At 32.1% G+C, this 72,089-nt stretch overlaps 2 protein-coding genes across 4 annotated transcripts; both read right to left on the reverse strand.

Moving 5' to 3' along the window:
* Positions 1 to 8,922: 8,922 nt before the first annotated feature.
* LOC109152065 (scarecrow-like protein 6) lies at positions 8,923 to 11,815 on the reverse strand. 3 transcript variants are annotated; one of them, XM_019299642.1, is made up of 2 exons: positions 11,472 to 11,815; positions 8,923 to 11,259 (listed from the first exon to the last, which is right to left on the reverse strand). In XM_019299642.1, exons 1-2 carry the CDS (start codon positions 11,481 to 11,483, stop codon positions 9,193 to 9,195), a joined length of 2,079 nt encoding a protein of 692 aa, XP_019155187.1. In that variant the 5' UTR covers positions 11,484 to 11,815; the 3' UTR covers positions 8,923 to 9,192. The 3 variants fall into 3 exon arrangements, with proteins under 3 accessions (XP_019155187.1, XP_019155189.1, XP_019155188.1); XM_019299644.1 differs by having other exon boundaries at positions 8,923 to 11,262; positions 11,363 to 11,815; XM_019299643.1 differs by having other exon boundaries at positions 11,344 to 11,815.
* A 12,317-nt stretch (positions 11,816 to 24,132) lies between these two features.
* On the reverse strand, positions 24,133 to 26,551 carry LOC109152054. Its single transcript, XM_019299636.1, has 2 exons — positions 26,089 to 26,551; positions 24,133 to 25,962 (listed from the first exon to the last, which is right to left on the reverse strand). The coding sequence occupies exon 2, from the start codon at positions 24,814 to 24,816 to the stop codon at positions 24,316 to 24,318; it is 501 nt and encodes a 166-aa protein (XP_019155181.1). The 5' UTR covers positions 24,817 to 25,962; positions 26,089 to 26,551; the 3' UTR covers positions 24,133 to 24,315.
* Between the last annotated feature and the right edge of the window lie 45,538 nt (positions 26,552 to 72,089).

Genomic DNA, 72,089 nt, shown 5'->3' on the forward strand with positions numbered 1-72,089 from the left:
TGTGCGTCGTAGAATAATACCATTAGACAACTTCTCACAACTGGTGTTGTCTCGATTGACTACGTAAAGTCAAAAGACAATATAGCGGATCCGCTAACCAAAGGGTTATGTAGAATAGTTGTGGAGAAGTTGAGACGAGGAATGGGTCTAAAGCCCTTGGTATAAAGTTCTATAGTGGACACCCAACCTAGCTGGCACCTAGGTTCAATGGGACAACTAAATTATGGAACGGAGCGTGTCACTGTGGGGGTCTCGGATTCCCTACCACTCCTCGTTAGAAATAGTAGCTCTCGCACAAGGTTAGCATGTTAAATGCTTTAGTGGTTCAAATGTCGGTTGACATGTGTGAGTATACGGGATACTCGGAAAAGAATCACCTATGTGAGAGAGAAGTGAGGGTCGCTTCAAAGGAGAATTGACGGGCACAATTCTTCACAAACTCTTGCAGAACCAGGAATGGTGACCCGCGACCAAAATGGGCACAATCATGAGAACATAGCATGGTTGGGAGGTTCCTGTGTGAGATATGTCATCGTCTACACAAACGGCAGTCGGTTCAAAGAAATCGCGTTCTACCGTACAGTCAGTAGAGTAAATGTATCTTCACGAGGGAAGGTTCAAAGGGTGTGACCCTACCTATCCTATGCAGGGATCGACCATTGAACACAGTTGTTTCCGATTTTAAAACTACCCCAAAAATCAATTTTCATTCATGTGGGGGATTATTGGAAAAAAATAGCTTAAAATGGCATATTAAGTGGTTATTTTGTGGTACAATTATCAGTGGGGTCCACTTTCGATTTGGGTCGGGTCAAAGTGGATTCGGGTTCTTCGTAGTAAGGCGAAGAGATTGATATATTGTACGCTCAAAACGGATAATGGGTGAATGAGATATTGATTCTCAAAGTAGACCCATTTGAGTTGGTAAATGAAGGGAAAAAGTGAGCTTTGTCCCACATTGGTTTGGAAAGTGGATTTGCCCCCCTTATATACAAGAGCTCTTTTGAAGCTTGTAGAATTGTATAGCATAGAGGCTCTCTCGTGTGGAGGGGGGGGGGGGGGGGTGCAAATCAAATTCCAACTAGAAACGAGATCAAAAAGGCTTGATTCAAGCCCGAGCTCGTGTGCGCCGGCACCTGCGGGCACGAATGTCGTCCGAAAATCCGATCTCCCTTGCGGGAGGTGCACTCTCGTGTTGCACCACAGCACTCGTCCGAAAATCCACGAAAAGAGAGTGTTGCACCACAGCACTCGTCCGAAAATCCACGAAACTCCGAAAATTGGCTGGCCTTGCGGGAGGTGCACTCTCGTGTTGCACCACAGCACGAGAGATGCACTCTCGGGTTGTACACTCGTGTCCTGAACAGGTGCACCCCAACGGTCTGAAACCCGTCAGCCTGTTGTACAGATTAAACTCATCTGTTATGGAATTAATATTGTTTTAATTCCAATTTTAAAACTGAGTTTAATCCTAGTTAGTGGGTGACTGTTACAGGTGTTACACAATTGGTTTTAATACCAATTATTGGTCATGTTGAATGCTATCCCTTCCAACAGCCCTATATAAAGAGAGGTAGGGCAAAAACATTTTACACAGTACAAAACCAAAGGAATTCCAGTAAGCTTTAGCTTCTCAAAACTCTGCTTCTACTCTCTTCTTTACCAACCAGTGTTCTTGCTCTTTGCTTTGTTTGCCGGGTTCTTTGTTTAAGTGCTTAAACAAAGAATCATAGCACGTTTTATCCTGGGAAACCTAGGCTACAACGCTCCTAGCACTTGTAGGAGGTAGCAGATAAGGTTTTAAGAAAAAGAACAATCTTTTCAACTCGTGCTAACCCTTACCCAGATTCTTTCACCTTTTCCTTCCCTATTTTTTTTTTCTGTTTTTTTCCTATAATAATAATCTTTCCGTAGGATTATTATTTTGGGATTTTTCCACCTTACTACCCAACATTGATTTGATTCATTATCAAATTAATTCAACCAAAAAAAAAAAAAAAAAAAAAAAAAATCAAAACCTCAAAACCGCATTATAGATCAGTATGATGTTTCAATTATTTGGACTTAACGTACAGTTCTTTAGCTAATGAACATATATAGCTTAATAATGTGATTGTTAGTCAAACAAAAGATAAGGCCAAGAAGAAAACATAGGAGCAAACAAAGTGGTTGGGCATAGAATACAAGACAAAACAAAACCTAAGAGTAATTTCGCAAAGAGAAAGCACAAAAATTAAAGCGGCAGGCAAGTAGGCAAGACAGCAACCCAATCAAGTAAATTGTGTTCCAAAATGAAATTCTTGGGCTCTGCTTGGACCACTTCCCCACCTATCCACCACAGTCAATGGATCACATCCCATCCCAGTCTCTTCTGTATTCCATCTTGTCACAATCGTTATGCTGGAACCGTGTCCACCTTGCAAGGTGAATACGGTTCATAATTACTAACTATATGTTCATAATTATAAAACTATATATTCATAATTTTTTAACTTCATAATTATAATTATTGAACTCTATAATTACAATTACAGAACTCTATGTTCATAATTACTGAACTATATGCTCATAATTATAAAGCTATATACTCATAATTTTTAAACTTCATATTCACAATTATTGAATCTCTATATTCATAATTATAGAACTATATGTTCATAATTATGTTCACAACTCTATATTCATAATTATAGAACTATATATTCATAATTTTTGAACTATATATTCATAATTATGAACAGTTTTGGAATCATGTCCACCTTGTAAGGTACATTATAATGTACATTATTTTTGTACTGAATGTATATTATATAATAAAATGTACACTCAAAACAAAAATAATGTGCATTTCCTGAATACAATGTACATTATTTTTGTATTGAACATACATTATTTTTGTACTGAATGTACATTATTTTACAGTAGACAAAATATAGTCCCAATAACTTGTGTGAACCATGATCCACACAATAATGATTGATAATTTGTCCATCTTGTCATTATTGGGCCTGGGGCCCAACCTTTCACTTTTACTTTTATTTTTTAAAAAAAAAAAAAAAAAAAAATATATATATATATATATATATATATATATATATATATATATATATATATATATATATATACAATTAGGTTCTGGTGCGGTTAGGTTGCTCAGGTGCGATTGTGCGGTTTAATCTGAGCTATTCATCTCACTTAAATCAACGTCTAGGATTACCAAAATTTTAAAAAAAAAAATGCGGTGGCAATTTTGTAATTTTTGTATTTAGGTCAACATTAATGTGAGCGGTTCTGTGATTAATGTGCGTGAGTTTTGTATATAATATACGTGAGTCTTGTGCATAAGGTGCGTGAGTTTGTGTTTAATGTGCGTGGGGTTGTGCTTAATGTGAGTAGTTAGTAAAACTTAAAGTGTGGGCTTTTGTGTTTAAGGTGCGTGAGATTTGTTCTTAATGTGAGTGGAGTTTGTGCTTAAATTGCGTAGGGTTTGTGCTTAATGTGTGTGAGGGCAGTGCTTAATGTGCGTGAGATTGTGTTTAATATGCGTGAGATTGTGCTTAATGTGTGTTGAATGAAGAAGCATGCAGCACGTCTAAATGACCAAAAGCGTCTACCAAAAGCGCGTCTTCTTGTCCAACAATGTGCGTGGATTTTGTACTTAATGTGCGTGAGTTTGTACTTAATGTGCGTGAGTTTTGTATTTAATGTGCGTGAGTTTGTGCTTAAAATCTAACACTTAGTGCGTGGCTTTCTTCCAAACACGCGTTTTTTTTTAATTTTCATTGATTTGAGCGGTTGATTTAGATTTGATCAACGGCTCAAATCTAACCGCACAACCGCACGGGAAGATATATCCGCACATGAACCCTTCCATATATATATATATATATATATATATATATATATATATATATATATATATATATATATATATATATATATATATGACAACAACGGAAACTATAACGAAGCATGTTTAATTGACAGAATGAGTCTGTAGTCAGATACTATTACTAAAAATTGATCTACTATGTTCTTTGATAAGTTTTTTTTATTCACTAATTCACATGAATAGTATTTACGAGAATTAGATATTTCTTTTCATGGGAAATAGTTCCTTGAATTTTTAAGAATAACTTATTTTTGTTAATGTCTAAATTTTTCTTAATTATTAATTTATATTTGTGTTGTTGTTGTTGTTGTTATTATGTGTGTGTATGGTATTTATGTTTTTTGAATGATTATTTTATCTATATTCCTATAACCACTGGAAGACAATTCATGAACTCTAATCCTTTCACTGCAATCGCAAGAAAAATCAGATTTATGTATACCAACAAATTTTCGTAGATAAAATACCGAAATTTATAAATATTTGAGTTGTAGGTATTTTGTTTCTTATAGTGTTTAGCAATATGTAAAAAAAATGAAATAGAATCTTTATTCTATTATCCAGAATCTATTCCATAAACTAAACATATCGAATGAATCTAGACAAGGCAAAGACCCGACTATTTAGGGTTACAGTTTGATTCGAATAGAATGGTTCAAACTGAAGTATTACAATTACAAACAAAAACAAACATAACTTTCAGATACAATTTTGGGTTGAGTGAACAAGGAAGATTTAAGGTCATGGTTCATGGGAGTGGTTGTTGGTCAGCAATTATACTGTGGACCATGGTCCAAAACGATAGACAGTATAGTGTATCTAAATTGATATTATTTTACGTATTATTTTTATTATGTTATCAAATGAAACTGCAATTGAATTGAAATGAAACTATAGTTGTGTTGAAATGAAACTGCAGTGTATACAAAATGAAACTGAATAACAATTTCACATATTTGAGTGTATATTGACTCTGTTTGGCAGAGCTTATAAGTTATAAGCTCTGTTCGGTAATGTTCCCAAAATAAGCTCCTGGCTTAAAATAAGAGCTTATTTTGGAACGCTACCTTAGGTAGTGTTTCAAAATAAGCTCCTAGCTTCCTAACTTTTTTTTTTCCATCTTTATCCTTATTATTTTAAAGAAATGACATAATTTACCCTTCCCAATTAAAATTCTTTTCTCTTCTCCTTTATCCGCAACTTTCATCGCAATTATTATTATTATTATTATTATTATTATTATTATTATTATTATTATTATTATTATTATTATTATTATTATTATTATTATTATTATTATTATTATTATTATTATGAGATTTGCAACAATATTGTTACTTCATAATGAGATGCTAGATCATGATTATGCTAATAGTTTTATTTCAAAATGTTAATTTTTTTTAAAGATAAAATGTTAAATTTTAATATGTAAACAAACTAATTTAACTTTTATGAAGATGTCCTTAGCTTTTTAGTCTTTTTACATTTATCATCTTATCAAAAAGCTAATTTTACCAAACACTTTCAATCATAACAGCTAGTTTAACAACTCTTCAGTTTTCAGTTCCGAGCCTATAGATTTTCAACTTTCAGCTCCTTTTCAGCTTTCAGCTCCTAGCTTATAGCTTTTCAGCTAGGTTTGCCAAACAGAGCCATTGTCAAGCGAAACTGTAGTTATATCAAAATGATACTGTAGTTGTGTTGAAATGAAACTGCACTACATATGTGATGCCTGAACCATAATACATTATGGACTGCGGTCCACAGTATAATTTGCCGCCGTTGGTTGAGGTTGGTTTGTTTGAATATGGATTAAAAATAACATTTAAAAAAATAAAATAAAAGTGTGTAAGTTATGGAGTCAAAAGTAAATAATATTCCATGAATACTTACTATTGACTACTCTTAACTGTATGTAAGGATATTTTGTATGTTTGTTTTCGAGGAAAGGGACATGTCATTTGTTGTTGCTTTATTTCTTATTTTAAGAATAGAGACCAAAGAGGCAATAGGTTAACTGCTATGATTAATCCTTGTCCTGGTTCTTTGGCTTCATCTTCTCTTTGAATTGCTCCCAACCTTTATTTTTTCATACATGTGATAGAGATGAGAGCGATGAAACTCAACAAATTACTGTCCAAAAAAAAAATAAAAATACAAAGTATAATTTATTTTATAGACAACAATATAATCCCAACCCCTCACCCTCACATGACATTATATCTATGTAACTATGTGTTCAAAGGTGGGTCAATCTTCATTCTCATCTAACAAATATACTATTTGTCTTTAAGACACAGCTCAATTGGTCGATCAAATTGTTGTGAGCACTAGTATATAAACATTTGGGAAACTATGAACTAAGTTGAGATGCAACTTGTGATTAATTTTCCCCACTAAGTTTTTAGGGTAGAAGCAGTAGGAACTCTCCGAGATTGGGATGCAATCATCCTTTCTAACTAATATGTTATTTATGACTGCTTAACTAAAAAACAGTTAATATAAATCTCGCTTCTTCTTCTTCTTCTTTTTATGCATATGATATCCAATATCCGACGATCCCCCGCACTATCAAACTGATCATCAGAATTCAACACACCTCTAATTTTATAGTTGTATAGTATTCGACTTACCAACCACTTCAAACTGTTAGGTTAATATCAAACATTTTAAAATATGAATAATGTTACTTCTGGTACAATTTATATCATCTTACATAAGTGTTACAATTCTTCATATTAAGTAGACATGAATTAATTAATTTTGTTACAAGTTAATGAAATGAGTCAAACATCAAATTGTACAAGATTAGATGGAAGTATCCTTAAAATAATAAGATGTGGGCAACCAATAATTTTGTGAGTTGTTATTATGAATTCCAAAGCCACCTATATATGCAACTTACCACAAAAATGCAAAAGGCTAAAATAGATTATTGACTTTGGAGAAGTTTTAAAACGGCAGACAAAAAGGAAATTACTATAATATTGGCAAACCAAACATGACCCCCATGTGGTCTGATTAAGTGGATACAATAAATTTAATGAAAGCAATGATAGCTAATACAATCAAACTCCATACGATAATGACTTTCCTGCATAATCTAATCTAATATCAAACTACCCACCTCATTTTTACAATTATTGAAAACACCTAACCTTTTAAAATATACTACCAATAATGTGACATCGCGTGTCAAATTTTATTATAACAAAAACTCATCAATTTGTTTAAACAAAATTATTAATAATCATTAAACAATTAAATCTTCTCCCAAAAGGTTGAATCCCAACCTCAAGGGTCCCCACACCTCGACTCGACGGAACATTTGGGAGGATGTAAATCATGGTGACTCAATGACTCAGCAGACAGGGCCAAATGCCGGTGCGCACAAAAGATCTGCCCACTTTTGGCATAATCCCCAAACTATCACCGTCGAGGTTCGAACATAAGTCTCTTCTCCTAAATACTGCCTACTGAACCATTAAATCGTTCAGGCGAAAGAACGTCAAACACGTTGAACACTACCCGCTCTAGAGTCAAGACATACTAACGAAGTAATTACGGAGCATTTGGTTGGGGGAAAGGAATTGTAATTCAGTGGTAAAAGAACAATATGAGAATAAAGTAAGAAATCAAAGAGTTAATAACCAAAATGATCCCTCGACTATGCTATAATTACCAATTTAGTCCTCAACTATCATTCTTACCCAATTAAGTCCTCAATTATGTAATTTTTTAGTCCTATGTTAACTTGTTTGTTTGTTGACTATCAAAAGTGGAGATAAAGTTGTAATTTTATAAGCTTTTTCCTTCCTCCTGATTTAGCAGCGCCAAACCATGTAGCAATAAGCTCCGATCGGCTTCCAAAACTGGCAGTGTTGAAGTAGTAGTTGTGCATCGGAGAGCCAAAAGATTTGATTTCCAGCGATTTTTTTACGGTCGAAAGTCGATCGGAGCGTATTGCTGCATGGTTTGGCGCTGCTAAATGGGGAGGACGGAGAAAGCTTGTAAAATTATAATTTTATTCCACTTTTTGATAGTCAACAAACAGTCAAATTAACATAGCACTAAATTGGATAAAAATTACATAGTTGAAGACTTAATTGGATAAGAATGGTAATCGAGGACCAAATTGGTAATTACAACATAGTCGAGGGACCATTTTGGTTATTAACTCCAAATCAAATTACTAGTTGGGAAGAATACAATTATTGAGAATGGAGAAAAGGAATGATATAATGACTAAAATACCATTGTGTAATAATAATAATTAAGGACAAAAGAGTTATTTTTCTTATATTTTTCCTTTCCATGCTAAATTGTAGTTCATAAGGGTGACCGGGTGGAGTCATGAATTACAATTCCCTTCAACCAAACAATGTAATTTTCTTGTATGTTGAATAATATTGGAAAAAGAATTCCAATTACAACCGACCAAACACCCCATTAGGTATGAGTGTATGACCAAAGTAATTCAATGCACTTGACAAGTTGGAGGTCAACCTATGAGGTCGACTCATCCCATCCTTAAAGACCTAGTCTACTAGGACTATATAAGGTTGTTGTTACCCTTAAAAGACAGGTCGGTTCAACCTGTCCTAAAAGATCTAGTCCCTAAAAGACCCCGAGAGTCAATACACAAAATGAGAAAATTGTGGATCATAAAAATCATTTTGAAGGAGATGAGTCAAAAAGGCTCATCATATAATTGCTACTAGAAGGGAAGACCATTCTAAACTCAGCTGAGAAACTTGGACCCCCCACTTGGCTATTATAAACAATGACAGGTAAACTTGGACCCCTACAATCAACCATTCCTTCCAAATGCCACTTTCAATACCAAAACTTTGAAGCCAGATTGGCAAGGTAAATATATGGACATAACTAAAAACAACATAAACATATGAACACAACAAACAAACAAACATACTATGAAGACAATAACTGCAATATAATTGAATAAGCACGATTTGGTATGAAGAATCACGGTTTCTATCGCGATAAATATGTAAAAAACTACTAAAAATGCAAAGTTATAGCAGCAACTTGTTACAACTAATACTAGGCAATAATAGTACATAACAAAGATGTCCAAATAGCTCATGCCACAAGGAAAACATTCAGTTTTCGACAAGAATATCTGTCTACGGTCAAAATACTACTTAGATAGTAGCAAACTAGAAACATCACAGCAGCACTCAGAGATGCAACGAGTTTTAAGATTTTATTAATTGCTATGAAACAACATATTTAGTTAAACCGCTGTTTCCAGCTTTGACGAAACGAAGCTACATCGATCAACACCTCCAAGCCATGGCGGTCAACAACTCTCGGCGTTGCCAGCACAGCACGAGCGATGCCTGCCTCTTCTCCACGTGAAACCCTCGAACTTGATTTCGCTTCATGATGCACTCGGCTTGAGTTTCGGTGAAATTACTGAATGCCACGGGTAGAAAGCCAGCTGAAGTAAACAGGGTTCTCCATGGGGGCATTTGATCGGGGAAACAGAGGCGCCCTTGCACGATGCTCTCGATGCTAGGCTGGAAGAGGAACCTCTCCATCTTGTTTGCCATGTCGGGAGTCACCTTTGCAGCACCCATACTCTCGAAGAGGACCTCGTAGTATTTTAGGGCATTGAGAATGTGGTGAGCGAAAGGAAGTTCAGTTCGTTCGCATCCTCGTTCCAGTGAAACTACGATTTTTGGCGAGAGCTGCTTTATGTAATGAAGCAGTGAAGGAAGAGCGGAGAGATGGTTTGAAAGGGACCAAATGGGGAAATTCACAGCGACTACCTCGCTCCCGGATGGTCGGAAAGAGGACAACTGATAAGAACTGGGATCAAATGTATCCAAGTTTACGACCTCGAGCTCGAATTTGACACCAACATCGTTGGCAAACTGCGTCAAACTCTCGTGCATAAGGCTGATTTCAAGGGGATGGTGAGTTGAAGGAGAAGCAAAGGCTGTTATCTTGAGTCCTCCGTTGTTCCTTTTAGGAAGCTCTTGCATGAAAGAGGACCATTGGGCACCAAATCCAATATCGAAATCGAAGATGTGAACATATTCTGCATCGCCAAGGGCTTCGAGGAGTGCCTGGTTGGATGTAAAGTTCATGAATTGGAGGATCGGGGACGCTTCAGAAAAGACCTTATAAGCGCCCATCTTGAACACAAAATCAACCGGCGAGGGAACCCTCGAAGGCAGAGAGACGGAAGACCCGGGCATAAGGAGAGGCAACATTAAAGCCTCCTTGAAATAAGAAGCAGCCCTCTGCAACGATTTTCCAACAGGAGAGAGCTGGTGATTGAGCCGCGCCAATATCATTTGCGCGTGTGAGAATTGCCCGGTCAGAATCAACTCTGCCGCCTTATAAATCTGGTCATACACAACCTGTTGTTGCTGGTGCTGGTGGTTTGGCATCATCAAATTGGTATTACCCATCTCTTCTTGCTTGGGCACCAGCAATGGCTTCTGCCCCGAGCCCATCATTCCCTGTTGGGCAAAATCTTGTTGTTTCCCAAGCAACAACCCATGACTCATACCAACTAAAGGAATTTCGGGTAGCTGAGAATTCGACGAGATTTCCAAATTCTGGCGCTTTGCAGGAGGGGGCAGTTGTTCTTGAAGAATGCTATAGGATTGTGAGACAAACACATTTCTGTTTGTGGGATTCTGGGTTTGGTTTACTACAGGTTCTTGAAAACTCAAGCCAGGAATTACAGGCACCAGATTGTTAGGTGTAAAATTAAGATTGGAGTCTTGAGAATTAGAACCAAATTTCCCAATGTTGGAATTGAAAGAAAAGGGAGAACCAGAAATGGGAATAACAGAAGAACTCACATAATTATCTGAAGCAATTAGGGCACCAAATCCAGTAGTAGTTTGATCAGCATCACCCAAACCCGCATTGCCCTGGATCTCATGATGCTTGAAGCTGAATGAGGGATCCTCAAACTCCGCGCCGGAAACCCACCGGAGAATAGACTGGTCGGAACCCCCACCCCCAGATTCAGACAAGAAACACTCCCAATCTTCCAATCCAAGACCAAATTTTTCAAAAGGAACAAGAGGCTGCAATTCCCCCACCACCCACTCCTCCTTCGGCCCGTCGCCCACGGCGGCCGGAGCGGCGGCGTCCTTCACCGCCGTGCCGCCAAAAGAGGAAGAGGAAGCGGATGTGGAAGTGGAAGGGCTTGGGCTCCTCCTCTTGTCCAGCACAGAAATGGGTTCATTGCTCCCAAAGCTTCCATCTCTCTTCAACTTGGCATCTTGAGGCACAGAAGAAGATGCAGAAATCGAAGACCCAAACCGACCAACCTCGCTAACAACACCTTTCCCTTGCAAGTTATATTGCATTCCTATCATCTTCACAACAAAAATTCAAAAAAAAATCAGCAACAGAAATACCCATAAAGAAAACCAAGATCCATCGAAAAGAAAAAGGCTTGCCTTGGAAATGAAACCCAGAAAAAAAAAAAAAAAAAATCCCCCCTAAGATTTGAACAAAAAGGAGCTCTTCTTCAATGGCTTATCCCTGAGGAGAAAACACCACCAGTCCCTCTCCCTAGCAAACTCACCCATATCACCATTTCAGCTCCATATCTGCACCTCAAAAACTCTGTACAACAACAACAACACTACCCTTTCTTCTTCTTCTTCTTCTCTGTGGCTCTCTTTTTATGTGGCTACTGTGTAATCTCTAGTCCCTAGGCTTTAGGGGCCGGTGCTACTGTGAAGTATGAATCCCCCCTTGGGCCTTCCCTCCCTCCCTCTCTCTTGCGCTTCTGCAGCAGTAGTACTGTGTACCCTCCTCTCTCTCTCTCTCTCTGTTCTGCCACGGATGCGTGCATCATAAAAAAAGGTAACATAAGTGGCCCTCTTCCCTCTCTCCTCTCTTCTTCTCCCTTGTCTATTTCTCCCCCCGCCCCCTCGCTCTCTCGCTTTCACTATTTCAACATCTTCTAAACAACATCATTTTTTGGATTATCTCCACCCTTAATTCACCCTTCTTATTTATTACTTTGCCAATAATACTAAAGTTTAATTATCCATCCCATCATCATCACACCATAAATAAAAATTATATTAGTTGTGTACAAAAACTATATATTTGAGTATTGACAATACATTATTTTATATAATTTACATTCAATACACAAATAATATATTTTTAATATACTCCATACGTCTCATTTTATGTGGCTGATTCGGTTAATGAGGTTTGACTGAAGTTATTTTTAATTCAATTTCTATAATATTAAGTTTAGTATTAGTATACAAAATTTATATATTTAGAAACTACACTAGAAGGACTATTAAACACAAAAAGTCAAATTTAAAAATGAGTAAAAAATACTAAAGAAAACAACTAAAGAAGAAAGAGTTAATTTGACTAATGAATAGTAAGTATGACAGATAAAATGGGACATATGAGTATTAAAAATGTACACTGTATTCAGGAAAGGTCAATACACAAATAATATATTTTTAATATATTAAAAATGTACTTTTTATGGTCTATATAATAATTTGTCATTATACATCTAGTATTTACTGCTCAATCTCTCATACATAGATCAATTGATTTACTCTAATATACATTTTTAAGTAGTGATTGAATTATTATTCTTTTGTCACAAAACAAATTACATGAATAGTTACATCTAATATTTTGAGTCATAACATTTTCTGTAATCAGAAAAGCTTTTTCGATTTTGTTGGGATGAGAAGTCAACACTATATAATTAGCAATTTAAACTTTCCTTTTAATTTATAATTACAAATAAAAATTAAATAGTAAAAAAATAATATTTTTACACTAATTCAAGATCCCATCACTAATACATATGAAAAGAAGAGAAAATTTCAATTTTGGTCCATTGACTATAGAAGGTGTGTTAATTGCAACACTTGACTTTCAAAAATGTTAATTTAGTACTTTAACTATGCAATTTTTATCAATTTTGGTCACGCCGGCCAAATTGACGGTCAAATCTCACCGGAAAAATTTAATAGATTAAATAATGAGGGTATTTTAGTCATTTTACTCACCCCTTTCTTCTCCGATGAGTTTCTCTCCATTTCCGGCGACGACCTCCTTCAACCGCTCCTATCCGACCAGCTCTAAGGAAGCCCCTTTCTGACTACCAAACAATCGAACCTAAAAAACAATAACAAAAAACATCATACAACCCATTAAACACAAGTAAAAACAAAGAATTGACTTGGAGATTCAATAAACGTAAATCCAAAGCAAAGAAAATGAAACATTTTCTGGGAAGATCCGAAACGCACACCAAAATTGGTTCTGAACCTGACAGGTCCAGAGCTGAAATCAACAGTTCAGTCAAGAATTGAAAGCCTTATGAGTAGATACAGAGGTGAGTTTATCCATTGGGATGTCATTAACGAACTGCTGCATTTCGATCTGTACGAGCAAATGCTCGGACTCGACGCCACCTTAGAATTCTTCAAGACAGCACACGAAGCAGTGAAGAGACACGACATTTTATATTTTTCCGGTGAAGTTCATCGGAGAAGAAGTTGCCGGAAATTTGTTGGAGCTACCAGAGAAGAAAGGGGTGGTGAGTAAAAGGACTAAAATACCCTTATTATTTGACCTATTAAATTTTTCCGGTGAGATTTGGTCGTCAATTTGGCCGGCGTGACCAAAATTGATAGAAATTGCATAGTCAAAGTACTAAATTAACATTTTTGAAAGTCAAGTGTTGCAATTAACACACCTTCTATAGTCAGTGGACCAAAATTGAAATTTTCTCTGAAAAGAAGCATGTTAACTATTCCCAAAAAAAAAAAAAAAAAAAAAACTCTGAAAATATTAACAAAGTCGAATTTTTATCTATGCCTCGTTGAGTGAAAGTCAAATTCGAGATGCCCCATTGGAATGAATACATACAAGTCTTATCAGGATAAAAATATCAAAAATAATATGAAAAAAATAAGACCTTGTGGTCTAATGGCGCGCACCGAGTTAAACTCACATATGGAAGGTTGTGAGTTTGAGTCTCAGTTGAAGTGTTATTAGCTCTTTAAAAGTAGTTATGAACCGATACTATATTGTAATAGAGTTAGTAGCATTAAAAAAAATAAAATCTATAAAGTAGTAGTAAAATTTATACACTTGTCTATATATTATATATTACATTGACTTAACAAAAAATGTTGATGATTAATTTAAACAAATGCAAGACAATTTAACACAACCTAGTACCTAGCTATATTGTGAATCGTTTTTCTTTTATCTAATTAAGCATGTTAGGAAACAAATATGTTATACCTCCTTTTGTCACATTTTACTTATCTTACTTCGTCAAACAAACTCTTTATTCTTTGTTAATTTTATTTAATATATTTAATTATTTTAAAATTTAATTTTTTTGTGTATTTTATAGTATTTTTAATATAGTTCATAAATATATAAATTTTATATACTAATAATCAGGACCAGATTTTGGCTGTGCAAATTGAGCTATAGCATAGCAATCGTTATACCCTACACCACGGCGTGCGTAGCACTGTGCGCTGCACGCCTCCCAAAACGACGTCGTTTTGGGAGGCGCGGTAGGAAGTTGCTGTGATTATGTATATTTGTTCATACAATTATGTATATTTGTTAATACAATTATGTACATTTTTTATACAATTATGTACATTCTTTTTATACAATTATGTACATCCGAATCAGGAAATTTTTGTGTATTATGTTAAGAGTTGATGTGTATTATGTTAAAAGTTTATGTTTATTATGTTAGATTATGTGTATTATCATTTAAAAAAGAGTATGTATATTTTGTTATATAATTATGTACATTCATGTATACAATTATGTGTATTCTAGTAACATTATGTACATTTTTTTATATGGGTTTTTTTTAAAGAAAAATTAACTGCCAAATACTGGGGCGGGAAATTTCAAAAAAAATATAAAATGAAACACAGTCGTTTTGCATCTGGGCGCACAATGCAACACGCGCTGTGGTGCAGGATATAAATTGCCATAGCATAGGTCTCAAATTTTAGAGGCCCAATATTTAATTTTTACCTAACTAGTTTAGAAATAAAAACTAAAAGTTTTCAATTAAACTTAAAAAAGTTTTATGAAGAAATGGTAGGAACTTGTGTTTATCGTATTTCAACTTGGAGATTAGAGGTTTGAAACTTACGTGTTGCTTTAGCTTTGGACATCTCTATATTTTTTTAATCCTTTTGTATTGCGAGTTTGCGCACACTATTATAATTATAATAGTAATTATTATTATTATTATTATTATTATTGTTGTTGTTGTTGTTGTTGTTGTTGTTATTGTTGTTATTGTTGTTGAGCCTTATTTATTTATCAGAACAGAGTAACAAAAATCTAAAAACCCACCCTGCTAATAATAAACATAATGTCATGAAAAATAAAATTTAGAATAATTTCAATAAAATCTTATTAATCAAATCCAACACCGGAAAGTAGAGTATAAACTTATATTAATAAAAATAAATGCGTATAAAATAATGAGAGTATTTATGTTGCACCATCTTCTACGGCTAAAGACAAAGAGATTTGTGGCAGTGTCTCCTTTTGCTAGTAGTTTAGAATGGTTAAATCAACACCTCTCCTTTTATTTTGTAGGTATGAAAGGGTATGGGCAGGGCCTGACTCCCATGACCCACCACTGCCTCTCTCAGTTTCGTTTTTTAATCCCTCACATGAATTTCTTTTTTCATGTAGAAATTTTAATGGTTAAATTAAGAAAAGTCTACCATGCTCGTCAATGATGTTTTTTTTTTTTTTTTTTTTTTTTTTTTAATATTACTGACTCTATTACATTGTAGTATCAGTTTAAATATACTTTCTTAGCCTAATAAAGTACAAAGAATCAACAACGCCTCCAGTGAGGCTCGATCTCTTCACCTCCTACATGAGAAAGGTCACTACATGTCATCTGAACAAGGTACTTGGCAATGATATCTTTATTACACTTAATATATATATATTTTTTTTTGGAGAAAATATTACACTCGATATTAAGTTTAAAATTTCTTACATTTACTTTTGATTGTGCTTGGCACAAAAGGTTATGGTATCGATCAACATCGGAAAATTTTTCTGAAATTAATACTAGGTTGATTCCACAATTTTTGTAATTTTTTTAAAAGTTTTTGATAAATAATAATTTATTATATTTTGGTCATGGTTTTAATTTTATTTAAATTTAGTCAATCATCATGTAATGCGTTTTCACCACTAACTTTATGGATAAATTTATAAATTTTGAACGTTACCACGTGTGTGTGACAGAGAAAAGTTTACAACCTCATCATTTATTATTGTCACATTCAAATTTTGATCTTTAATCTGTTGAATGTAGAAATGGTAAACAGGGATGGGGAAATGGGGAGAGGCCGAGAGGGTGGCCTGGGGGTGGGGTGGGAGAGGGGGAATATACTCCCTATCCCCATCCCCATCCCCATCCCTACCCCCATTAGACATAGGAAATCCACATCCTTGATTAACCTTTAGTCAAATTTCGAACATTACCACATGTATGTGACAAAGAACATGCATCAAGCTCATCATTTATTATTGTAACATTAAAATTTTGATCTTTAATCTATTGAATGTAGAGATGGTAAACAGGGGTGTGGGAGTGGGAAGAGGAGGGTGGGGAATATACTCCCTATCCCCATCCCTATCTTCGCCGCCATCAGAGATGAGAAATTCTCATCCCTGATTAACCTTTAGCCAAATTAGTAATTTTTTTTTTCCCAAAAAGAAGGTAATATTCAAACTATTTAATTCATAGTCCCTCCGTCTCATTTTATATGTGTGTTTTGATTAGTGAGGCTTGACTAAAGTTATTTTTAATTCAATGTTTCACAATGTTACGTTTAATATATATCATGGTTGTAAAAATCACGCCTATGCACTGGTTAATCGGCGCCCGACCGCGTCGAGAAACGCCGAAATCAGCCTTCTAGGCGGTCTAAGCGGCCGAACTTTTTTTTTTTTTTTTTTTTATAGCGAATAACCCCTAAAAAATATTTTTAAAAAAATAAATAAAAAATCAGACGCCTAGTGTCTTTTTCAACACTTGTACATATTAGTATATAAAATTTATACATTTAGAAACTACACTAAAAAACTATTAAACACAAAAATCAATTTTAAAAATAATTTTTTAAAAAAAAAACTAAAAAATGAGCAAAGAAGATAGAATTAATTTGACCAATAAATAGTAAATAGAACAAGTAAATGTAATAAAGGGATCGGAGTAATCTTTTAAGTAAGAAAAATCGAATATTTTTTTTTTATATCTTAAAATACTTATATCTTCATCAATTCTCAATAAAAACCAAAATATCAAATAAAATATTCAAATAATTTTCATGCAAATTAGAACATAAATACACAGTTATAAAATGTTAACATATCCAATATGACCATGCACTTTCATCCTTTAAGAGAGGTCGGAAGTTCAAAATCCTCTTTCAACTCTCGTATGGAAAAACCAATATGGTAAGCATTTTGCTTTAATTGACCCGACCTGGTGCATACGATGATTAGTCTAAGTATGATAGTAGCTTAAAAGTGTCTTCAATAGTTAAGACCTACTCAGGACACCTCAAGGTCTAACAAAAAATTTTTTAAAAAAAAAACAATACAAACCATCTACAACCTTAATAATAATAATTATTATTATATTAAAAATCGGGGACGTGTATTACCATCCCTATCCCTAACGGGAAATTAAAAACATTCTCCATCACAGTCTTTGTTCTTCAAATATTTCCCCGTCCTCATTGGGGCAAAGATCGGGATCCCCGTTGAGGACAAAAGAAATTGTCATTTCTAGTTGAATGAAGATGTAAATCAACTTAAATTTTTTTATAACTGACCGAAAATTAAAAAATGCCAACTGCCCAACCAATTTGACTAAGATTGTCTCTAGTGATATTTTTTATTAGGTATAAGATATGGCATTCAAAGTTTTTATATTTACCCTTAGAGTTAATAGAAAAATAGTTTATACAAATAATTAAATTTGATGCCAACTACTATGTAGTGTGATGACATCTTGTTTACCATTCCAAATGGGTGGTTATTATAGGTTCAAACTTCGGTTGTGAAAGCTTATAAAGGAGGGTGTATTCAATCATGACTTTCATAAAGTTTTAAAGACTTTTATGAACTTTAAAAGTTTGGGGGTATTCAATTTAAACTTTTAGAGAGTTTTTAAAAGTCAGACGGTATTCAATCAAGATTTTTAAAGAGTCTTTAAAAGTCGCGTGGTATTCGATTTAGACTTTTAGAGAGTCTTTAAAAGTCATGTGGTATTCAAAAGTTATGAACTTTTGTAGATTTTTTAATTTTAAGACTTTTGTAGACTTTTCCTTCTCAAATATAAATAGTTGAAATCCAACCATCAACCCAAGATTTCCATTTGGAAGATTATGAGTTCGAGCCTCAGTGGAAGCGTTACTGGTTCTTTGTGTTTCAGTAGGCTGAGAAAGTATATGAACAGATACTACAATGTAATAGAGCTAGTAACTTTCAAAAAAAAAAAAAAAAAAACCCAAGATTTCAAAATTTTCTTTCTAACAACTTTGAATGTTTTCTCTCTCTATTTAAACTCTATTTTTTCTCCCTATTTAAACTTTATAAACCTATCTAAATTTAATAAAATTATTTTTTTCTTCATTATCCTATATTTTCCTCATACCTAAACTCTACCTATTTTTCTCTCTCTCCTAAACTTTACAATCTTCATCTAAAAATTCGAAATATATTATTTTTACTTCATTATTGCTTGTTTATATTGATTTTTATTTTTCTATGAATTTTTTATCCCTAACTTTCTCTAATTCTCCCTAAATACATGAACAAAGCAAATTTTTCATCATCAAATTTTAGTATATGTTTCATAATATTCAAATAAATACTTATATATTTTGATTTTTATTCTTTTTATGTTTATATTCGTAATATATATTTTTCATATTTTTAACAACAAGTTACTACGAATAGCGAACTACTGTTCGCTACAATAATTTGGGGTTGCAAAAAGTAGCACCTTCTTATTGTTCGCAGTCTCTTATTGCAAATAATAGTTTTTTGCGTGATGCCTAGCAATATATCAAGTATAATATATATATATATATATATATATATATATATATATATATATATATATATATATTAGATTTTTATTTTTATTTTATTTTATGCAACTTGTAATTATATTTTTAAATATTTTATTTGATCAATTCTTTAATTGTAAATTTTATTATTCAATATTGTTATGAATTTCTAATGAAATAATTTTTTTGATGTTTATTAATAATACTAGTTTTTTACGCGCATTGTGCGATTGGGATAATGCCCAATGTTTTTTTTTTTTAAATAAGTACTTTAAAGTATATTAAGACAGGATTATATTGAAATTGTTCATGCATCGATAATTGAAGGTTGAATTTGCGTATTTAAATAGGTAATTCTTCTCCCAAAGGTTGAGTCCCCAACCCCAAGGGCCCCCCACACTCCGGCCCGACAGAGCATTGTGGGAAGTTGTAAATCATGGTGACTCAATGGTTCAGCAGACAGGGTCAAATGCTGATACGCACAAGGAATCTGCCCACTTTGGACATAATTCCCGCACTGCCACCGCCGAGGTTCAAACCTTGGTCTCTTCTCCCAAATACTACCCACTAAACCATTGAGCTAAGCCCGTGCGGATTAAATAGGTAATTCTAAGTTTACAAATGCAAGATAATATAGTCAAGATTGATTATAATTGTCGATAAAATAATTGTATAGGTATGGTTGAAACCAAATATGGGACATAAGGGAGAACAAATAAAAATTAGGGCATAAAATATTAAATATATACTAATATTATTTCAGAAGATTCCGACATTAGGATTTGTGGTTAAGTTCTATTAAGACTTTAATATTAGAATTAGATTAATGGTGTTGTTATGATTCTATATTAGACTTTAATATTAGAATTAGACTAAGGGTGAATTAACGGAAAAATTAAATGGATAATCATATAATTAAGGATAAATTAGAAAATCTTAAAAGAAAAAAAATTAAAACCTGAACAATATGAACCATTCATTTGATTTAATAATTTGGCGGTCATTTTTTCTACCCAATGTTAATAATTAAATAAATTCGCTGGTCAAATCCACTAACGCTAACCGCTAACTGCTGATTGTCAAACAAGGACATTGCGAGATAGTTCTCACTTCAATTTGTTGTGTGATTTGAATACTCTCTTTGTCACAAAATCTCTCAAGTAGTTAATATGGTTGGCTTTATTAATTTTTTTTTTAATTTTTTCATGGTATTAATAAAATACTTGGTAAATAAATATATAGCATTGTTTTGTATTATAACTTTGATATTTAATTAGAAAAACAGTGCACAAAAAAGATAATAGATAATGTAGTGAATATAATCAATTGATGAATTTGAATGTAAAAACTTTACATTTGAGAAAAATAAAGACAATATAACTAATGAAAATATTTCTTTTAATTAATTTATTGATAATTAATAATTTTTTTTCACTGAATAAAGACATTGTAAGGATAATGTAGCGAATGTAATCAATTAATAAATTTGAATATAAAGAATTTTTATATTGAAGAAAAATAAAGACAATATAACTAATAAAATTATTTCTCTTATTTAATTTATTGATAATGAATATTTTTTTTTTTTTGAATAAAGGCATTGTGGACACATAATTATAAATTAAAGAAATGCATATGTATTATTTTTTGTTGTAACTACTAAATTATTATTTATATAATTTAATAAGAGTAAAATAGAGTACTAATTATGCCAACTTTGATTGGGATGAGGTTCGAACCTAAGACCTTTTTCTATTGAAATCAATGAGTAAGTTAACGGTGAACTAACGGCAATTCTTAAAATTTTAACGGAATTAGTAACGGTGTGTGGGTATTATAGGAAATTTTAGTGTAAAATTTAAATCTGATCAATCTTTCAATCAATCTGAGCCATTCATTTGATTAAAATCTGTGACCGCCATTTTTTCTACCCATTATAGGCCTAACTCTCTTGGGCTCTTATTAGTATAGTAGATACACACACACACACACACACACACACACACACACACACACACACACACACACACACACACACACACACACACACACACACATATATATATATATATATATATATAAGTAATTAGCATATAAGTCTCAACATGCATACTATGGAGATAAATAATAATGTTCAGAATGTTGATGTGGGTGAAGAACTATATAATAAGAAAATTTTATGATATATTATAAATATTTTGTAAAAAAATTATATAAATGATAAGAATCAAAATCATTGAAGGTTTGTAAGAATATATTCGATTTAGAATTTCAATGACTTTTGTAGACTTTTTAAAATAAAAAGTTGATAAAAGTCTATGAATGTTTTTTATATAGACTTTTATAGTCTTATAAAATTTTAAAAAATTTTTAACGACTCTATGAAAGTCAATCAAAGTTTATTAAAATCTCATTTAAAAAGTCTTTAAAACTCTACAAAAGTCATGATTGAATACACCCCTTTAAATTCTTTAGGTTGTAAATGTTTGAGAAAATTAAATTTGATAAAATAATGAAAATCACGACCAAAATATAATGAAATTACTTATCTATAACTAAATTTAGAAAATCATTAAATTAAAGTCGAGTAAATCTTTAAAAAATCATTAAAGTAGAGTAAATATGCTATTAATTAACTTTTAATGGTCGGCAATTTAGTAGTAGTACCTGGTGGCAATTAATCTCTCAACCAGAAAAGAAAATTTTGACGCCGTTATGAAGTAGCAGTAAAAACGTGGGAAAAAAATCATTGCTTTACCTATCACTTCAATTCATTGCATTGTTTCCTTCAGTAAGTTCTGACATTAAATTTTCACTGCTCATTTTGTATTCAATTGCAGTCTGAAGGGCTTTGGCATTAAATTTTTCGAGAAGTCCCAAATTATTGGTCTAGTGATGTTTCACCATAACAAAATGCACATTTTTTATATACTAAAAGTACATTATTTTTGTACTGAATGTACATTATATAAAATAATGTATTTTTCGTACTCAAATAATGTACTTTTTCTGAATACAATGTACATTTTTAATATATTAAAAGTATATTATTTGTTGTTTAAAAAAAATATATTATTTGCGTACTGAATATACATTATTTGATAGTATGGTCTGTACAGGTATGTGGACCATGATCCACACAATAATTATTGCCAACTAATAATCTTTTTATGGGCAATTATCAGTCAAATTAATCAAATAAGTGGTTTGATTAACAAAATTTTAAATTTAACTTATCATTAGAACTGTTTATTATTATTATTATTTTTTTTAATTTGAGTCATTAGTGTTGTAAAGCCTTATGTGGACATTATTCTGGCTTTATATTGATGATAGGATTCTTGTAGGAGTCCTAATTCTGTAAGAGTCGTGAAGGCTATTATGATAGAGATGTTATATATACAATTATAATGTTGTACAGAGTTTTTCCCCTGGATGATAATAAGAATTACTTTTCTCTGTCTATTCTCTGTTCTTATTTTTGTTCAACAATTAGTCAATTATGAACAATTTAAGGTTACTTTCTTTTAATCCTTTACCGATTAAGATTACTATGTGAAGTTCATCCAAAGCACGCATTTAATTAGTAATTGTGAGATTTCTCGTAAATTTAAGTAATAATTTTTTCTGATGTTATTTCACTGGGTGTTGCTATTTGCACCATCCTTTGACCAAAAATGGTATAAAGTATCTTTGAAAGTGTAAAAAGATGAAACTTTTCATAATTATATAGGTGGTGTAAATAGCCAAATGAGAGTTCATTTTGCTATTTGCAACACCTTGGTCAAACCTCACTTATGAGTTATAATTAATAATTTTATAATTTAATTACAAAACATTAAATAATTTTTTTTTCAAAAAAAAAAAAAAAAAAAAAAAAAGAGGAAGAAGATGAAGCGTCACCTTCTCCGGTGAGAAGGCAGCCCAATGGGTCGCTTTCTCACCAGAGAAGGCGACCCAGGTATAACCTAAAGGTTCCTATTAAATTTTAATTCAATTATTAAACTGGACTAGCTCGAGGACTACCCCAGACAGAATAAAGAAAATAAATGTGAAAGCAATGAATGGAACCGTGCACCAGGAAATGTTTACGCAGTTCGTAGCCTCACTCCTAGGTCTGCGGGGTTACTCACATCAACCCAAATTCACTAGATGATAAACAGGAGTACAAACAAAGAGTACATTACACACTAATGTATAAACTACAACTACTCCAGAACCTACTCCAGTTGCATCGTGGACTCGATGTGCATGCGATCTTCTTCACACCATGAACCAGTTGAGGCACCTTTTTCACTCATAGCAGTTTAGCAAATAACCAGAACAAAGGGTAAGGAATAATGTTGATAGATAGGCTTGTTAAAGTACAAAATAAAATGGTAAACAAAGTAGCATTTTATAGAGGTATTGTAAAGCCTCCTTGATCCGAAATCATGCAGCCATTAACTCCTCAATTCAAGCTGTTCCTCTTGATTTAAAACACCTTGTAAATAGGGTCTTGATCGAAATATAATGTTGAATGAGCTTCACCTCTCCTGACTTACTTTTTGGCGCTGATCCAGACTCTACTGACACAGATACTGGACTAGGTCCAGAACCTAACCAATAATTATTTTGACAACTAATTTGAGCCAACTTTAAGTGGATTTAATGTGTAACATTTTTACACTTACAATCTCCCCCTTTGGCTATTAATTGACAAAAAAAACAAAACAAACAACCAAATGTACTCATAGGCTTTTATATATATATATATATATATATATATATATATATATATATATATATATATATATATATATATATATATATATATATATATATATATTAAAAAAAACATTATTCGCCAATTAAGTAAATTTGCTTACAGGGCTTAGACGCTAGAGTTGGATCAGACAGACGCCAGGAGCAGTTCTTCAAAACACACACTTTTAACAGAGATCTTCAACAAGTACCCCAAACCGTAAGGTAGTCGACGGTTTGCCAAAGAACTGATAAACCACATACAACACAAACACACAAACCACATAAGCAAGCAACTGCACATAACACACATACCACATAGATAACCAATAACCAACTAAACAAATTATCATTTAAGCATAAAACATAGATCAAGTTCTCAACTAGCAAACACAACTAGCAAGCAACAACAAAAAAAAAATAATAAGCACTTATTTTGCAGTTCAATGGCAACCATTGTCAACCATCCATACTACTCCCCCTTACTACGCACTCCACCTTTTTGTCAAGCTAATGGGCAAAGTGAAGCTTCTAGTCATCAGAACTGTGGGCAGAGGAGGTATTGTCTACATCATCCTCAGCAGTTGGAGCAGTACGAGCAGCTTCTTCCAGTGTGGCAATTTGACGTTGAGTGCAAACCACCCTATCTTCAGCGTTGGAGATGGATGTCTGAAGCGAAACAACATTTATCTTTAAGCCCGAGATTAGAGATATGAGGAACTCAGCTTGTTGGTGAAGAGCCATTAGTTCTGGTGAAGCCGCTGGATCAGAGGCAGAGTGAGGCCTGGCTGAGGAAGAACCTGAGGCAGTGGAGGCGAGAGCTGCAGAACCTGGAGTAGGCATAGAGGAGAGAGTGGACATGTCATCAAAGTGAGTGCCCTGGAAGAGGCGAGAGTCCATGGCATGCTTGTGAGTAACTTGGCAGAGGGGCTCATTCAAATATAACTTTAGCCCTTGAGATTGCAGAACTCCAGTGATTAAACACGGAAAAGGGAGGTGAATATTCGCTTCCTTCTTCTTCGTGAATCCCATAATATGATGGTAGATCAGATAACCGAGCTCAACTCCATTTGATGATGAACTTTGTACAAGAGGGATGCCATCTTCTTAGTCATAGTATGGAGAGACACATTCGGCAGCCAGTTACTTGATGCCAAATGAAATATCATAGAATAAACTGCAGTGAGAACATTTGAAGGGATACCATCTTTCGGCCATGTGTCGTGCACATTATGAGTGAGTTGAGAGGCCAAGAGATCACTTGCAGGCTCAAATGAATCATCCAAAGCAGTTTTGTGGAAGTATGCATTAATTATGGTTGGACTAAAATCATACCATGTATTCCTCACAAATACTTGATGATAATGGTTGGAAGAGGGAAGCATGGTGTCAGCCATTAGGTTTGCGTAGAATTCCGGGATAAGCCAAGCTGAATAGGAGCCAACATCTTGAATGGTCTGAAGTGGATTTTGGCTACGCAATAAAGGAATCACATTGCAATGAGTGAACAAATAGACAACATCATAGTTTTTTCCCACAAGAATGCTTCGTGCAGAATGCACCGTCCATAGATCTTCCAGGTCAGGAGATAAGAGAATAGGCTGGAAAGGTTTCTCCTGGAGGCTTTTGCTGATTTAGACTTGGATGGCTTAGACGTAGCAGCTGACTTTGGTGGTTTGGAGACTAGAGCAGAGGCAGGAGGGATACTGGAATGGAGGCCCTAGTCTTAGATCTGGTACGAAGTGCAAGTCCAGAGAGGCGTTGTGAGCCAGTCCTTTTGCTTGGTCTGGTCTTAGACAAAAATTCCACTTCATCTGACACAATAAGCTTCCTTTTAGCTACTGGAGCTGAGGCAGGTTCACCTGGATCAGTGACCTTAGCTTTCCCTTTGTCAGATGTTGTGAATGACACTGTGATAACGAGAACAGATTTCGTGAAACAAGGAATATTTGGGAGATTAGCAATCAGATCATATAGGATGGCTGCTTGTACTGAGGCACTTTGATCATTTAAATTAGTAACGATATCTCGAATAGAAACTCTAGTGGTCACTGGAGTAGAGCCTGGAGCAGATTGAGACTCTGGCATAGAGGGTATAACAACTTCTGATTGTCTTGGCAGAGGTCCAGAATACACAATTGTGGACACGGACACAATAGATAAGCCTTCAGAAGGATCCTTTAAAACAACAAACGACAGATAGAGCAGCCAAAGAATATACAACAACCCCTAATCAGATAAATTAAAAAAAAGACCTAAATCTAGGCAACAAGCAATTGCCACTAAAAGTGAGAAATACAATACGTAGGCTGAGGCTCTGCTTTCCAAGCTCGAAGATCAGCAAGAATGTCTTCTTCATTTACCATTCCTTCATCCAGAGACCAGGGTTCCATAGTAATCCTAGTAGCTTTTTCGTAGATAGCCTTGGACTCACGTATGGAGAGCTCCTCTATGAGAGATGGATGCCAGATCAGAGTGGCGAGAGCCCTCATAGTGAACAGGTCAGAGAGAGGAGCTGTGCCGTGAAGGATTTGGTGATAAAGATCAGCTCTTTCATCCTCAGTAACATAAATTAGGAAAGGATTAATGTGGGAATTTGGGGAATCAGACGCCATTATTGAGAAATTGAAGGTTTAGATGAGAAGATTGTGATTCGATCAAGGGTTAGGCAAACAGATTTTGGGCATTTTAAGGGAGTTGAAAAGAGGAAAATAGGGATTTGATCTGAGAAGGAAGGTATGGCCGAGGAATTTTTCACAAGATTTAAGGGAAGAAAATGTATCCTTAAACCGGTCGGGTTTATCTGGTTTATTTGGGGCTTCTTAAACCTGTATCACGTCTTAGAGTAGGTCCAGCCCTGCAAAAAAAAAAAACTTAAACTACTGGATAAAAAAAATATGATTTACCTGATTTTATTTTGACGTCCTGGAAAATGGCCTGGAGTTGGACTAGGACTGTGAAACAAAAAAAAAAAAAAATGAAGAAAAAAATGTTATTTAGTGAGAAAAATTATTTCTTGACCTTTATTTAAGAAGAATACGCTTTAGTTCGAAATTTTGCAGACTCCTGCTGATTTAACTTTTACGTTTGGTAAACCCCGCACACCATCAATCTTGACCAATTTATCAAGGGAGCAATAGTTTAGGTGACCTAATTTTTGATGCCATAACTTGGATTCCTCAATGCTGGACCTGCAACAGAAGATATCATTAGTAAGAGTATAACAGTTGTCAAAAGAACGTTTACCTTCCATGACACAGTGTTTCTGATGGTCCATGGCGTTGCAGTTGTCTTTTGTGAAACATACTTTCCACTCTTGATCACACAACTGACTTATACTTATGAGGTTTGCATGAAGACCTTCTACTAGAAGAACTTGTTTCAGTTTGGGCAAACCTTGAACACTTAGAGTACCAACTCCTGTGATTTTTCCTTTGACACCATCGCCAAAAGTTACTTATCCCTTACTTCCTTTTATGTTGTTTAAGAATGTTGCATTTCCTGTCATGTGACGTGAACAACCACTGTCAAAGTACTACCTTTCTTCTCTATTTGAACTTGTAGAGTGAAACGAGACACGACATACAAAGTCACTTTTTCTCACCCAGATTTGATTAACAAACGGGGTGATGAATCTTTGGGTGTACTTCTTGACCCTTTGGTCTTTATAGAAGTAAAAACATTCTGGTCTCGTGTATCCTCGAATCCTGCAATAGTGACAAATGAGATTATAATAGTTAAACTTAGATGTTCTTTTACTCAGAACAGTTTTGACTTCTACTCGTGCTGTACTGGTTTCTAGAATATCTTGTTCTGGTCCAGTTGCTGTATCAGGGCCAGTAGCTTTGACAAATACCGTCACAACCTTGTCTTTTCCTTCAGAAAAGCCCAAACCATATTTTGTAGTGGTTTTTCGACCAGAATCCAAGATTTGGTCTAATGTGGATGTAGTGTCCAACATTTTAATCCCCCTTTTGAGCATGTCCAATTCTTGTTTGAGTCCTTCTTCGCGATTAAGGCCTTCTTTGATGAGGTTGTCCCTGTCAGCAATTTGATTTTGATACACTTTCCTAGCATTCTCTAAATTGCTAACTTGACTAGACAGAGTTCTATTAACTTTTACAAGAATTTCCCATTTGGCATACAATTTTTTATATTCTACTTCAAATGAGGGAACTGGTAAATCATGGTCTTCAGCTGACACATATTCTCCAGCTTCTGAGTCTACTTCAGCTTCTGGGTCAGACTCCACGTTGGCTATTGCAGTGAATGCCACAAAGTTCCCTGAGAACTCTTCTGAATCAGATCCTGAATCAGGTTCAGGTTCAGTTTCGTCGTCATCACTCCAGGTTAGAGAAACTTTCATTGATTTCTTACGCCTTAGGTACGTCGGGGACTTGACTTGAACATGACCGAACCCTTCACATTCATAGCACTTAATCCCTTTACCTCCAGATTTTTCCTTGGACTGGGCATTTCATGAAGAAATTTGGCGTAGATTAGATGATCCGGGTTTTTGAGTGTTTCGGACAGTACTTGATCCAGGACCTTCCTGGTTTTGAGGTTTGCCAATTCTTGCATATTGCCGTTGCTTTACCTGTTTCAACAATTTCAAAATGCCTTAAGATAAAAATACCACAGGATTATCACTTACCTCATCTGGATCGGATCCAGCGTCTGTATCTTCAGCGGTGAAAGCTACGGTTTTCCCTTTAGTTTCCTGTCCAGCTAATATTTCCATCTCATAAGTCTGCAAGCTCCCCATTAGCTGTTGTACAGTTTTCTTTACCCAACCATCATGCTCTTGGTTAGCCGTGACCTTCATCCTAAATCGAGGAAGGAGTGAGCGCAGGATTTTTTTGACAAGTTTAGGTTGAGGGAAAGGTTCGCCTAAGATACTTGCACGGTTTGCTAATTCTTGAACACGAGCATGAAAATCAACAATTGATTCATCGTCTCTCATCTTTAGATCTTCAAAGTCGGATTGGACCATTTGAAGTTTGGACTGTTTGACTGAGGCAGTCCCTTCATAAGTCGTTTCCAAAGCTTCCCATGCCTCTTTAGCGGAGTCACACCCTGCAACAATCGTAAACTAACTCTCATGCATTAACAAAAAAAATAGTGTCTAAAGCTTTATGGTTGTAGCTTGCGGTAATCATCTCAGCATCTGACCATTCTTACTCTGGTTTGAGGACTGGAGGATATTCTGAAGTGTCTCCATCTTTGGTAGGATGAGTCCACCCAGTAAGAACATCCCTCCAGACCCTCTCCCCTTGAGCTCGTAGGTGCATTTTGGTGCGGGCCTTCCAGTACGCATAGTTGTCACATGTAAATTCAGGAGGTGCTCTATGTCGCTCCATTCTGCAAGACTCAATGCACAGTAAGCTAAAGAAGAATAACCAGACAAATAGAATAAAGATAAGAAAATGAGTTCTTGAGTCTATGAAACACGAGATAGCCAGATCGGTTAGACTAATAATTTAAGTCCCCGTGCACTGAAACCAAGTGCAAAATCTCGTGGATCTTGAATGCAAGATATAACCTTAAGCTTCCTATTAAATTTTAATTCAATTATTAAACAGGACTACTCCAGACAGAATAAAGAAAATAAATGTGAAAGCAATAAATGGAACCATGCACCAGGAAATGTTTACGCAGTTCGGAGCCTCACTCCTACGTCTGCGGGGCCACTCACATCAACCCAAATCCACTAGATCATAAACAGGAGTACAAACGGAGAGTACATTACACACTAATGTATAAACTACAACTACTCCATAACCTACTCCAGCTGCATCGTGGACTCGATGTGCAGGCGATCTTCTTCACACCATGAACCAGTTGAGGCACCTTCTTCACTCGATGTGCAAATAACCAGAACAAAGGGAAAGAATAATCTCGATAGATAGGCTTGTTAAAGTACAAATTAAAATGGTAAACAAAGTAGCATTTTATAGAGGTATTGTAAAGCCTTCTTGATCCGAAATCATGCAGCCCTTAACTCCTCAATTTTAGCTGCTCCTCTTGATTTAAAACACCACTTAAATAAGGTCTTGACCGAAATGTAATGTTGAATGAGCTTCACTTCTTCTGACCTACTTCCTGGCGTTGATCCAGACTCTACTGACATATATACTGGACTAGGTCCAGAACCTAACCAATAATTATTTTGACAACTAATTTGAGCCAACTTTAAGTGGGTTTAATGTGTAACATTTTTACACTTACAATATATATATATATATATATATATATATATATATATATATATATATATATATATATATATATATATATAACCATTAATTAATTCATGTGTGTTTTTCATTTGAAAAATGGATATTTTTCCATTTATCAAATGAACTTTTGAAACCACTTTGTTATGAATTTATTTATTAAGTAAAAAAAATGTTTTTATTGTTTTTATTTTATTTTTAATTTTGAATACAAAGTAATTTTTTTTTCCATTTTTTTTACATCTATTGAACATGTTATATGTTAGGAACAAGTGTTAGATCTTGATGATACCAAAGTTACGAAATTTTAATCCCCAAATTTGTTTTACTTTTCAGACTTAGGAACTCTTGCTACTCTATTTGAATAGTCTGAAACTCTGAATAGTAACTCAAATGGTTACCTTTCGGATGGTCAGCAAAAAAGCCTACAAGGAAGCTTTGAAGAGTTCAAGACCTGAAGAGTTCAAGATGAAGAGTGGAAGTCAAAGAGTACAAAACCGGAAGGTTACAAAGGTCGAAGAGTGGAAGGGCTTACCTTGCCGAATAGAGGAGATTTGTAGTAGAATATCAAATAGTAAGGTCAACTATTCGAATTCAAAATGTTGTAAGCTTAAGGTTCGAAACATTAACTCGAATGGTAAAAGTTAACTGTTCAATGGAATTGCTCGAGACATTCTTTGAGCAATAAACAATTCACAACCTTAAACAAACAAAGCTTTATGAGAAAATGTTACCAAGGTAAAAGGAGTGTTCAACAAAGGTGCAGCACAAAAAGCAATGTTCAACAAATTAATGTGTGTCAATGGCTGGAAAATCTGACAAAAAATAACTTTTTGAATTGTTCACTAGTAAATATCCAAAGGGTAATAGATGTTTGAAATAAATTTTCCTCCAACAGATTTATTTCAAGTTGCCTATAAAGACCTTCATTCAAGACTTAAGAAGATATTGGTCTTTAACGTTAAAACATACAAGTGTTCAAAAAGCTTTCAAGTGCAAATATCAAGTGACCAGTGAGAGAGATTTCAAGCTTAAACGCTACATCCAGTAAAGACTTGTGCTGCAAATAGTGAAGATCAAGACTACATTCAAGAAGCTAAGTCTACGTGTTGGAGAATCAAAGATTTTATTCAAAAATCTGTATCTCTACTCGATAGAAGTAGAAAGAGGTGGAGTAAACTTGTGTGGAATTGAAAAACGTAGATACTCAAGGCCAGCTTTGTGTTCAAGGCTTGAGTGATCTTTTTGTATTAAAGGGTTTAGTACAATCCTCATTAGAGTTTAAAGAGAAGAGTGGAGTATGCTGGGTTTTGGTCGAACCACTATAAAATCTTTGTCTCTCTATCTTTTACTTTCAAGCATTTACGTTATCACGCAAACAAAACTTACATTTCGACAAGATAAAATTTACGTGCAAAACTAAGTAAAAGGGGGTTAAAATATTTCTGCTACACAACTCTTACGGAAGGTTGATCGGATCAAGTTCACTCTTCGATTGAATTGATGGAATTGCAATTCCTTCCAACCAAACAATGTAGTTTTGCAATTCATGGAATTACATTGGCATTGATTTTCAATTCATGCCAACCAAACAACTCATTATCTCTTCATTTTGTGAGCTCAACTCCTCCATATCACCATATAATCTCCTCTTCTATTTTCTCTCCCATCTTTCTCCTATTTTCTTCCTTTTATGGGCCCTACTCCTCCACACTCCTACACATCATATATTATTTTATTCACTTTTCTATAATTAATAATTTCAACTATATAATTATAATTTCAATTTTACATAAAAATAAATTTAAATAACAAAATAAAATAAATTTTGAATTATAAAATATACTTTCATAAAATAATCAAAACATGATTTCATAAAATAAAATTCGCATTCGAAATTGTCTATGGAATAAATTAACATTTGGAAACGAATACAAAATTTTAATATTTCCTATAGAAATGGCTGCTCTCGCAAAAAGAGAATTCGTTGAACTCGCCCTCGATGGAAGCAATTTCCTCACTTGGGCGCTTGATGTTGAGATATATCTCCAATCTACAGAACTGCTGGACTCCATTGAAGATACATCTACGAGCACTGCAGCCCAGAAGGCAAAAATGCTCATTTTCCTCCGCCACCATCTTAACCACGACCTCAAGAATGAATACTTAATAGAAAAAGACCCCTATGTCCTCTGGAAATCTCTTAAGGAACGCTTTGACCAACAGACGTCATTGGTCCACCCCCCAAGCCCAACATGATTGGTTTAACCTCCTATTTCAAGACTTTAAGTTTGTGACTGAATACAACTCCGCCCTACACAAAATTGTGTCACAACTGAAGCTCTGTAAGCAGACAATTACGAACAAGGATATGATTGAAAAAACTCTATCCACGTTCCATCCAAATAATCTTGTGCTCCATCAGCAGTACAGGAATACAAAGTATACTCTGCATTTAGAGCTCATTACGGCTTTACTGGTGGCTAAAAAGCATAGCCAGTTATTGATGCATAATCACAATGTGCGTCCAACCGGCGCTGCACCTGTGCCTGAAGCCAAGGTTGCAAAACTCGGCCGCCTAGGCGCCCGCCTAGGCTCTAGGCGGCCCCGAGCCTTGGAGTTTTGGCCAAAACACGGCCAAAACTCAGCCGACCGCCTAGGCGGCCTGGGCGGCCAAACTCGGCCGAGTCGACCGATTTCGTCCGATTTTGACCGTTTTTGACCGATTTTGTTCGATTTTGACCGATGTCGTCTTTCATTAATTATTAATTTTAATATTATTATGACATTATGACTTATAAATTATCATTATTTCATTTATTTAGATGTGTTATTTGAGTGAACGTTGAAAACAAACTCATTAAAATTGTCGAACTACAAGTCTGTTACTATTTTTTTTAATTTTTTTGGTGCCCGCCTAGCACCGCCTAGAATCCGCCTAGGCGCTAGGCGCTGCCCGGCCGCCCGACTAGCGCCTACTGCAACCATGCCTGAAGCACACACTGTTGCCCAGCAGAGCAACAATCGGCGGGGTCGAGGCCGGGGAAGGGGGAGAGTTCGTGGCAGGGGCCTAATGCGAGGTGGCAGAAGGGGAGCTAACAGTAGTGACTCTCGTCCTCAGAACAAGCAAACTCAAAGAAATAGACCAAGCAAGTCACAACATAACTCCGGTCAGTCGCAACTATGTTATAAATGTGGTTGCAAAGGACATTGGTCTAGGACATGCAGGACTCCTAAGCATCTAGTCGAGGCTTACCAAAAGATGCTCCAGCAGGAAAAAGGACAAGAGAAGAAAGATTCTGGGCAATCATCTTTACCTAAAGCAAATGCCCTCATCTTAGGGAATGATGACCCGCTAGGCGAAGAATTTGCTGATTATGGAGATCAGGAATGATACTCCTATTTTTTTTTCTCTCTTTCCCTTATGGACATCCATTTTACTTCATGCCTGCGAGCATGTTTATATTTGAACTCTTTTGTCCTATATGAATAATAGATCATTTTGAACACTTCTGTTCTATTTGAATAAATACAATGGATCCTTTTTACACATTATCTTGATACCCATTCTTTTTCTTTAGAGATATGGGAGACGAATCAACCCTATGCTTGGTTGATTGTGCAACTACGCACACTATTTTGACAAACCGAAGATTTTTCCAAACGTTCAAGGAACACAAAGGCAACCTTTCAACCATAGCGAATGATAACATTCCTATTATGGGCTCCGTCAGAGCTTCACTTATTCTTCCTAACGGAACAAAATTGATAATTGATCAGCCCTCCTATACCCTCAATCAAAAAGAACTTTGCTTAGTTTCAAGGATATTCGGTCTAACGGTTTCCACATATAAATTAAAACTAAAAACAATACCGAATTCTTTTTTTTTTTTTTTTTTTTTTTTACCAAAACGTTCAATAACCAGAAAAAGGAAATTGAAGAACTTCCTTCCTTTTCTTCAGGCCTGTATTATTCCTATATCAGGCCCCAACACTCTTGCGTTGCACTCGCAGTGAAATTTAAAAATACAAATTCTTTCAGTTTATGGCATGACCGCTTAGGTCACCCTGGGCAAACTATGATAGGTTGGATACTTTCAAATTCAATTGGACTTAACCTTCTTAGGATAAACATCCTTTCCACAAAAGATTACACATGCGTTCTATGTGCATAGGAAAAACTTATTGTTCGGCCCTCACGTCCTAAAATTGGTTTTGAGTCACTTGTCTTCCTGTAGAGGCTACACGGTGATATTTGTGGACCAATTCATCCTTCATCCGGACCATTCCGATATTTCATGGTCCTTATTGATGCTTCCACCCGAAGGACACATGTGTGCTTGTTGTCCACTTGAAATATGGCATTCGCAAAATTCATGAGCCAAATCATTAGGTTGAATGCTCAATTCCCCGATTATCTTGTTGAGAACATAATAATGGATAATGCTGGTTAATTAATCCACCTCGTCAGCTTTTGACGATTATTGTATAGCCGTGGGGATTAAGGTGGAACATCCTGTACCATACGTCCACACCCAGAACGGTTTAGCTGAATCCCTTATCAAAAGAATTAAACTAATAACTAGACCATTACTGCAACGGTCCAGTCTACCAGTCAATTGTTGGGGACACGCAGTGTTTCATGCTACAAATCTAATACAACTCCGGCCAACAGCATATCACGATTTTCCCCCTCTACAACTTGTACGTGGTAATGAGCCAGACATTTCTCATTTGCGTGTCTTTGGCTGTGCGGTTTACGTACCTATACCACCTCCACATCGTTCTTCCATGGGCCCGCAACGTCGGTTAGGTATTTATGTTGGGTATTAATCCCTTTCTATCATTAAATACCTCAAGCATGTGACAGTAGATCAGTTTACTGCACAGTTTGCTGACTGCATGTTTTGATGAAGATCATTTCCCGACATTAGGGGGAGAGAAAAACACAGTTTTGAAAAAATGCCACGAAATTCCATGGGATGAAAAATATCTTCAGTATCTTGACCCACGTACTAATCAAACTGAACTTGAAGTTCAGAAAATAATAAATTTGCAAAAATTAGCAAATAATCTGCCAAATGCGTTTACTGATTATAGAAGAAGTAACTAGGTCCTATATTCCTACAGAAAATGCTCCATCAAGAAAAATTTTCCCCAAAGGACCAAATACTAACCGACATTATCCAACTCCAGAAGCGTGGAAGATCAGTTGGTGCAAAAGATGTAAATCTGCGGAAAACTAAAAACAATAAACAATCACAGTTACTCCAAAATCGTCTTGAAGATGAAAAACCCAGTGTAAATGCACGTCCTATAAATAAATCTAACACTGGGAATACGGAACACCTTCACCAAGATATAATAGCAAATGAGAAACACTTGGTTGAAGTGAATATAGAATCTGCTATAAACTTTCTCAAAACAGGAGAAAATCTTAATAGAAATGTAACAGTTGTCGACGACCAATTTGCCTCTACAGTTGCTCTACACATTTCTTTCAATAATCTGGATCCAGAACCAAAAACTATAGTGGAATGCCGGAAGCGCTCCGATTGGTTGAAATGAAAAGAAGCAATTGAGGCTGAGCTCAACTCGCTAAATAAAAGAAAAGTGTTTAGTCCTCCTGTACTTACCCCTAATGGCGTGATCCCAGTAGAATCCAAATGGGTATTTGTACGAAAGAGAAATGAACAAAATGAGGTGGTCAGATACAAGCGAGACTGGTAGCTCAAGGGTTCTCACAGAGACCCGGAATAGATTTTGAACAAACTTACTCTCCTGTCTTGGATGGCACATCGTTCCGTTATCTAATATCGCTGGCAGTAAAAATGAGTTTGGAAATGCAGTTAATGGATGTTGTGACCGCATATTTATATGGGTCACTAGACGCTGATATATATATATATATATATATATATATATATATATATATATATATATATATATATATATATATATATATATAGAATTAGGTTCTGGTGCGATTAAGTTGCCCAGGTGTGGTTGTGCGGTTTAATCTGGGCCATTCATCTCGCTTAAATCAACGTCCAGGATTACTAAAATTTAAAAAGAAAACGCGGTGGCAATTTTATAATTTTTGCATCTAGGTCAAAATTAAGGTGAACGGATCTTAGATTAATATGCGTGAGTTTTGTATATAAGATGTGTGAGGTTTGTGAAGGTGCGTGAGGTTTGTTCTTAATGTGCGTGGGGTTGTGCTTAATGTGAGTAGTTGTTAAAACTTAAAGTCTGTGAGTTAATAATTAAAGTGCATGAGTTTTGTGCTTAATGTGCGTGAGGTTGTGTTTAATGTGCGTGGATTTTGTACTTAGTGTGCGTGAGTTTGTGCTTAATGTCAATAGTTGTTGAAACTTAAAGTCTGTGAGTTAATATTTAAAGTGCGTGTGTTTTGTGCTTAATGTGCGTGAGGTTGTGTTTAATGTGTGTGGGTTTTGTACTTAATGTGCGTGAGTTTGTGCTTAAGATCTAACACTTAAGGTGCATGTTTCTATCACTTAAGGTGCGCCATTTTTAGCTTATGCTTCTTTCTTCCAGACAAGCGTTTTTTTTTTTTTTTTTTTTTTTTAATTTTCATTGATTTGAGCCGTTGATATAAATTTGATCAACGGCTCAGATCTAACCGCACAATCGCACGGGAAGCTAGACCCGCACCTGAACCCTTCCCTCTATATATATATATATATATATATATATATATATATATATATATATATATATATGAAAGTATCTGAGGGCATTCAAAATCCTTTATGTAAAGGAAATGCAAATAAAAATATGTTCAGCATAAAACTACAAAAGTCATTATATGGTTAAAACAATCGGGAAGAATGTGGTTTTGTCGATTGAGCGAATTCCTCTTAAAATAAGGATATGAAAATAAAGATATTAGTCCTTGCATATTTACAAAGAAATCAACTGGTGGTTTCTATATTATATCCATCTATGTAGATGATATAAACATCATAGGGACACGAAAGGATGTCAAGAGGGCATGCTTGTGCTTAAAGGAGGAATTCGAAATGAAAGACTTGGGAAAAACTAAGTTCTGTCTCGGCCTGCAGATCGAGCACCTCCCTGAAGGGATATTCATACACCAATCCAAATACACAGACAAGTTATTGGAGAAATTCTACATGGATAAGTCTCATCCACTTAGTACTCCAATGGTAGTCCGATCACTTGAAGTTGATAAGGACTTGTACAGACCTAAAGATGATAATGAGGATATACTACGGCCAGAAGTCCCTTAAGTGCCATTGGAGCACTTTTATATCTCGCCAACTACACTAGACCTGATATTGCATTTTCAGTAAACATGCTAGCTTGATTTAGTGCTGCTCCAACTAGAAGCCATTGGAATGGCATAAAACATATCCTCAGATATTTACAAGGTACAAATGATCTTGGGCTTCTATTTAAAAGAGACCAAGACACCACATTAGTGGGATATGCGGATGCTGGTTTTTTGTCTGATCCGCATAATTCTAGATCTCAGACTGGATATGTGTTTCTTTCAGGAGGTACTACTATCTCATGGAAATCAGTTAAACAAACATTAGTAGCTACCTCGTCAAACCACTCTGAGATTATTTCTTTATACGAGACCTCCAAAGAATGTGTATGGTTGAGGTCATTAATACACAATATTCAAGACTCGTGTGAAATAACGAATAATGGAAAGATCCCCACTGTCCTGTATGAGGGCAATGCAGCATGTGTTGCACAAATGAGTAATGAATATGTTAAAGGTAATCTCACAAAACATATTGCACAAAAATTCTTTTATCCACATGAACTCCAGAAGAGTGGTGAAATACGAGTCCAAAAGATCCAATCAAGTGAAAATCTAGCAGATTTATTCACTAAGTCCTTACCTATATCTACTTTTGAAAAGTATGTATATAAAATTGGTATGCGTAGATTAGGAAGGCTGTTGTCTTCAGGGGGAGCAACAACATCTTAAATATAATGAAATTATTAGTCCAGAAGATTAACTCATTCACTTTGATCCAGAAGATCAAGATATATTATTATGATTTATACCTAAACCCAGAAGGTTTACAGTTGTACTCTTTTTCCCTTACTGAGTTTTTTTCCCATAGGATTTTCTCAGTGTAAGGTTTTTAATGAGGCAACCGAAGTGACACATGCATTACCCATATGTCGTGTACTCTTTTCTCACATAGATTTTTCCCACAGGGTTTTTCTAGTGAGTTTTTAATGATGCATGAATATAGTTAAATAATGTCCAAGGGGGAGTGCTACAAAATATTTAAATAATGGACATTATTACTCTTTAATACCATTGATTAGCCATTAGTGTATTGCTTTGTAACTGTTATTTCTTTGTATTATATAAAGTTGATTCTCAATAATAAGATGGCTGATTTTTGGAGTCTTCATCTTCTCTCTACTTTCATATTGTACTGTTATTGTTCCTGCAAAATCATCTACCGGTTAGGCCAACGGGCATCAACATCTTAACAAATACTAAATATACCAACAATTGCAATTCATTGAATTGAGTAAATTGCAATTCCTTCCAACCAAACAATGTAGTTTTGTAATTCATGGAATTACATTGACATTGAATTCAATTCATGCCAACCAAACAACTCATTATCTCTTAATTTTGTGAGCTCAACTCTTCCACATCACCATATACTCTCATCTTCTATATTCTCTCTAATCTTTCTCCCATTTTCTTCATTATTGTGGGCCCTACTCCTCCACACTCCTACACATCATATATTATTTTATTCACTTTTCTATAATTATAATTTTGATTTTAAATAAAAATAAATTTAAATAACGAAATAAAATAATTTTAGAATTATAAAATATACTTTCATAAACTAATCAAAATATGATTTTATAAATTGAAATTCGCATTTAAAATCGTCTACGGAATACATTAACATTTGGAAGCGAATACAAAATTTTAAATACTAAATATATCAACAATTAATACAATTTAAACTTTTAAAAATTAATTAAAATCAAAATTTAAAAATAAAAGTAAAAATAAAATTAAAAAAATAGAATACAATTTTTTTTTTTAATTTTAAATCAAATGATTAATGTCATTGTTTGTGTTGGTCCCCCTAAGAGTTAGGGTACCAGTCTAGAAGGGGTGGGGGGAGGGTTGAATAGACTTGTAAGATTTTTGAGAAGAATTGCGATTCGTTAAAGTACTTGAGAGGTGACTTTAACGTATCAAATAGTATGCACAACAGAAATTATGTTAACCCCATTTAAATTTGATTACATGTAGGGTTGTTCTTAAGAAATGTTAGGTTTGCTTGTGGTAATATGCAGTGAAAAGAGTAAGTAAAGGAGGTGAGAGAGAGAGAGAGAGAGAGAGAGAGAGAGAGAGAGAGAGAGAGCGGGGGGGGGGGGGGGGGGGGGGAGGGATGGAGGGAGGGATCGGAGAGAGAGAGAGAGATTGCACTATCCTTTGAAGTCCTAGGAGGATTGCACTATCCTTTAGTACAATGTTGGACGTTCAAGATTTGAACACTAAGCCAGCCTTTAACTCCACCAGATTTTTCAACTCCTTAGTGAGTTTACTCTGCCTCTTTCTACTACTACCGAGTAGAGAATACAAGTTTAGAAGAAAAAGTTCTTCTATCTCCAATTAAGAGATCCTGGCTTGTGGATCTTGATCTTCTTGAATCAGCACAAGTCTCTTGCAATCTAGATAATTTGAACTTGAAGCTATCTCTTTTTCTCATTGGTCACTAGATATGACAATACTTCACAACTTTTGAACACTTAGAAATTCTTGTAAAATTTACTAGCATCGTTTTCATTCTTGGAAGAGGATATTTATAGGCATGCTGAAAAAGTTCCGTTGGAGGGAAACCAATTTCAAACGGCTATTAACCAGTGGGTAGAGACCTGCGGGTAATACGGGGGGTAGGTGAATGTGTCAAATTTTTCTGCCGTTAAAGACTTAATTTACGCTGAACATATCTTTTGTTCTGCACAAAATGTCAAAGCTTTTAAAGGAAAAAATCCGCCTTGGGATGTGTTCCTAGGACTTCTTTTGCCTTGGATACATTCGCTTAGTTTTTAAGGTTTCGAACTGTTGGCTCAGAGAATGTCTCGAGCAGTTCTTTTCGAATGGTTAACTAGGTTAACGTTTTGAACCTTAAACCTCTCAGATACAAATGATTGATCTTACCATTCGTTCCTATTGCTCCTCGAAAGGTAAGTCTTTCCATCTTTTGACCTTTTGCAACCTTTTGGTTATGAATGGTTAACCTTACCATTCGTTTACCTTCGAAAGATAGGCCCTTTCACCTTTCAGCCTTTGCAACCTTTCGATCTTGAAGTCTTCTACTCTTCAAATCTTCAATCTTCTAATCTTCATCTCAAGCCATTTGAAAGGTAACCACTCGAGTTACTATTCGAGTTATTTTTTGAAACTGACGGAAAACGTGACCTTTCGAGTTAACATTCGGATTGATTTGTTTAACCGAATTGTGACTACTCGAAGTACCATTCCGACTATTCGAATGTTGACCAGAAATAATTGTAAGTCTAGAATATAAAAGAATTGTGGACTAAAATTCCTATCATTTGGTATCATCAAAATCTAAATACAAAGTGTTTCTAACAGTTTGCTATTAATTTCACCATTTCCTATAAATACTTGGTATCTGCAAATTGATTTGTTTATGATTATTTTGAGAACTTCAAATCTTCTTTAGAAAATTTATACCAACAATTTTGATAAATCCATTTTCTGAAACAACTTCACAACTTGCGATAATAAGGTCGCTTGCTATTACAATGGAATAAATGGGTTGATTTTCCTATTTTCACCTCCAATTTGACAATTTGATGTCAACTTGATGCCTAACTAATGGAAGACCACTTCAGCTTAAATTTCATTAGTTAGGGGACCATATTGGGTGCAATTAAAAGTTAAGGGACTAATTTTATAAAAAGGCAATAGTCGGGGGATCATTTTGAGAATTTCCTCTTTATTTTTATTTAAAGTTAAAATTTGAAATTATTAATTATAAAGAAGTGAATAAAATAATGAGTAGAAGATGGGCCCACAAAGCAAGAGAAAAAGAGGGAGAATGATTGGAGTGAAAATAGGAAAGGAAATTATATCGTGATGTGGAGGAAATGAGCCCACAAAATGGGGAGATAAGGGGAGAAGGATTGATGATGCCCTAAGAGAGGTTGGAGAAGCCGAAACCTATATGCTATTTATCCAATTTTCCCCAATATTAAGTATTGCCCATAGAATTTAGCAGATAACTTGATATTGGACATAAGTTTGTCTATAGGGTAGTAACTTTAAATAAACCCAATCACTAACTTATAGTTCTCTCTCTGTCATTCTCTTATCAACATAATATTTCATTATACTTTAGGCTTGCGTCAGATATGAAATGACTATACTTAGCTTTCAATAACCACTCTTCTTCTTCCTTCAATGAAATCCATTCATATACTACTCCAAGCCTACTTTGAAAATGATAGGGGTTGAAGTAATCCTATTGATAAGTGTCAATTTAGCATGTATTTACCCAACAATTATTGCCTTAATTGATTGGATTTTGGTAGGTTTGTAATTGGTTTGTGGGTTTATTTCCTTACTTTTGGTGAATAGGTATGTTGGAGAGTGTCGTTGGTGAAAGTGACATGAAATTGAGCTAATTTGCTTGTTCTTTGGGCTATTAAGGAAATTGGGAAGAACATAACTAGACACGACAATGAAGGATCAAATGAGCAAAAAAATAGGCAAACTTTAGAGAGAATTTGAAAATCAAAATTTGAAATTGTAATATTGTCCTGATTGTCGCAGCTGTGACTTGGATCTGAACTTTATTATGTCAGGTGATGTCTTGGTATTATGGTCATATCATAGCATAGGAATGTCTAAATCATTTGATTTCAATGAAATTAGAAAGATAATTCAAAGAAATACAAGTTTCATGAAGAGCATAAAGCCTAATTCAGAAGCATATTAGCTTAAAAATTACTTGGAAGTTAGAGTTGTTGTGTAGAGGACGAAATATGTTGTTCCACTGACAATGACGACACAACTTTTTGATACGCTATGAAATAACTTATATTTGTGCTCATCTATGCCTTTTTTTTTTTTGCTTAATTTGGTGTATTTTGAATGAAGAAAAGACCAAGTAATGGTGTAAGAAAGCATGAAAAGAGGTTAATATTGGGAGAAAACGAGGCATTAGGGCACAAGGCAAGCACCCGTGGGCACACCGGGAAATGAATGAGCAAAATGATAGCGTGAAGGTAATCTGGAGGAGCTCACGCTGACATTCGCACCGTGAGTGTCAACGTGAATCCGCGACTGAGTTTCTGATCAGGAAACTCACGATAGGACTCGCACCGTGAATCCCACCGTGATTCCTCGTCGAGTGGGTTGCGGTTTGGCGCGAACTTCAGACTATAAATAGCTTGGAGTGGTTATTTTGTTTTTAGTTCTCCCTCTATATTTCTCTCCATAGAAACCCTTCTTAGAACCTTTTCACATTGTAATCCATCATCTGTTGGAGGATTTAGAGGAAGATTTCCCTTTCTAATTGCAATTCAACATCAATTTTCCATATTTACTATGCCAATTTCAATCATTAAGTTAAGTTCTCCAATTGATATTTTTGCATTTTACATTCCTTGTAGTTCTGAATTCAATGTTTATTACTCTAATTGCTTCTTTGGTTTCCATTTCAATTATGAGCGGTTAAACATTTCTAGGGATTTGGATTGAACTTCCTAGTATGGGATCCTATGTGATTTGAATTGCCAAAATTAGGTCTTGTATTGTCTTCGTGTTGAACTTGGTTATGAGTTTGGTGAACTTGAATTGACTCTTCCATAGTTATGGCCAAATTATGAAAGAGGTATTTGGAATTGGTGTTTCACCTATGAGAATAGGGCTACACCGTAGCCATATATTTCATATTTCTAACTCACCTTTGAGAAAAGGGAGTTTGAAAGAAATGAGCACACAAAGTGTTTGTTGAATTGCCTCATCTAGCCAAGTTGCCATGAGAATGGGACGTAGGATTAGTTGATAGTCCAATTGATCACGAGAGTAGCGTTGGCACTTATACCATTTTCCCAAGTTTGTCATCGAGAATTACATCACTTAAACATTAGACACACAAGGAACTTTATGCAAGGTTGTTTGATTCAAATCTCTCTTTTATCTATTGCGTTTTAATACTCTTACTTGATGTCATTATTGATTATTTGAACATGCAAAACTCTAATATCTTTCGGTTAGCTTTCAAACACTATATGAACTTGTGCTTAACCTTTCACTACTTAAATTCCCTTTAAGCCAATTCTTGAGGACGATACTCTTATTTTTCCATCACCACTAAAACCAATTTTCACTTTGGCCAAGGAACTTATTGTTGGAAAAATTAACATAAAATGGCATGGAAATGGCTATTTTGTGGTATAAATATTAGTTGAGTCCACTTTCGATTTGGATCGGGTCAAAGTGGATTCAGGTTGTTCGTAGTAAGACGAAGAGATTGATATATTGTAACCTTTCGAACTATCATTCAAGCACTGCTCGAAGGTATCGTTCAAGTTACCATTTTGGAGAATTAATTCTGATGTTACGAAATTAATTTCATATTAATTCCAATTTTAAATTTTAGAATTAATATCCAGGTTAATGGTGGTCTGTTTTGTAGGTTACACGAATTGTTTTTTTTTTATTAGTATAAATGCTATTTATCCTCCTCCTATATAAGCATGGTTGAGCAGTAGATTTTTTATATACAAAATATATTGCTCTTCCTCTCGAAACTTTGCTCAACTTTCTCCAAAGCCTACTTGTGTTCGTCCTGTGTTATTGTTCGTCCTGTTCTATTTTTTTGAGTGCTCAAACTTATAACCGTAGCTTGTTTTATCCTAGGAAACCTAGGCTACAACGCTCGTAGCACCAAATGGAGGTAGAAAATAAGGTTTTAAGGGTAGTGTGGGTATCACACGACTTAAGCTAACAACTTAGCCTTTCAATCCAGTCGTGTTCATATGCTTGTTATTTTCCAGAAATAATTCTTTGTCGTAGTATTATTTCGATAACAATCTTAAAATCATATTTCTATTTTCTTTGTTTGTCTCTGGTTTCCTTGAAGAAATAGAGAACATCGTACTGCCAATTCACAATGGGGACGAGAATGTTGAGAACAACAATGGTGGGAGCGGCAACAATGTTACACATTCTCAGGCGCCGGTGAATGTTGGTTTATAAACCGGTGGGAGCACCGAGGGGTACATCCCCATGATGCGAGTACCTTCTGTACCGAGTGGTTCGGCTGAAAAGCCAGAGAAGTTCAACGGATCGAACTTCAAGAGGTGGCAGCAAAAGATATTGTTCTACGTGGCAACTCTCGGCTTGGCAAGATTCTTGACCGAGAGGGTTCTTGAGTTAAAGTAACAAGATGCCCAATCTGTGATGACAGTTGGCTTTTAGAAGGATTTTGACTTCCTTTGCCGAAGCTACATCCTGAACAGATTATGTGATACGCTATACGATGTATATCACAAAATTGGCACAATGAAAGCATTGTGGGAAACCTTGGATCACAAGTATAAAAGCGAAGATGCCGGCGCAAATAAATTTGTTGTCGGTCGATTTTTTGACTTTAAGATGGTTGATTCCAAGATCGTGCTAAGTCAAGTTGACGATTTACAACTAATCTTTGACGAGGGCATGGTGGTGAGTGAAGCCTTCCAAGTGGCATCTGTGATCCACTTGTTACCTCCAGGTTGGAGGACATCAAGAATTACTTGAAGCATAAGCGAAAGGAAATGAACCTGGAGGACCTGATCCAGCGACTCTGAATTGAGGAGGGAAATAGGAAATGTGATGGGAAATGTCCCGTCATTGGTGGCGCTAAGGACAACGTTGTGGAGCACGATAAAAGCTCCAAAAAAGCCAAGAAGGACAAGCAGAAGCTAGGTCCGAAGGGAGTCATTACCAAGACTAAGTTTCATTGTAAATGTTTCAACTGTCGCAAGAATGACCACAATTCATCTTAGTGCAAGGGGCTCGAAGGAAGAAGAACAAGGATTCTAAAGTCAACGTTGTTAGAGAAAGCAGTCAGAAGGAGGCTGAGATTAGCCTTTCGGTCTTGGTGACTGAGGTGAACCTCATGGGCTCCAACCATCGCGAGTGGTTCATCGCACCGATGCAGTTCGAACCTTTGAGAGGCCTATGCTAATAAATTTTGGATATAGTTAGTACAAGAGCCTAGGTTGTGAATTTTTGAGGATATAAGCAGTGAGGATGTGTGGTGTAGTATAATTGTTTCATGTCTATCTTCTATGATTGCTAGTACTTGCAGGTGGTGTTATATGACTCGGTGAGAATTGAAAATTTTGGAGGTAATACTTTATGTTATGGAAATTAAGTATTTGGATTTGGGGATCTTATTAGCGATTGATTATTTATTCTGAAGTATTTTAGTAAGGTATTATTTTAAGTTACGAGGACGTAACTTTATTTTTAAGGAGGGTAGAGTTTAACACCGTATTTTCTTTGTTAAATGTGCAACTTGGGAATTTAGTCTAAAAAGTTTGGGTTTAACTTGGGAGCTTCGGGATCGAAGCTTTCTTTTAAGGAGGGTAGATTGTGATACCCCGAAAATTTTAAATTATTTAAGTAGGAAAAATACTTAATCTTTATAGGTATGAAAAATTAAATTAGTTATATTGAGTTTTGAACTCTAACCTTTCCTTTGAAATATGAAAATCCTTACCATCATGGGATCACAACTTTCATCTCCTTAGCCTCATTTGATGGTATGTTACTTTAATATTAAAACTATTTTATATGTATATATATAGAAATATATACATTTGAGGATTATGTTTAGATTATATTTGTATGTAACGGTATATATGTATATATATATTATATATTATATATATAATAATAAGATATATATTTTTACACATGTATAATTAAAGGGATTTAATCAAATTAAATTAAATTGGATAATGATGGTGAATGGTTGTTACAAATCCTATAATAATTACATTTGATATTTGATTATTTCATTTAATTAAAGATAATGATGAGATGATTTAATCCCCTTCTTTCTCTCCTTGAATTGGCCGAATTATTCTAACAAAAAGAAACGGATTAATTCTTCTTATTCTCCGTTCTCCTGGTCTCTTTTTAACTTGCCGTTCACTTTAAGAGAAAAAAAAAAGGATTGTTCTCTTCAATAAAGATTAGAGTATCAAGTTGTTCAAGGGGTGACGATATTATAGAAGAGCAAGTGTAGGCTTGAAGTTTCTTTGATGATTTTTAGAGAAAATTCAAGTAAGTGTTTATGTCCATTAAAATTTACTTTTGCCCTGTAAATCATGATGTGAGTATATCCATGATGTATTTGATGTGGTATAAAAACACAAAATTTTCGTATAAGGATGTATGTACTTTGTGGTATTGTATGTAACTGTGTGTGCATTGTAATGTGTATATATGATTTTGTTAGTTTGTATATGTAATATATCAGTTCATGAATATCATAGCTATATCAAATGATCCATGTATTTATATATATTGTGTAGTATATTTTGAATGGTAAAATGAACCTGCATATTATGTATGCATTATGTATGTTTATTTTGAGAAAAAATATATTTAAATATTAAGTACTGTACGTAGGGTTTTCCCATTTTAAAAAGAAATATATTTATTTTAATTATTATGCACTGTTTGTATGGTATTTTTCTTAAAGTAAAATATAATATACATTTACTGTACGTACATATGCTACTTACTATTATTATGTTTTGGAAAAGTATATATTTTGGAGAAATCAAATATTTTGGGAAAAAGATACTTTGAGAAATTTGTATTACCTATATATATATATTGTGGACTAAAAACATTTTTGGATAAATTATATGGAGAAAAATATGATTTGAAAATTATTTTGGAGGAAATTATTTTGGAGAAAATGTTATTTTTGGAGAAGTGTATTTATGTGGAGAAATGGTTCGTTTTAGAGAAACCAGAATATTGTGTTGTGTTCAGTAAAAGAGAGTTACTGTTCACTTGGACCAATTACTACGCACTGGGCTTGGAATCCCATGAGGGTGTATCACATAAGTTACGATCTAGTTTCCAAAAGTATGAGTACGGGGTAGTCAGAAAGAAGTCTGACTACTTGGATCATATACTACCTAGTGGCTTGGAATCTGCTGGGGGGTGTGCACATAAGTTTTGGTTCAGATTCCAAATGGATTTTGAAGAGATGGTTATTTCTCCATGTATAAATATTAATCCTCCATGTGTATATACGAAAATTGAAAAGTATATCTCCACGTATATTTTGAAAATGTTTATTATAAAAAAAAAAAAAAACTATTTTACATGGTGGAGTAAACTTTACTTAGCAAAGTGTTGCTAACTCTGTTTGTTATTTTTGTATATCTTGAAAATTATATGTATACAGGTAATTGATTTTGGATGATGAAGAAAGAGAGCTTGGCTATAAGTTTGATCAAATTGATAGATTATTTTCAAGAAGAAAGACTTTGTAATAGTTAGTTATTGAATTATTGTTTAGATTATTTTATAATATTTAGCCTTAGCACTTAGGTTGTTGGTTGCCTAAGTGTGGCGGTAACACCCATTTTCTTTTGATTAGTTAATGCTTCCGCTATGAGTTTAGTAAATTGTAAATTAAGAAGAAAAAAATTTAAGGAAATTTTGGATATGAAAATTGGGGTGTTACAGTTTAGCACCTTTGAGACCGTTGAGGGCGAGGGGGTGCGGATGGGTAACTCTGCTCAATCTGCTGTGGAACGTTTGGGCAAGGTGGTTCTGAAGATGACTTCCGGGAAGGAACTAACGTTGAACAACATGCTCTATGTTCCAGGGCTGAGGAAGAATCTGGTTTCTGGCTTGTTGTTGAATGAGCATGGATTTCGTATGGTGTTCGAGTCAGATAAAGTAGTTTTGTCTAAACTGGGAATGTTTGTTGGTAAAGGTTATGTACTTGATGGGCTTTTTAAGCTTAATGTAATGACTTTTACTATCAATGAAAGCAAAGTTAATGCTGTTTACTTGCTTGAGTCTTCCAATTTATGGCATGGTAGACTAGGTCATGTTAATTATAATTCTATACGTATATTACTTAGCATGAACCATATTCCTACGTTCCAAATTAACACAAATAATAAGTGTGAAATTTGTGTTGAAGCAAAACTAAGGCACCTTTCAAATCGGTTGAAAGGCAAACTCAGCCAATCCATAGTGATTTGTGTAATTTTAAATCGATACAAACGAGAGGTGGTAATAAATATTTTATCACATTTATCGATGATAGCACACGTTATTGGTATGTGTATTTGCTGAAAAACAAAGATGAAGCCTTGGAGAAATTCATTCTTTTTAAGAATGAAGTTGAAAATCAACTTAATCATAAGATTAAGAAGGTTAGAAGCGATAGAGGTGGTGAGTATGAAGCACCTATCGGTGACTTCTGCGCAAGTATAGGTATTATACACGAGCGTACGACACCTTATGCACCTCAATCGAATAGTGTTGTCGAACAAAAGCATCGCACATTGAAAGAGATGATGAATGCGATGCTTATAAGTTTGGGTCTACCTCAAAATATGTGGGGTGAGACAATTTTGACACGTAATTACCTTTTAAATAAGATAACCCCAAGAAGCTCGATAAAACTCCTTATGAGTTGTGGAAATGTAGTAAGTCTTCCTACCAATACCTCAAAGTGTGGGGGTGTCTTGCCAAAGTGTTGGTGTCAACTCCTAAGAAAATAAAGATAGGTCCTAAGACGGTGGATTGTATCTTTATTGGCTATGCACATAACAGTAGTGCTTATCGATTCTTAGTATACGAGTCCCATAATCCGGGCGTACATAGCAACACGATAATAGAATCAAAGAATGCATCTTTCTTTGAAAATGTATTTTCTTATTGGTCCAACAAGGGACCTAGTACGTCAAAACGGACGTTTGACGAAGCTATGGATAATGATAGTGGGGTATCTGAGAAAGAATCCGAGCTCGAACCTAGACGCAATAAGCAGGCAAGAGTTGAAAAGTCACTTGGTCCTAATTTTCTACTTACTTGTTAGAGTATGAGACTAGTACTCTAACTTGTTTATTAGAAAATGAACCGGATTTTCTAATTTGTTTGTTAGAAAATGAGCCTCAAACGTTTGTAGAAGTCATGACTTCTATGGAAGGACCAATGTGGAAAGAGGCTATTAAGAGTCAGATTCTATTCTACAGAATCACACTTGGAACTTGTTGATCTTCCTCCGGGTAGTAAACCGTTAGGATCCAAGTGGGTCTTAAAAGGAAGATGAAATCGGATGGTTCCATCGAGAAGTATAAGGCTAGGATTGTAAGTAAAGGTTACAGGCAACGCGAGAGCCTTGATTACTTCAGCATGTATTCTCCCGTGACGAGAATAAATTCCATTAGGATGATACTTGCCATAGCCGCATTGCGGAATTTGGAAGTTCACCAAATGGATGTGAAAACCGCTTTCTTAAATGGCAAGTTAGATGAAGAAATCTATATGGAACAACCTGAATGGTTTGTTGTTCCAGGTTAAGAAAAGAAAGTGTGTAGATTGGTTAAATCATTATATGGTTTAAAACAAACGCCTAAACGATGGCACGAGAAGTTTGACCATGCGATGTTAACTAATGGGTTTAAAATAAACGAGAGTGACAAGTGTGTCTACGTTAAAGGAACGATACACGATTTTGTCATTCTTTAATTTGTTTGTACGTAGATGATATACTCATCGTTGGTAGTAACGATCCGATGATCAAATCTACTAAAAACATGTTAAATGCGAGATTGGACATGAAGAATATGGGTTTAGCTTATTTAATTTTCGGGATTAAAATCATTAGAAGGCCTGATGGTCTTGTGTTAAGCCAAACTCATTATGTTGATAAAATCCTTGGAAAATTCAACAAGGATGATAATCAAGTGGCTAGGATACCATTTGATACAAACGTTTTACTAACCAAGAATCAAGGAGAGTGTATTTTTCAAGTAGAATATGCTCGGATTATTGGTAGTTTAATGTATCTAATGAGTTGTACTAGGTCATATATTGCCTTTGCAGTTAGTAAACTCAGTAGATATACTAGTAAACCCAGTGATATGCACTAGAAGGCAATAGTAAAGGTTATGAGATACCTTAGGGGTACTTGTGACCATGGACTGCATTATACAAGATATCATACTGTACTTGAAGGGTATATCGATGCTAATTGGATATCTTATATTAAGGGCTCTAAGTCCACGAGTGATTACATGTTTACACTAGTCGGTGCAGCCATTGCATGAAAATCCTCGAAGCAAACCGTGATAGCCATGTGCGAACCAAACACACCCTTACATCTTTTTGTTGAATTGTACTGGTGATCTTTTGTTCAAGCAAAATATTGAATATTTATGGAATTGGAAAACTTAACATGGTTTAATTAAACCGAATTCTCATAGAATTGTTTATTGATTCTTCAACTTTAATAAAATCCATGTACTCAGCGAATAAAACAATTTAGTGAACACATTTTTTTTTTTTTTAGAGATGACAGAAACGCACAACCACTATTTAAGGGTATGTACGGGGTAAACCTCACCTTTGACTCTAGTCGGCAAAAGACCACAAAGAGGTAAACTAGCCTAGGTTACTCATAGTTAACCGGTTCAAATCAAGGAGGCCAATAGGCCGACTCCCGCGCTGGGGTCAAACTTGTAATTATGTGATTAACAAGTTAATAGTCTGATTAATTTGATTGAGGGTAACCTGCTATCAGGTGAAATTGCACATTTTTGGAGTGTTCAGTGACCTAATTGCACTTTTTTTTTTTTCGTTCAGTTGCCTAATTGCATTTTCAGGTTACGTTTAGTGGCCAATTTGAACCTTATTCCTTTTTCTTTTATGTTGATGGGTTGTTGCCTTGTTGGTGTACGTGCTGCACTTCAATACACAAATTGCTCTTCTCGCCATGGTAGAGAATTCCTTTGGTTATGGTAGCGGTTTGGGAAAATTTTAGGTTTAGGCTAAAATTTGACTTCAAATTGCTGTGGGAAATATGGCGCGCGATTCGCTCAAATTTCTCGGATCGTAAAATTTTTTTCATTATTTATTTTAATACTAAAATTAAATTAACTAGTGTGTGTATACTCTTCCCCTTTGTGTGTATACACGCACACTTGGCCATGGTAGTTGTTGCAATAACTCTTTGTTATAGTGGTTCTTAGCTTATATTAATACTGCAACTTACCTTTTGCTTAATAGGAGTTATATGGGTTGCATTATATATTCTATTTTTTTTTTTTGTGTTACTAGTATTTGCATCCGTGCGATGCACGGAATGGATTTGTTGTAATATATTAAGAAAATATGAATCGATATATAATTATTTAAATTAGAACATCAAATATTATATAATGCAATTAAATATATAATTTGAATCGTTTATATATTTTGATGTTATCATTGTTTGAATTTGTGCAAATAATTGCTCAAATTAATAGCTAATGTCTAGATGTATGCATGCGGTCCTATAATTTTGAAAATTTTATTTATCATTGTTTAGTATTTTCATACATTAGGCAAATGTGCTCGTTCTCTAACAACTCAATTATAGAAATGAATTGCTATCCTTATTCATTTGTATGGAAGATATTTTTTTTTTGTCTAGATATATAGCAATTTTTTCATTTAAAAAAAATTAATATCACCAATTATATTTACACATTATTGAAACCTCTTTGTAGACGACATTGGTATAGTAACAACACAATCTTGTTCATCTTCGTCTAAAGCTAACATCTTCTCCATCAGGACAGGTTACTTGGGTGAAAATATATAATGGTAGAATATCACTCAATTGGTTATCCTTTTATATTTTAAGTCTATTCATAATATCAGATTCATTTTCAGCCAATTATTCTTTTTTTTTTATTTTCAGTCAATTAGTCAATTAGAATATCAGTAATATTTTTACCTAACTTTCGTTCCATTTTTAATTGATGATGTAGATATTATTATTGAAATATTTTCGTTCCATTTTTAATTTACCTTTACTATTGTTTAAAAAATGCATTTACTATTGATAATGTAGAATATTATTATTGGAATATTTTCCCCCAATTTTTAATTTTCATTCCATTTTTAATTAAAATGCAATGATCAGAAGAAGAGACTTTGGACTTCTCAATACTTGCCCACATTGATTTTTTTTTCTTTTTTTTTTTTTGGTAAACCCAGGGTTTCCACCGTCTGCGACAGTACGTGACTAATCCCCTCGCTAAATTGTAAGCATCTCTTTTGGGTGGGACAACTGGCTTAGAGATTTAAGGCGGCTCCATTCCCAAATCCAAGGATGAACCCTTGACCATTGGTTAACGATGAATAAGTCCCTTACACTCAACCACACCCTCCAGGTTACTTGCATACATTGATGGGCAAGCAATTATGTTTTTAAGAGGAGCAATGCTCCGCTCCTCTTTCCAAACATTTTCAATGTGATGAGATCAAAATGATCCCGCATCATTTACAAAGGGAGCCGTGAATCCCTTTTGTCTTTTTTTTTTTTTTTTTTTTTTTTTTTTTTTTTTTTTTTTTAATTTTAATTTTATTTTGTATATCATTTTGTTTGGATGATGATGATGATGATGATGATGATGACGACGACGACGACGACGGTGGTGGTGGTGGTGGTGGTGGTGATGATGATGATGATTATTATTATTATCGAAAAATTCGTCATTTTAACAATTTATCTTTAATCAAAATGCCAAAAATTTTATTTAATAACTAAGTAATTTGCTCCAAACTGCTAAAAACTAAAACAAAACATACATTTTGGGTTAATCTTTCATAAGCCCCACTAATAAATAATAAATAATAAATAATAAATAAATAAAAATAAAAAAAGAAGTCAAAGCTAAGGTTTCTTAAATAAGAACCTTTTGACTTCTCAATACTCGCCACATCGATGAGCAAGCAATTATGTTTGTACCTCTTACATAGAGGAGTTCAATAGCTCATCTTTTCAAACATTTTCAATTTGGGATGAAAATGAACCCACATCATTTACAAAGGGAGCTACTTTTCAAAAATTTTCAATTTGGGATGAAAATGAACCCACATCATTACATTGTATCTGTTCATATACTTTCTAGAGGAGTTCAAGAGCTCATCTTTTCAAACATTTTCAATTTGGGATGAAAATGAACCCACATCATTTACAAAGGGAGATACTTTTCAAATATTTTCAATTTGGGATGAAAATGAACCCACATCATTACATTGTATCTGTTCATATACTTTCTCAACCTACTGAAACACAAGAAACCAATAATGCCTCCATTGATTGAGGCTCAAACTCACAATCTTCCAAATGGAAGTCCAACCCGAATACCATTAGACCACATAGTCTTGATGGATTATTATTATTATTATTATTATTATTATTATTATTATTATTATTATTATTATTATTATTATTATTATTATTATTATTATTATTATTATTATTATTATTATTATTATTATTATTATTATTATTATTATTATTATTATTATTATTATTATTATATTATTATTATTATTATTATTATTATTATTATTATTATTATTATTATTATTATTATTATTATTATTATTATTATTATTATTTATTATTATTATTATTATTATTATTATTATTATTATTATTATTATTATTATTATTATTATTATTATTATTATTATTATTATTATTATATTATTATTATTATTATTATTATTATTATTATTATTATTATTATTATTATTATTATATTATTATTATTATTATTATTATTATTATTATTATTATTATTATTATTATTATTATTATTATTATTATTATTATTATATTATTATTATTATTATTATTATTATTATTATTATTATTATTATTATTATTATTATTATTATTATTATTATTATTATTATTATTATTTTATTATTTTATTTTTTTTTTTTATTATTATTATTATTATTATTATTATTATTATTATTATTATTATTATTATTATTATTATTATTATTATTTATTATTATTATTATTATTATTATTATTATTATTATTTATTATTATTATTATTATTATTATTATTATTATTATTATTATTATTATTATTATTATTATTATTATTATTATTATTTATTATTTTATTATTATTATTATTATTATTATTATTATTATTATTATTATTATTATTATTATTATTATTATTATTATTATTATTATTATTATTATTATTATTATTATTATTATTATATTATTATTATTATTATTATTATTATTATTATTTATTATTATTATTATTATTATTATTATTATTATTATTATTATTATTATTATTATTATTATTATTATTATTATTATTATTATTATTATTATTATTATTATTATTATTATTATTATTATTATTATTATTATTATTATTATTATTATTTATTATTATTATTATTTTATTATTATTATTATTATTATTATTATTATTATTATTATTATTATTATTATTATTATTATTATTATTATTATTTTTTTTTTATTATTATTATTATTATTATTATTATTATTATTATTATTATTATTATTATTATTATTATTATTATTATTATTTTATTATTATTATTATTATTTTATTATTATTATTATTATTATTATTATTATTATTATTATTATTATTATTATTATTATTATTATTATTATTATTATTATTATTATTATTATTATTATTATTATTTATTATTATTATTATTATTATTATTATTATTTATTATTATTATTATTATTATTATTATTATTATTATTATAATTATTATATTATTATTATTATTATTATTATTATTATTATTATTATTATTATTAATTATTATTATTATTATTATTATTATTATTATTATTATTATTTATTATTATTATTATAGTTGTTGTTGTTTTTTTAGAAATTTGTCTATTTAATATTTTATATTTAATCAAAGAACCAAAAATATTATTTAATAACTTAGCAATTTGCTCCAAACTCGTAAAAACTAAAACAACACATACATTTTGGGTTAATCTTTCCAAACCCCCACTAATAATAAATCAATAAATCAATAAATAAATTAATAATAAATAAATTAATAAAAACTAAAATAAGAAGACAACGTTGAAGCTTCTTAAATAAGAACCTTTTGACTTCTCAATACTTGCCCACATTCCTCCTCTTATATAGATGAGCTCTCTCTTTTCAAACATTTTCAATGTGTGATCAAAATGACCCACATCATTTACAAAAGGAGTCTGTGACTCCTTTTTTTTTTTTTTTTTTTTTTTTTGTATATAGTTTTGTTTGGATTATTATTATTATTATTGTTATTATTGTTGTTGTTATTGTTGTTGTTGTTGTTATTGTTATTGTAATTTGATTATTTGGAGAATTCTCCAAAATTTTAAAAAATTCGTCTGTTTAACATTTTATATTTAATCAGAACATCAAAAATATTATTTAATAACTTAGCAATTTGCTCCAAATTGTTAAAAACTAAAACAACACATATACATTTTGGGTTAATCTTAGTCAAACCCCCTAATAAATTTTTTTTAAAAAAAACTAAAATAAGAAGTCATTAAAATAAGGTTTCTTAAATAAGAGCCTTTTGAAACGTTGGGTTTCAATAGGTTGAGAAAGTTTATATGAACAAATACTACATGTAACACGGTGAATCGAATAGTTATGCTGTGGAACTGTGTCCACTTTGCAATGTGGACACAGTTCAATGTTCATAATTACTGAACTATATGTTCATAATTATAAAGCTAAATATTCATAATCTTTGAACTTCATATTCATAATTATTGAACTCTATATTCACAACTACAAAACTCTATGTTCATAATTACTAAACTATATGTTCATAATTATAAAGTTATATATTCATAATTTTTAAACTTCATATTCACAATTATTGAATCTCTATATTCATAATTACATAACTATATATTCATAATTATGTTCACAACACTATGTTCATACTTTTAGAACTATATATTCATAATTTTTGAACTATATATTCATAATTATGAGCAATTTTAAAACCGTGTCTACCTTGCTAGGTGGAGACGATTCCACAACATAATTTGACGTGTCAATAGTACTCAAAAAAATAAAATATATTTGCCTTTGGACTTCTGAATACTTGTCCACATTTATGGACAAACAATTATATTTGTAAGAGGAGCATTGCTCCTCTTATATAGAGGAGCTCAAGAGCTCATTTTTCAAACATTTTCAATGTGGGATCAAAATGATCCAACATCATTTACAAAGGGTAGCCCGTGGCTCCTTTTTGTCTTCTTCTTATTTTTTTATTTTAATTTTAATTTTATTTTGTATATCGTTTTGTTTGGATGATGATGATGATGATGATGATGATTATGGTTATGGTTATGGTTATGGTTATGGTTATGGTTATGGTTATTGTTATTGTTATTGTTATTGTTATTGTTATTGTTATTATTATTATTATTATTATTATTATTATTATTATTATTATTATTATTATTATTATTATTATTATTATAAATGTTTGTATATCGTTTTGTTTAGATATATATTCATAATTTTTGAATTTCATATTCACAATGATTGAATCTCTATATGCATAATTACATAACTATATGTTTATAATTATGTTCACAACACTATGTTTATAATTATAGAACTATATATTCATAATTATAAACAATTTTTGAACTGTGTCTACTTTGCAAGGTGGACACGATGGCACAGCATAATTTGTCGGTCAATAGTACTAAAAAAAAAAACCAATTCTATTATATTTTTTATGCAAAATCTTCCTAAAAGATTAATAGTAAATATCTTAATGATTCTTTTTCTTATACTGCTTACTGATTCTTTTCCATTTTTCATAGTGTAGAAAAAATTCACATGGCTAACATTTCCTTCCATTCATTTTCATTTTTCCATATTATTATTAATTTCCTTCCCAATATTATTCTATATTGTTTTGGCGTACGGCTTCCTTCCATTCATTTCCAGTTTTTCATATTATTATTAATTGTTTAGGTGGGAACTTGTAAAGGAGGATATTGTTTTTATTAATTAATACAGAATATATATTACCAATTAAAATTAAAGTTTTTATTATAATTGAACAATAATATTACCAATTATTATTTGAAGATTTTGTAAAACAATAAGTAAAATTGTATTATGGATAGGAAAAAATATGTACTTTAATTTTAGTTTAAATTATTAATAATTAGTTCTATTTTATTTTTTAACAAAATCTTCCTTAAAGATTAATAGTAAAATAAAGCTAAATTATTAATAACCGATTCTATTACATTTTTTACGCAAAATTTTTCTTAAAGATTAATATAGATAGTAAAATAAAGCTAAATTATTAATAACGGATTTTATTACATTTTTTTACGCAGAATTTTTCTTAAATATTAATAGTAAAATAAGGCTAAATTATTAATAACCAATTCTATTCTATTTTATACACAAAATCTTCGTAAAAGATTAATAGTAAAATATCTTAATGATTATTTTCCTTATACTTCTTATTGATTCTTTTTCATTTTTCAGAGTATAGAAAACATTCACATGGCTAATATTTCCTTCCATTATTTTCCATATTTCCATATTATTATTAATTTTCTTCCCAATATTATTCTTAATTGTTTGGGCGTACGACTTCCTTCCATTCTTTTTCATTTTTTCATATTATTATTAATTGTTTAGGCGGGAAGTTGTAAAGGAGGATTTTTTTTTATTAATTAATATAGAATATAAATATAGATTAATATAGAATATATATTACCAATTAAAATTAGATTTTTTTTAATATTATATTGAGCAATAATATTACCAATTATTATTATTATTATTATTATTATTATTATTATTATTATTATTATTATTATTATTACGGAGTAATTATGGCGATCCCATAATTACGCAAAAAAATAAATACACTTTAGACCTATACAATGAGGAACTGAGCATGGACTTCATAACTGTCAAAACCGGCACCATGAGAATAGAACAACTTAACAAATCAGAACTTCAGAAGTCCGATTACTTCAATAATCAACGCAAAGAACTAAGAAGAATATAATAATAGTCAATTGGTGTATTAAAGGCGATTCCTGCTATATCTTGTCGTGTATATTACAACAGAAACACTTAACCACTCCCCATTCTCCAATCACCCATGAGTCACACATTTTATTGTGTGGCACTTTAAATTCTTGACCAATGAGGCAATGACAGTATAGCAAAAGAATGAAGAGAGAGATTAGAGGAGTCAGCACTCAGCATCCCTTTAATCGGGCAGGAGTAGGCACCACTCAAAGCGAGAGTTAAAACAATCAGACCATCAGGATGGGTGACTCGGGAAAAAGTCACATACAATTAACCGTGATTAAAGACTGATGTTTTGGTAATAACTCAACGTGAATCATTGTTCACATCTTTGAATTATTTTTTTTTTTCTTTACCTATTATAAACAGAAATTACGATATTTATCAAATTGTATTTAAAAAAAAAATATATATAACATTTACACATGTTATGAGGGGTTACAAAATATTTTAAAAATATTTTTTATTAATATGTATTTTTATTTTAAAATATTTTCCAGCAATCCAAACACTCCCTTAGCTTCCCATAAAAAAATTGATAAAGAAAAGTCACTTCATTAAGAAAATTAAAACTAATTAAAGTAAATCTAATCATGCTATATTTAATTGTAACTGTATATTAATTTCATTTTGAAAACATTGGTTCACATATTTAATTTTTTTTAATTATTATAATTTATAAACAGAAAGGATATTGTACTAATTAATTTATGATATTTATCAAATTCTATTTTCAAAAAATATAAGATTTACACATGTTAAGAAGGGTAAAAAAATATTTTAAAATTATTTTTTATTAGTAAGTATTTTTTTAAAAAAAAAATTTCCAGCGACCCAAACACTCACTTAGTCTCCCATCAAAAAACTGATAAGGAAAAATCATATCATTAAGGGAATTAAAACTAATTAAATTAAATGTAATCATGCTATATTTATTTGTAACTGTACATTAATTTCATTTTGAAATGATTGGTTCACATAGTTGAATTATCTATTTTTTATTTAATTATTATAAACATAAATGATATTTTACTAATTAATTTATGATATTTATCAAATTGTATTTTTTAAATATAGTGTTTTATCCATGCATTGCATGGAATTTTATTTTTGTTATTATGAATTTAAAATAAAAATAGAAAAAATAAAAAGATGTTAAAATGTACAATATAATAATATAGTTGGACTTTTATATATTTAGTCAAGTATCTATTTTCATAACATACAAAATTAAAATTAAAATTTTGTATGGTTTATATAATCTCTAATCATGTACATATTTAGATAAATTTATAGAAAAAATTCATATAATTAAGTTGATTTATTCCAAATTATATTTCATATCTATATATGAAATTTAAAAATATGAATAATAATAACTAAGAGAATTGTACTTAGAAATCAATAAAAAAAATGTAAATTCTAAATTTTGTATGAATAAATAAATATTCTAATCGGACGCATATCCTTATATGATTGTATAATACTTTGTATATACACATAATATTTATTAATATGTATATAGAAAAGTCCTATAATATAATTTCATTAATTATAATTTATATTGACAGATTTATATTTAAAAAATTATATTTAGAAATTTCAAGAGTATATGTGTGTATATTTTAAAAAATTATAAATATTCATGTTTTGTTAATTTTATAATTTCATTTTTTAATTATATTTTATATTTTATTAATTATAATTTAATGAAATTGTCACAACTATTTCTACGGAAGAAATCATATATTTCTCAATTTCATTAATTATATTAATTATAATTACCAAATATTGTTGCAATTACCATAATAATTTCATTAATTATAACATTTGTTTTCTTCCAATATTTAAATACATTACCATAAAATTACCATAATAATAACACAAAAGAAGGAAAGAAAAATTATGTGAATAATCTATATCTATATATAATTAAAAGTAAAATCCTCCTAACCAAGTTTATCCCCAAAACTTAGGGGCATATATATATATATATATATATATATATATATATATATATATATATATATATATATATATATATATATATATATATAAATTGCATATTTACCATATACGCATATTTTGTGTTTATATAGTATAATTTTTGGTATCAAACATTTGAATGGTAATAAACGGGGGAAAATGAACATACAAATGATAATTCTTTCATTACTATACTAATTTTAATGGTAATTCATTAATTACTATATTTCACGATGAGTCAGCCTGTTCATGCCCATCATTTTTCAAGAAACATAGAAATGAAATAGTCAATTATTAAAATTGTTTATGATTTCGTTTTTAATTTTTGTCTAAAGTTAAAGATATATATTTTCAACGATTATAACATTTTTTGTATTAACTGAAAATTTGAAAGTTTTACTTTTTTGAGATTTCTTACCATTTTATAATTTCAATATTGTGCCATTTTGAACTCATCCATGGTGTATAAATACACTCTATATGACCATACAAAATCCATTGAGGAGACATTTGTACTCAAGAGTAAACTTCTCCTTAAACTAAATTCGGGTGTCAAGAAAATCTCCATTTTCATTCATAATGATATTCCTATTTCTGAGTCACTCATCGCCGTTCGGTACATCAATGATGTCTGGATTTCTGGGTCTTCCATTGTTCCCTTTGATCCTTATGATTGTGCCATTGCCAGTATTTTTTTTATTTGGGTTCAGTACAACGTGGATTTTTTTGGGAGGTTTCTCTAATTAAATTTTTGGTTAAAAAATTATATTTCCTTTGTATTTTATTTTATTACTTTTTATTTATTTATACTAATATGTGAATGGAGTAACACAAAATCTGAAATTGTATTTGTTATTTATTTCTTCTTTTTAAATAATCATTATTTTTGTGTTTTACAAAAATTTAAAAAAAATCAAATATAGCAAGATTTTTAATAGGTTAAACAAACACTCTACTCAAGTTGTGATATATATATATATATATATATATATATATATATATATATATATATATATATATATATATATATATGTATGTATGTATGTATATAAAATATAAAAATGCTGTAAAATGAATTCTGCTTGTTAAAAAAAAACATAGAAACTTGAATGGCATGTACAAATCTCGAAATCAACATACTAACTCTAAGTTTCAGAAAATCTTACAAAATTATTAAAACTACCGTCTTTATCATCCTCGATCGCATCTCTACAATCTTCCATAAAAACTAAACTAATAGGGTTCTGTTACAAATGCTCTTCCTCCTCAATTTTCTTTTGTTGAAGCAGAGCCTCCTTAAGTATCTTCAAACTCATACCAGACGATATAAACTGCAAAATATATTGAAGTACGTGAGAATATAGTTAGAAAAATGTAAAAAATTCATACAAAAAGAAAGCAGAGAGATGAGTCTGAGATTCTTTGATTGAAGAAGCCTTTGTATTTATAGGTAGAAAATACTAATTCAAAAGGAAAGTATAATAATTTATTTATTTAAGGGAAAGTATAATAATTTGTTTATTTAAGGTAATAACATTATTATTATTATTATTATTATTTATTTAATTTTCATTTGACATTTACTTACCAAATAAGTTTTACTACAAAAATTTGATGAGTCTGAGATTCTTTGATTGAAGAAGCATTTGTATTTATAGGTAGAAAATACTAATTCAAAAGGAAAGTATAATAATTTATTTATTTAAGGGAAAGTATAATAATTTGTTTATTTAAGGTAATAACATTATTATTATTATTATTATTATTATTATTATTATTTATTTAATTTTCATTTGACATTTACTTACCAAATAAGTTTTACTATAAAAATTTTGGGGGGAAAATTTGTTAGGAGGATTTTACTTTTATATATATATAGATAGATATATAGATATAGATAGATTTTTGGTTGCATTATTTATACTATCAAATAATGTATATTCAAATTCATAAACAATGTATCTTTAATATATTTAAAAAAAAAAAAAATTATTCATGATCCACATAAAAATTTGTCTTCCTTCACTGGAACGTTATGTTGTGCAACCGTGTGCACCATGTAAGGTGCGCACCGTTCCAATTCATAATTTCTATACTGTAGATTAATAATTTCTATACTGCAGATTCACAAAATCTATACTGTATATTCATAATTTCTAAACCGTAGATTCATAATTTAAATACAGTAGATTCATAATTTCTATACAGTATATTCATAATTTCTATACTGCAGCTTCATAATATATGTACTGTAGATTCATAATTTCTATACTGTAGATTCATAATTTCTAAAATGTATAGTTATCAAATTATGAACATATAGTTATGTGATTTGTGAATACAGAGTTCAACAATTGGGAATATAAACATCGAAAATTATGAACATATATCTCTATAATTATTAACATATATTTATAAAATTATGAACATATAGCTCTATCACATGTTCACAAATCTAATACTGTAGATTCATAATTCCTATACTGTAGATTCATAATTTAAATACAGTAGATTCATAATTTCTAAACTGTGCGATTGCGAAGAGAGAATGGAATGTTTGAATGCGAAAGGAAACCGCTTAATGCCATTAACGGCAATGAAAAAGTATTTTTTTTTAAATTTAGAACGGCGTTGTTTTGCAGCACACGGTTGCACAGCATAATTTGCCTCTTTCACTTAGCTGGGCTATAACTTTAATTGCGGCAAATTTTACTGTGGACCATTGTCCAAAACGGTGCTGTTTCTTTTAATGAAAAGAAACGGCACCCATTCCGCGTAATTAGCTCTACTTGTATAACATATTCAGTTTCATTTTATTACATTAATTGTAGTTTCATTTCAGCACAACTAGTTAACTACAGTTTCATTCGACATTATACATACAATAGTCTTATTACAGTGTAGGGATAGCAATTTCAATTCGCCCCGCGGATATCCACCCGAATTCACCCCCGCATGGATCAGGTTTTTGGGTGATGGGTCGGGTGGGTCTTAAAAAAGTAAACCTGTGGTGGGTCGGGTTGGTTACGGGTTCTATGTACAAACCCCGTCTAGAACCCCACCCAACCCACCATTTGTGTGTGTGTGTGTGTGTGTGTGTGTGTGTGTGTGTGTGTATATATATATATATATATATATATATATATATATATATATATATATATATATATATATATATAAGCACTAGTATGTAGTTGTTTATAAAAGTTTATTTAACTTCGTGTATCTTTTTACTATTTTTATATCTAAACTACTAAGTTTATTTTTAAAAATTAACAATTTAGTTATTATATTTAAATATTTATATTATTTGATGTTTTAGTATCACTAATGAATTTTATTATTTTATTATTTTATTATGTGTAAGTAATGTTGGAACCGTTGGTAGAAAAACGAATAATAATAAAAAATAAGATTATTATTTTCTCGAAAAATAAGGGAAGGAAAGATGGAGAAATTTGGCTAGTGTTTGGTGTTGGGTTTTTGCAAGAGTCAAGTGAGCACTCTTTCCTTAAAACCTTATTTGCCACCTCCTAAAGATGCTAGGAGCGTTGTGGCCTAGGCTTCCCAGGATAAAACTTGCTAGTGATTCAATGTTTAGGCACTCAAACAAGGAATCCGGCGAGCAAGACACGGTTATGAACACAGTAGGCTAAAGAAGGAGTAGAAACAGAGAGGTTTTGAGGCTAAAAGATGAACTTTCGTGTTCTATATTTTCTGTGTAAAACTCTACAGGATTAAATAGCTTTATTAGGGCACTTTAAAGCTGGCTCTCCAACAGCAGGCCACAATTTCCGGACGACATTCGTGTCTGGGCTTGAATCAAGCCTTTTTTCTATCTCGTGTAGTTGGAATTTGATTTGCACACCCCCTCCCCCACCCCCACGCGCAAAAGAGCCTCTATACTATACAATTCTACAAGCTTCAAAAGAGCTCTTGTATATAAGGGGGGAAATTCATTCCAAAGCAATGTGGGACAAAAGCCACTTTTTCCCTTCATTTTCCAACTCAAATGGGTCTACTTTGAGAATCAATATCTCATTCACCCATTATCCGTTTTGAGCGTACAATATATCAATCTCTTCGTCTCACTACGAAGTATCCGAATCCACTTTGACCCGACCCAAATCGGAAGTGGACCCCACTGATAATTGTACCACAAAATAGCCACTTAACATGCCATTTTATGTCATTTGAAGCTATTTTTTCCAACAAGTAATTTAAATATTATTTTTTGAAAAAAATAATAAGATGATAAGTGGTGGGTACCCGTAGTGGGCACCCGCACCCGGTGGGGTGGGGTGGATTTTGAAAAAGCCCACCCGATGCAAGTTGGAGGAGAGGGTGGGTGGAGAAAATATAAGGTGGGTCGGGTGATGGATATAGCCTTCCCTGACCCACCCCCGACCCATTGCCATCCCTATTACAGTGAGACATGTTATTGAATTTCATTTTATACACACTGTAATCTTATTACAACACCACTAAATTATAATTATAATTCAACTACGGTTTCACTGGACAATATACATTCAAATATGTGAAACTGTTATTCATTTTCATTTTATATACACTGTAGTTTCATTACAACACAACTACAGTATCATTTCGATTAAATTATAGTTTCATTTGACAATATACACTCAATATGTGAGACATGTTATTAAATTTCTTTTTATACATACTGTAGTTTCATTTCAGCAAAACTAAAGTATAATTTCTATTCAACTACAGTTCTATTTAACAATATCCACTCAATATGTGAGATATGTTATTCAGTTTCATTTTATAAATAGGTACTGCAGTTTCATTTCAACACAACACTAAAGCATCATTTCAATTCAATTACAATTTCATTTGATAATATAAACACAATATGTGAGACAGTTTCATTTTAGATACATTGTAGTTTCATTTTTTTATGAACACAAAAAAAATAAAAAAAAATCGAGATTTGTTTAAAAGTGACGGATGCCGTTTCTTTACTTAAAGAAACGGCACCGTTTTCGGACCATGGTACATAAAATAACAATTGTTTAATTGCAATTCCAACTAGATTTAATATAGGGAAAATACTAACTTCAATTCTCTACTCCCAACTTTTAATCTACACTTAAAGTTTGATATAGACACATTTAAAGAGACCCATATGAAAAAAATAGCCTATCATTAACCGCCACATTACAAAGTAAATTTGAGGGAGTAAGATTTGAGCGTACATAGAACTCATAATATAGTAGTGTAGCACGCCCTTAGGCCCATTCATTATTCAATATGTATGGGATAAATCAACCAATTGAATATTGTTTTTTTGGTTAGATGATATATTTTCTTAGTTAAGATATAAGATGATTCTATATAGTGATACTAATCATATTGATGCTGGGTAGAATTTAAAAGGGTGGCCCTATAGATTTTAAAGTATTAACTACATTCACTTTATTGATATTGGCTATGTTTGACAACATAGCTGAAAGCTTAAAAGCTATAAGCTAAGAGCTGAAAATTAAAGAGTTGTTATGCTTGAAAGTATTTGGTAAAATTAGTTGTTTGATAAGCTGATAAAGGTAAAAAGACTAAAAAATACATTTTCATAAAATTTAAACTAGTTTGTTTACATATTAAAATTTAACATTTTATCTTCAAAAAAATATAACATTTTGAAATAAAACTGTTAGCATAATCACGATCTAGCATCCATAACATCTTCATCATATTCATCATGTATATTAGATAATCAATCTTAAAATAATAATAATAATAATAATAATAATAATAATAAAGGTGCAGATAAAAGATTTATCATTTCTTTAAAATGTTTAATAATAATAATAAGGGATTTGTCATGAAAGTTGCAGATAAGGGAGAAGTTAAATGTTTTAATTGGGAAGGGCAAAGAATGTCATTTCTTTAAAATAATAAGGATAAAATTGAAAAAAAAAAATTAAGAATACTAACTTATTTAGGTAGCGTTCCAAAATAAGTTATTATTTTAAGTTACGAGCTTATTTTGATAACATTACCAAACAGAGCTTATATAGCTCATTAGTAGCTTTTTTTTTAATAGCTTAAATAAGCTATAAGCTTCTAAATAAGCTCTGTCAAACAGAGTCATTAAGTATCCGACACTCCAATCTCATTTGTACTCTAAAGTTCACAATGTATATCGTCTATTCTCTTGAACATAGCGTGAACACAAATCGTTGCCCTCAATTGCAATATCAATATGACTTTTAATCCTAATTCATCTAAAATTTAAATAATATAATGCGTGTTAATAGATTAAAACTTAAAAAAAAAAAAAAAAAATCACATCACCCATGATTCTAACATCAAGATAACTTTTCTCAAAAAAAAAAAAAAAAAAAAAAAAAAAAAAACAAGATAACTTTGAAAACATAATGCAAAAATATGCCTAATTTTGAAAGCTGCCAAAACCGAATGAGCTGCCTCGTGGCGTCTGCAAATTGACAACGTTAGGAAAGAAAACAAGGAGTTTCTTTTGTTTTACACTTTTGTTAATTATTTAGTTTTAATTTCCATGTTTGTTCCAGCAGATTTTCAGGAGTTTTATTTTGGCCTAAAAGCTTAAGCAAAAAAGGTATATATATGAGTGTGGGGTTAGAATGGAAGTAGAAATGGATAGAGAGTACAGTAGCTTTTAACACGACAGGCGTTTGAGTTAAAGCTCAAGAAAAGAACATCATCGTCTCTGACTTCTGTTCCCCCCTTTACTAGATTCAGTTTCTCACCAACTATATTTTTTTTTCTTTTTTTGCGCGAACTAATTTGATTACCATATTATCCGCTTTGAGTTTATGTTCCTATGAATTTATTTTAAAAATGTCATAAAAATATGCAAAAGAAAATTTGTATTCTTAGTTCCTCAATTGTTTTATATTAGTTGTTTTACTCCTAACTTTTTTGGTGTTACAATATATTCTTAATTTTTTTTTTAAAAGTTATAGTTTAGTTTTTAGAACAATAGCCTATTAAATTTGATAATTATAATTTAATTTGATGATAGAATCTTGAATTTAGACTTGATTTTGGCAAGGTTCATTTTAGATAACCCTATTAGTATTTATCTTAAGTAATTAATTATTTATTTAGATAAATATTAGGGAGTTTGTTGAGGGATGAAAGTTACAATTTCCACAATAAATTGAGCTTCCACTTCATTCTTTAAATCACACCTTGAAAACATTGAAGACACAACTTGAAGCATTTGAATATCTTGAAGGCATTTGAAGCCTTGAAAGCATTGAAGGCATTTTCTGCTAAAGACCACTTGAATCCCAGAGGCACACGTCGCTTGATTCCCGGAGGCCACGCGACTTGAATCCCGGAAGCACTTCAGTAGAACATGAAGAATGAGAGAACTACACAGAGATTTTGTACTAATAGAAATAATCAATATACAATAATAGTGCATTGTAAACCCTGACTCATGGTATAAGGATTATACATTCGAACAATCATTATTGTGTGGATCATGGTCCACACAAGCTGTATGGACCATATTTTGAATAATATAAAATAATGTAGATTTAGTACACAAATAATATACTTCTAGTATATTAAAAATGTACTTTGTTTTTAGGAAAAATACATTATTTGAATACTAAATGTACATTATTTTATATAATGTACATTCAGTACACAAATAATGTACTTTTAGTACATTAAAAATATACTTTCTTTTATAATCCATACAACACTATATGAATCATAGTCCACACAATAATTTACCTCTTTCAAATGCTTAGTTGCGAATTTTCTCGTGAACGAAAAAAAGGCAACTTTCTATTGGTGCAATTCAAGGACCAAATTGGGCAATGGAGACATTGAAATTTCGATTTTGTATCTTAAGTAAAGTGATCAATGGCAAATTAAACCGTGCATAATGCATTGTGCGTGCGTTTATGCGTATTATGTTAAGTGTTTATATGTATTTTATATTATGTGTATTATATTAAGCAATGTTGCAAAACACGCTAGGCGCCAAGTGGGCGCCTAGGGCGCCTAGGCGCCGATTTTTTATTTTTTTTAATTTTTTTTTTATTTTTTTAATTAAAAATAAAATTTAAAATTTAAAATTTTTAAAATTTAGTAATAAAACATAAGGTTTCTATAGTTATTTCTTAGAAATTATTTACGAAAGTGGTTGTAAAAGTGTTCAAAAGATTGTTTAAAACATCTAAACACATAAAAAACTAAAATTAAGAGCTAAAGAAGTATTTTTTTGAGAAATTAGTGGACCAAACCGCCTTTGAAAAAGTTATGCCTTCCGAAACTTTTCTGACATTTAAAAAAAAAAAAAAAAAAAAACCGCCGAACCGGCCGAACAGGCGGTCTAGGCGGTCGCCTAGACCGCCTAGCCGGCTGCGGAGGAGGCCGCGGAGGCCGTTCCTCGCGGCGATTAATTGGCGCCTAGCGCCTAGGCGCGATTTTTGCAACATTGATATTAAGAGTTTATGTGTATTTTACTCTACAATTATATATATATACAAAATATGAAATTTTTAAGGTGTATAATGCATTGTGCGCCTTAGTGCACAATATAACAATTGATGATCAATATTAAATGCAATTGTATTTTAAATGGGTCATATGTCCAATTAAGTTAGTTGGGCCAACTAAATTACGTGGTTGTTAGTTACTTTTTTTTTTTTTTTTTTAAATATGGTTATTAGTTACTTAATTGTATATAATATTTTGAAATCAAAATGAACTACTATGATATTGATGATTTTTTTCTTATACATTATACTTACTCTTCTTTATATATATATATATATATATATATATATATAAACTTCTCGTGCGATTGTGCATTTAACAAAAAAGCAAGTATTAAAATGGCACAACATAAGTACATAAACCACGCACTTTAAACACACAAACAAAGCACCTTAAGAACACAAATCACGTAGCTAAAGTTTTAAAATAACACACCTTAAGTTTCAACAACTGACTCACTTTAAGCTTTCAAATCACGCACCTTAAGAAGAAAATTAAAATAACGCACCTTAAGAAGGAAAATCGCACACCTTAAATTTGACCGAGACACACCCATCCGCACAGAAACTGAATATATATATATATATATATATATATATATATATATATATATATATGAGTATTATGTTGTGTGCATATTAAGCATGTGTACGTGTTGTGTGCAAGATAGGGACATCTTATTGTGCACACAACATATAATGCTATCTTATTGTGCACACAACATATAATGCTCCATATGCACACGCACGTTTTTAATTTTCTAATTAATCTCATCCATAAATCTGTTTTTAATGCACTAAATTGGTTCTCATGGACTCATGGAATTGTTGCTTCTCATAGGAACATTACCCTATATATATATATATATATACATATATATATATATATATATATACACACACACACACACACACACACACACACATATTTTTGATTTTACATCTTTCTTTATTAGTGATAATTTTTAGGGATAAGTGTCAAATAGGTCATTCAATTATAAACCAAAGTGTAATTAACTCCCTAATATATATATATATATATATATATATATATATATATATATATATATATATATATATATATATATATATATATATGGTAATGTTCCTATGAGAACCAACAATTTCATGAGTCCATAAGAACCAATTTAGTGCATTAAAAACAGATTTATGGATGGGATATATATATATATATATATATATATATATATATATATATATATATATACACGCACACACCTATATATATATATACATACACACACACACACACACACACACACACACATATTTCTGATTTTACATCTTTCTTTATTAGTGATAATTTTAGGGATAAGTGTCAAATAGGCCATTCAATTATAAACCAAAGTGTAATTAACTCCCTAAACTTAAAAAAAAAAAAAAAAAAAAAAATTAAAAAAAAATTAAAAAAACTCCAATTAGACACTTCATCTCTTCACTTTTATGTAATTTAGTCCATAACTTCTTAAATTTGTGCAATTAACTTATTTTGCAAGTAAACTCAAAATAATAACAGGTAAAATTGAATTTGTTTTTAAAAAATAACTTAAAAATAAACTATAGAATAATAATAATAATAATAATAATAATAATAATAATAATAATAATAATAATAATAATAATAATAATAAAAAATTGAAACAAAAAAACAGAGGACAATCCGGCTTCTCCGTCCCATCCAACTAGACGGAGAAATCATGCAGGCATCTCCGTCCAGTTGGATGGAATTGGATGGAGAAGCCATGTCAGGCTTCTCCATCCAACTGAACAGAGGAGTCGGCAGGCTTCTCCGATTAGTTGGACGGGAGGTGGTCGGATGTTTTTTTTTTATTTATTTTTTATTTATTTTTTATTTATTTTTTAAATTAATGTAATTATTTTATTTAAATTTAAAAAATATTTCTAAATTTTTAAAATTAAAAAAAGATTACCGGTAATCTGGAGGTAACTTGTTAATTAACTTAGTTGCATAAAAGTGAGAAGTTAAAGTATCTAATTGGAGCTTCTTCTTCTCTCTCTCTTTTTTGTTTTTTTGTTTTTGTTTTTTTGTTTTTGTTTTTTGTTTTTTTTTTTGTTTTGTTTTGTTTTGTTTTTTGTTTTTTTTTTTTTTGTTTTTTTTTTTTGGTTTAGGAGGTCAATTGCACTTTGGCTTATAGTTGAAGGGCCTATTTGATCCTTATTCCTAATTTTTATTATTTATTATTTATTTTTATTTTACTATTTTTTATTATGTATTGATTATTATTTATTCAATAATGCAACATGCAATATTTAACTAGTATGTAAATAAATTTTATTTACCCATACGAGTGTAGATGAGATTGTGTTGATCATTTCTAGCTTAGTTAGATGTACTAAGATTTAGGGGTAATCCCAATCGAGTTGATCGCGCAGGTTTCTGGATAACAATGTGATTTCAAGTTTAACTCTCTATATATAGGAGCTACCTATTCACATTCTCAGTTTGAGTCGGTCAGTGCAATCTAAACTGATTTACTTTTTTTTTTTAGAGTTCGTTGACGGCTAGAGTACTCTTAATGCGAGTTTCACTCAATTCAAAGTGTGTGCACCTTCGAGTCTCGATTGTGAATTTTCTTATAAGGCTCCGTTTAGAAAGCTGGAAAATGACTTTTGGAAAATGTTTTCTGGAAAATGATTTATTTTCCAGAAAACATTTTCCTTTCCGGTATTTGGCTACACAACGAAAAACTGTCTTTCTGTGTTTGGTTCATTTTCCAGAAAATGAGTAAGAAAATGAAAAGAATTTAATACATCAAAATTTTAATTGTTTTATACTTTTAATAAAATCTTTATGTCAATATCTCTCTTTTGATATAATATATATATATATATATATATATATATATATATATATATATATATATATATATATATATATATATATATATATATATTAACATTTTAAAAAATTAATTTTTTTTAAATCATTAAATACAAAAAATTAATATTATTTGTAAATTTTACTTATTTTTTTAAACTTTGAATTAAAAAAAAAAAAAAAAAAAAAAAACCGCTGACCGGCCCGCGGGGCCTATCAACCGGTATGAGGCGGGATATGGTTGCATGAACCCCCTAGCCTGCCGGTTTGGGGGACCGACTCGCAAAACCCGCAAAAAATTGGACCCGAAAATTTTGCATGCGAACCCCTTGAAAAATGACTTCCCCCAACAAAAAGTAGAAGTCATTTTTCCCCAAAACATACCTATTTTTCTTTGACTAAGGTATCATTTTCCATTGACCTGGCCTCATTTTCCTCCCTCTTGCCAAA

Source organism: Ipomoea nil, unplaced genomic scaffold (genome assembly GCF_001879475.1).
Source record: "Ipomoea nil cultivar Tokyo-kokei standard unplaced genomic scaffold, Asagao_1.1 scaffold2360, whole genome shotgun sequence".
NCBI lineage: Eukaryota > Viridiplantae > Streptophyta > Magnoliopsida > Solanales > Convolvulaceae > Ipomoea > Ipomoea nil.

Bases quoted from the DNA above. Each gene is read 5' to 3' on its own strand.
- LOC109152054 (XM_019299636.1), bottom strand. From the start codon at position 24,816: ATGGGATTCACGAAGAAGAAGGAAGCGAATATTCACCTCCCTTTTCCG.